The sequence below is a fragment of the Oncorhynchus nerka genome, linkage group LG14 (genome assembly GCF_034236695.1).
Source record: "Oncorhynchus nerka isolate Pitt River linkage group LG14, Oner_Uvic_2.0, whole genome shotgun sequence".
Taxonomy (NCBI): domain Eukaryota; kingdom Metazoa; phylum Chordata; class Actinopteri; order Salmoniformes; family Salmonidae; genus Oncorhynchus; species Oncorhynchus nerka.
In genome coordinates, this window is record NC_088409.1 from 59,294,264 (window position 1) to 59,363,581 (window position 69,318).

General features: G+C 43.0%; 3 protein-coding genes across 4 annotated transcripts; 1 reads left to right on the forward strand and 2 right to left on the reverse strand.

The window, feature by feature from the left end:
• Positions 1-30,215: 30,215 nt before the first annotated feature.
• Positions 30,216-34,415, reverse strand: LOC115141553 (hepatocyte nuclear factor 3-gamma-like). Its single transcript, XM_029680525.2, has 2 exons — positions 33,968-34,415; positions 30,216-32,984 (listed from the first exon to the last, which is right to left on the reverse strand). The coding sequence occupies exons 1-2, from the start codon at positions 34,037-34,039 to the stop codon at positions 31,725-31,727; spliced, it is 1,332 nt and encodes a 443-aa protein (XP_029536385.1). The 5' UTR covers positions 34,040-34,415; the 3' UTR covers positions 30,216-31,724.
• Positions 34,416-38,145: 3,730 nt separating this feature from the next.
• LOC115141554 (interferon regulatory factor 2-binding protein 1-like) lies at positions 38,146-43,942 on the reverse strand. 2 transcript variants are annotated; one of them, XM_029680527.2, is made up of 2 exons: positions 41,794-43,942; positions 38,146-41,582 (listed from the first exon to the last, which is right to left on the reverse strand). In XM_029680527.2, the coding sequence occupies exon 1, from the start codon at positions 43,713-43,715 to the stop codon at positions 41,814-41,816; it is 1,902 nt and encodes a 633-aa protein (XP_029536387.1). In that variant the 5' UTR covers positions 43,716-43,942; the 3' UTR covers positions 38,146-41,582; positions 41,794-41,813. The 2 variants fall into 2 exon arrangements, with proteins under 2 accessions (XP_029536387.1, XP_029536386.1); XM_029680526.2 differs by having other exon boundaries at positions 38,146-41,585; positions 41,794-43,941.
• A 235-nt stretch (positions 43,943-44,177) lies between these two features.
• LOC115141555 (DNA-directed RNA polymerase I subunit RPA34-like) lies at positions 44,178-46,002 on the forward strand. Its single transcript, XM_029680528.2, has 3 exons — positions 44,178-44,372; positions 44,614-44,749; positions 44,962-46,002. Exons 1-3 carry the CDS (start codon positions 44,297-44,299, stop codon positions 45,728-45,730), a joined length of 981 nt encoding a protein of 326 aa, XP_029536388.1. The 5' UTR covers positions 44,178-44,296; the 3' UTR covers positions 45,731-46,002.
• The last annotated feature ends 23,316 nt before the right edge of the window (positions 46,003-69,318 follow it).

Consider the following 69,318-nt stretch of genomic DNA (forward strand, 5'->3'; position numbering starts at 1 on the left):
ACACACACACACACACACACACACACACACACACACACACACACACACACACACACACACATTTACTGCTACCCGGATCTTGAGAAAGCCCTTTGCACGCTGTAAGCTGTAAGGATTTGGAGCAGAAACGGTGCAGATCTAATCCTGTAGCTTGGTAGAGTGTGAAACTGGGTGGCACGCCTATTCAAACACAAGCTCTGGGCCCACCTAGTCTTATGCTCTGGCCATAACAATGATGCTCTTGGATGAAAACTTGCACAACTGCAGCGTAAATTATATTCAATATTATTTTCATCCTTTATTTTGGATATATAGGTACCAGTTTTTCAGCAACCCAACACTAATGTTTTATAACTGTCAATTGCCAGTTATAGTCAAAGTGACATCCAAAAGTCCAGAACAAAGTTAAATTCCTATGCTTGAGAATAGGGTAGAGCAATCTATCTCTAAGAGGACAGTAGTCTTTGGCCCTAGAGATAACCTGGTTGGCAGCCTGCACTGGAAAGGGTTAACTTTCTGTTGGCCCTCTCTTTTTTGGACCTGGTGACCTGGAGACGTGTATAAGGGAGAGGGTAACGAGAGCGGATCATAGAACAGTTTGTTCACCCGGGTGAAGGCTGGCAGATAATGGACTAAGGTATGGGGGTGTGGGGGTCAGAGAGGAGGATGGGAGGGATGGACGGGATGAGTAGAGTGACTGGGAGCTGGTGGGGTGAGAGAGGTAGGGGAGGAGAAAGGGGTGAGTGGGATGGGGCAGAAATCCAAGGTAACGCATTAGCCAATCTGGTCGAACAAGGACGGTGAGCGGGAAGAGGTGGGGAAAGAGGATTATCTGAAATATCGATCCAAATTAATGCAAAGCCCCAATAGATGTTGCTCCAAGCTTTCCGGCAGTTATTTTTCTGGACAAAAGGTGTTTGCGTAAGCATCTTTATAGAAAATTACAAAGGATACCCTTTTGACTTACAAGGGTTTAGTGTGAAGTGCCTGTTTCTGTTGCATAAAGCTTTATAATAACACCTACGCCAGCAATGCTTTTTGAGAGTTTTGGGATTCTGTGTTTTGCCAACCCGAGAATTGACAGTTGTTCACTTTTTGTTGTTGTGTAAATTCACAGTGATTATATTATATAGTGTACTTTAAAAATGAGGAAATAACAGGAAGTAGACTGAATTGGACCAACTGGGTGAGAGTTCAGAGGTCACAGACCTCTGTAGTAATGGATACCTCACACACGCTGGCCCTTATAATACAGTATATCTCAACAGTCAGGGATAATAACTATTAGCTCTAGATGGAATAAGGAATCACATGGTTGGATGATTAGGATAAAAGCTATACCTTCCAATAGGTGGCTTCCAATGTCACCAACACAAGCTCCTTTGCAGTTGGTCCCCTCCCTCTTCTCCCTGGCCATTTCTGCTGGGCTGGCCTTATCTGTCGCTGTCCTTGGCCCCTACACCTGTAGCAGCAGGCCACAGCGCCACGGGCTACTCATTAACTAGGACTTTATTTTATCCACCACAGACTGACGGCCCCTGGGTCAGCGCCTGGTGCAAATGCCAGGACCGGGGGCGAAACTGAGACACAGGGAACATGGTGTAGAAGTGAGCCGGTCCTGCCTGGAACCCCTTTCCAATGAAATACGACAAATAGGGTAATCTGAAGAGGGAGGATGGATGATACATAGGTTAGCAAGTGAAACATGAGAGGGAGGCCAAATAATTAGGTGGGAATTTTACATTTCAAACAAATACTGACTGAGTAACTGTGAGCTGGAGTGCGCTGTCCTGTTAAAATATCTCTTTTAGACATAAGGCTATGGCTCCAGTGCAGCTACTCTGAGGGGTTTGGGTTGAACTCCTTTTGATGTTGGGTTTGGTTGGATCGTCTGAAAGAACAGAAGGAAAGACAGGTGTTGCTGTTCGTGATTGTTGAGTTCTATTTAAGTTGTTTTGTTTGTAGTTGTTCAAATATTACGATTTTACAGAGGGGTTCAACTGTTTTTCTAATCCGACGTGTTCTCTGGTAACTGCTGGAGTAAAAGGCGGTCTTGACCAATCATTAATACAGGTGGTATGCGACAGTCTTATCAGTTGGCGCAGCAGCCAGTGTGGGGACTGAAAAAAATATAAAGGCCCTTATCAGTTCATTTTGGACAACAACATTGCAAGTCTGCTAGCAGCCAACCCCTGACATAGGAAACATTTTAAAAAACGGATTGAAATGTTTGACTCATCCTTTTTTGATACACAACAAACCGTGTTGATTAGTATTTTGTTAAACCCTGTTAGCAGATTGCAGTTACTTCGATAGGCTACTTTAGTTAAGGACGTGCTTCCTTTGTGATTTCAAGCTTCTATTTAGAAGTGAAAATATTGCCAGTACTGTTAAATGTTAGGCTTTGAACTCTTTCATTGTTTTGGTAATGTGATTCAAGTCCATAAGAAAATGACAAGGTGCCTTGGTCCCAACCGTCAATGGAGAGCGGGAGTAACCCACATTTCCAAACGTTGGCCTGTCAATAATGTGCATGACAAATTGGGAGAAAAGCTTGCTGCCATTGTCTACGGAGAGCCGTGGAATCCCCATCCTTCACCCTCCACCATGTCACCTCCCAGTGTATCCTCGTCCAAACTCTCCCTCTTAGCTCTCTCGGGCCAGGTTTTGAGGGAGTATTCACCTTGTGTTCTTTTGGGAGTTTTCAGCTGTCAAAAGAACACATCCATCAGACAGGTGACTGACCTAGTGCTCAACAATCAACGGCAAACATTCCAGACCATCACTGCTTTACAGGCACCGTCAATAGTGGTGGAGAGGAGAAGGCTTTCCAGCAGCCTGAAGAGGTCGTTGGAAAGGGCTATAAAGAAAATAGAGAATTTACAGAAGGGAATGGGTCTGCTGAAACATTTCTTCTCTCACACACTGTGAAAGAGATTCATATACAGTAGCACAAAAGCTTTGCAGGAAGAGACATGTGTGTGTGGAAAAGAGAAAGGTGTTTCAGAGTGCTGGTCTAGGACCTTGTAACACTGGTCAGTGTAATAACACCGGTCGATGTAAGAACTTTTCTAAATGTAATCGTGTTTTAAAAAATTTGATTAAATAAAACCGGTTAATGTAATAACTTGCCGGTTAACGTAATAAAATGTTGAACGGTTCACCTTTTCCGCTAAATGTAATAAGTTACTACATTAACTGGTAGTTATTACATGAACCGGTAAGTAACAACTTTTTGTATTAATAATTTAATAACTTCAACCAATCATGTAATAACATACCAAAACCTACGTTTTTATGTTCAACTCCCCTCAATTTGATGCACACGCCACCACTGACTGACAATTACAACACAAACAAACTCATGCACATCATACAGGAATACTCATACATAAAGACATAAAACATCTTTACTTAGACCCGGATTCAAACCGATCTCCTTCTTTTCGGTTATGTAGCTTTTAAAGGCACTGTTGTCGTGAAGATCGCATTCAAAGCAAAACGCTGCAGATGTCACCGTCCCAATTTCTGTTCAACTGGATCTTGTCATTTTTGCAGTACCTAACCCCTTTTTGCAGTACCTAACCCCTGACACACCATACACACAACAGGAAGTGTTGTAACATCTCGTTTTCAGGGATACAGTATTTTCAACCTAACTTCCGTTTCGCCTGGAAAATGATGGGAACTCCGCTCAGGCTCCTTTCTACGCATGCTACGGTAGATTACATGATGAGTAACCTTGCTTTGAGACCTTGTGGTAGACTGGGTTATAGAGACCTTGGATAGAATCTAGTCTTTTCCCAGATGGGTCTAGAAATGTAACAGAGGTGGTTTTGGTAGTTTGGGGAACCAAACTTGCATGTTAAGTAACCTTGTGTGAGACCTGAAGACTTGTGTTAGCTCCCCTGAAATAAAGAAGAACATTACACCTTGGAACCGTTTTGTGGTTGTGCCTTGCTCGAGGGCACAACAACAGGATATAGCATCTAGGATTAGATACCAGCAACTCTCCGGTTGTTGGCCTGCCCCTCCACCATCTAGGCTACATGTGCCCCATAGTTCAGCAAGGTTATAGGTCACCCAGGTTTGAACTAAGTCGATAACACCAGCAACTGTCTGGCTCACACCAGCCAGATATTTCCCTGACAACAATGGGATTAAAACCGGCAACCATCCAGTTACTGTCCTGCCACTTTAACCTCTTTAGGTATCAGAAAAGGTTTCTGAACACACAAGCGTGGCTTACAGAACCACCTATGTGACACTCCACCACCCATTTCACCTCCTCACAGATACCTATCCAGGTCACCGCACCAATGGGACAAACTGGTTTTTAACCTACAGGTAACTGCCAAAATAAAGGAAACCACAACATAAAGTGTCTTATTAGGGTGCAGCCAGAACAGCTTCAATGCACCTCCGCAGAAATTATACAAGTGTCTGGAACTCTATTGGAGGGGTGCGATACCATTCTTCCACCAGGAATTCCATAATTTGGTGTTTGGTTGATGGTGGTGGAAAACGCTGTCTCAGGCGCAGCTTCAGAATCTCCCATAAGTGTTCATTTGGGTTGAGATCTGGTGACTGAGATGGGAATATGGTTTACATCGTTTGCAAGCTCATCAAACCATTCAGTGACCACTCTTGCCCTGTGGATGGGGGCATTGTCATCTTGGAAGAGACCACTCCCATCAGGATAGAAATGCTTCACCATAGGTAGAAGGTGATCACTCAGAATGCCTGTATATTTATTGGTGTTTACATTGCCTCTATGGGATTGAGTGGACCTAAACCATGCCAAGAAAATTCACCCAATACCATAACAGAGCCACCAGATCCCTAATGTTCCCTTTATTTTGGCTGTTCCTGCAGGCCAAGCTAAGCTTAAGCGTAGACAGGGAGCTTACACAAATCTTTAGGTCTCAGACAAGTTTAACCACACCCACATCACATTTCAGGGGCTATTTCCTACTGCCTTTGTGACCATGAGTAAAGACACTTTGACCCTAAACTGCTATAAGGGCAATGCTGACCCCGTTCTGCTCCAAGCCTGTTCTGTGTTTGGTGTGTCATAGGGTTGGGTACGTTGACAACAAAAAGACATGTCTCCATTATTTACATTTACATTTACATTTAAGTCATTTAGCAGACGCTCTTATCCAGAGCGACTTACAAATTGGTGCGTTCACCTTAAGACATCCAGTGGAACAGCCACTTTACAATAGTGCATCTAAATCTTTTAAGGGGGGAGGGGGTGAGAAGGATTACTTTATCCTATCCTAGGTATTCCTGAAAGAGGTGGGGTTTCAGGTGTCTCCGGAAGGTGGTGATTGACTCCGCTGTCCTGGCGTCGTGAGGGAGTTTGTTCCACCATTGGGGGGCCAGAGCAGCGAACAGTTTTGACTGGGCTGCGCGGGAACTGTACTTCCTCAGTGGTAGGGAGGCGAGCAGGCCAGAGGTGGATGAACGCAGTGCCCTTGTTTGGGTGTAGGGCCTGATCAGAGCCTGGAGGTACTGAGGTGCCGTTCCCCTCACAGCTCCGTAGGCAAGCACCATGGTCTTGTAGCGGATGCGAGCTTCAACTGGAAGCCAGTGGAGAGAGCGGAGGAGCGGGGTGACGTGAGAGAACTTGGGAAGGTTGAACACCAGACGGGCTGCGGCGTTCTGGATGAGTTGTAGGGTTTAATGGCACAGGCAGGGAGCCCAGCCAACAGCGAGTTGCAGTAATCCAGACGGGAGATGACAAGTGCCTGGATTAGGACCTGCGCTGCTTCCTGTGTGAGGCAGGGTCGTACTCTGCGGATGTTGTAGAGCATGAACCTACAAGAACGGACCACCGCCTTGATGTTAGTTGAGAACGACAGGGTGTTGTCCAGGATCACACCAAGGTTCTTAGCGCTCTGGGAGGAGGACACAATGGAGTTGTCAACCGTGATGGCGAGATCATGGAACGGGCAGTCCTTCCCCGGGAGGAAGAGCAGCTCCGTCTTGCCGAGGTTCAGCTTGAGGTGGTGATCCGTCATCCACACTGATATGTCTGCCAGACATGCAGAGATGCGATTCGCCACCTGGTCATCAGAAGGGGGAAAGGAGAAGATTAATTGTGTGTCGTCTGCATAGCAATGATTATACAATATACTTTTATTTTGAAATAAAATGTATGTATGTGTGTTATTTTGTAACATGCCTATGTGTTCCGGTTAGTGTGTATGAATGCGTGTGTTTGTAATACATGTTGAGTCTGTTTGTGGGGGCAGTGCTGAAAATATAGTTTACCAAGCTACCAATTACTTCACACTGGAAGTTATGTTACACTAAAGCTACTGTTAAGAAAAATATAGTTTATTTAACTAAGGTTACTTTGAAAAAGTAGTTCACTACATACAAACTACTTTGTGAAAAATTGTCATATCTAAATCTGAAATTGCAAGAGTAGGTCACGCTGTACTCAGATCTTAACAGAATGTGTCACTATACTCAGATCTCAACAGAATGTGTCACTGTACTCAGATCTCAACAGAATGTGTCACTGTACTCAGATCTTAACAGAATGTGTCATTGTACTCAGATCTTAACAGAATGTGTCATTGTACTCAGATCTTAACAGAATGTCACTCTGTACTCAGATCTTAACAGAATGTGTCACGGTACTCAGATCTTAACAGAATGTGTCATAGTACTCAGATCTTAACAGAATGCGTCATTGTACTCAGATCTTAACAGAATGTGTCACTCTGTACTCAGATCGTAACACAATGTGTCATTGTACTCAGATCTTAACAGAATGTGTCATAGTACTCAGATCTTAACAGAATGTGTCATTGTACTCAGATCTTAACAGAATGTGTCATTGTACTCAGATCTTAACAGAATGTGTCACTCTGTACTCAGATCTTAACAGAATGTGTAATGTATCCTATTAAATACAAAAACAAATTCAGGTGAGAATTAAGCAGGTCTGACACCCGAAAAAGAAAATACATTCTTGCCTACTTCGTCCATTTAAAATGTATTTTGTTAAAAAAGTAGTGTAGTTCCAGTAATTAGCTAAACTGCCAAATGACAAAAAAGTTATTAACTACTGAAAACACTACCAAGACCAGAATATAGTTCAACTACCACCAAGCTATTGCAAAATGTAGTTAAATTACTAGTTAAACTACATGTACAGTTGAAGTCAGAAGTTTACATACAGATAAATACATTTAAACTCCGTTTTTCACAATTCCTGACATATAATCCAAGTAAAAATTGCCTGTTTTAGGTCAGTTAGGATCAACACTTTATTTTAAGAATATGAAATGTCAAATTAATAGTAGAGGGAATTATTTATTTCAGCTGTTATTTCTTTCATCACATTCCCAGTGGGTCAGAAGTTTACATACACTCAATTAGTATTTGGTAGCATTGCCTTTAAATTGTTTAACTTCGGTCAAATGTTTTGGGTAGCCTTCCACAAGCTTCCCACAATAAGTTGGGTGAAATTTGGCCAATTCCTCCTGACATAGCTGGTGTAACTGAATCAGGTTTGTAGGCCTCCTTGCTCAGACACACTTTTTCAGTTCTGCCCACACATTTTCTATAGGATTGAAGACAGGGCTTTGTGATGGCCAGTCCAATACCTTGACGTTGTTGTCCTAAGCCATTTTGCCATAACTTTGGAAGTATGCTTGGGGTCATTGTCCATTTGGAAGACCCATTTGCAACCAAGCTTTAACTTCCTGACTGATGTCTTAAGATGTTGCTTCAATATATCCACATAATTTTCTTTCCTCATGATGCCATCTAGTTTATGAAGTGCACCAGTCCCTCCTGCAGCAAAGCACCCCCACAACATGATGCTGCCACCCCCGTGCTTCACGGTTGGGATGGTGTTCTTCGGTTTGCAAGCCTCCCCCTTTTTCCTCCAAGCATAACGATGGTCACTATGGCCAAACAGTTCTATTTTTGTTTCATCAGACCAGAAGACATTTCTCCAAAAAGTACGATCTTTGTCCCCATGTGCAGTTGCAAACCGTAGTCTAGATTTTTATGGCGGTTTTGGAGCAGTGGCTTCTTCCTTGCTGAGCTGCCTTTCAGGTTATGTCGATATAGGACTCGTTTTACTGTGGATATAGATACTTTTGTACCTGTTTCCTCCAGCATCTTCACAAGGTCGGGGTGGCAGGGTAGCCTAGTGGTTAGAGCGGTGGACTAGCAACCGGAAGGTTGCGAGTTCAAACCCCCGAGCTGACAAGGTACAAATCTGTCGTTCTGCCCCTGAACAGGCAGTTAACCCACTGTTCCCAGGCCGTCATTGAAAATAAGAATTTGTTCTTAACTGACTTGCCTGGTTGTTCTGGGATTGATTTGCACTTTTGGCACCAAAGTACGTTCATCTCTAGAAGACCGAATGCGCCTCCTTCCTGAGTGGTGGGTGGTCCTGGGTGGTCCTTTAGTGTTTATACTTATACTTTTTTTCTGGGGTCTTGGCTGATTTCTTTTGATTTTCCCATGATGTCAAGCAAATAGGCACTGCATTTGAAGGTAGGCCTTGAAATACATCCACAGGTACACCTCCAATTGACTCAAATGATGTAATTTGTAATCAGAAGCTTCTAAAGCCATGACATAATTTTCTGGAATTTTGCAAGCTGTTTAAAGGCACAGTCAACTTAGTGTATGTAAACTTCTGACCCACTGGAATTGTGATACAGTGAATTATAAATTAAATAATCTGTCTGTAAACAATTGTTGTAAAAATGACTTGTGTCATGCATAAAGTAGACGTCCTAACCGACTTGCCAAAACTATAGTTTGTTAACAAGACATTTGTGGAGTGGTTGAAAAAGAGTTTTAATGACTAGAAACCTAAGTGTATGTAAACTTCCGACTTCAACTGTAGTTCACTACTCAGTATCTGTGTTTTTGCAATACCAAAAGGGGTAAACATAATGCATAACACCTTTATGAAGTCATTAATGAATGTTGCAGTATCATTCATAATAACCTTCATTCCACGTTAAAACCTCTTGAATCTAGGGGGCAGTATTTTCATTTTTGGAAAAATAATTTCCCCAAAGTAAACGGCTATTTTGTCAGGACAAGATGCTAGAATATGCATATAATTGACAGCTTAGGATAGAAAGCACTCTAAAGTTTCCAAAATTGTAAAAAATATTGTCTGTGAGTATAACAGAACTGATATTGCAGGCGAAAGCCTGAGAAAAATCAGGAAGGGACTCTTATTTAGAAAGCTCTGCGTTCCTATGCATCCCTATTGAGCAGTGAATGAGATATCAACCAGATTCCTTTTTCTATGGCTTCCTTAATGTGTCTAGTGTCACAATCCATAGTTTCAGGATTTTATTTTGAAAAATGAGCCTGAACGTCAACATTGCATCAAGTGGTCAGCTGAAGTCTCTCAGAGTGTTTTGTGCGTAAAGGACAAATGCGGCCATTGTTTCTCTCTTACCTCTCTTACCCAGTCCTGGTTGATATATTATCGAATAGATATTTGAAAAACACCTTGAGGACTGATTATAAACAACGTTTGCCATGTTTCTGTCGATATTATGGAGCTAATTTGGAATAGTTTTCTGCGTTGTAGTGACCGCAATTTCCGGTCGATTTCTCAGCCAAACGTGAAGAACAAACGGAGCTATTTCGCCTACAAAAATAATATTTTTGGGAAAAAGGAACATTTGCTATCTAACTGGGAGTCTCATGAGTGAAAACATCCAAAGCTCATCAAAGGTAACCGATTTAATTTGATTGATTTTCTGATTTTCGTGACCAGGTTGCCTGCTGCTAGCTAGTCATAATGCTATGCTAGGCTATCGATAAACTTACACAAATGCTTGTCTTGCTTTGGCTGTAAAGCATATTTTCAAAATCTGAGATGACAGGGTGATTAACAAAAGGCTAAGCTGTGTTTCAATATATTTCACTTGTGATTTCATGAATAGGAATATTTTCTAGTAATATTTATGTCCGTTGCGTTATGCTAATTAGTGTCAGTTGATGATTACGCTCCCGGACCCGGGATGGGGAGTATCAAGAGAATACATCAATCATATGTAATCTTTGAAATAAAAGTCCTGTTTTCATTAAAGTATTACAAGTCATTTTATAGTAGAAATATCTGGAGGAATTTAACACATTTTAAAATGACACCAATTGCCCTACATGAAATAACCACTGGATAACGTAATTATAGTCAGAAAAAGTTATAACTATAATCATTTAACATTTTATCACGTTATCAGATTGAATCCCGGCCTAAGTAAAGTTGTGTTCTATTGCGACTTTTATTTTGGAAATCACATTCCGTATTCATGAATGGTTTCACAAAGGTGTTATTATTACGATTGCCAATGTTTCCCGGGTGTGTATGTGTGTGTGTATACATTTCAATGTGTTACTTTGGTGTGTGTGTGTGTGTGTGTCTATGACTATGCATGTGTGTGCATTTCAAAGTGTGCTTGTGAGTGTCTCTATGTATGAGTATTCCTGTATAATGTGCATGAGTTTGTTTGTGTTATAATTGGCTGTGGGGGGTGGCATGTGCATCAAATTGAGGGAGTTATTACATAAAAACATTGATTTTGTTATGCTATTATACTGTATGATCGGTTAAAGTTATTACATTATTCATCCCAAAAGTGATTACATACCGGTTAATGTAATAACCCAATTTTTGTAAACAAAATAAATGTAAACAAACACTGTATAGCCTCAAAACATGGTTAAAACTATCATTTGAATATTATGGATGATCAGTCCTTGCATCTATAGCTCTGTCTATGCCTTTGAGCGAGGTTACATTTCTTTAGCCCCATCCCTGAGGTGTTTTTTTTTACCAAAAAAGGGGTGTGCAGTGAGCTTTGTGATTGTTTCAACTGCTGATTGACCCTTTAAGCGGCAAGTTATTACATTTTTTAACATTTTATTTTATTTTACTAGGCAAGTCAGTTAAGAACAAAGTCATTATTTTCAATGAGGGCAGTGGGTTAACTGCCTGTTCAGGGGCAGAACGACAGATTTGTACCTTGTCAGCTTGGGGATTCGAACTTGCAACCTTTCGGTTACTAGTCCAACGCTCTAACCACTAGGCTACCCACATTTTATTTGTCAAATGCTTCATAAACAACAGGGGTGGACTAGCAGTGAAATGATTACTTACAGGCCCTTCCCAACAACGCAGAGAGAGAGGAAATAGAGAAGTACTAGAAAAGTAAAACACATAATAATACAAGTAATAATAGATACACAAGGACTCACTGTTTAGCAGTCTTATGGCTTGTGGGTAGAAGCTGTTTAGGGTCCTGTTGGTTCCAGATTTGGTGCATCGGTGCTGCTTGCCGTGCTGCTTGCCATGCGGCAGCATAGAGAACAGTCTATGAATTGGGTGGTTTGAGTCTTTGACAATGTACTGGACCATATGCATTAAATTCTGTAGTGCCTTGCGGTCAGATACCAACAGTTGCTATACCAAGCGGTGATGCAGGCAGTCAAGATGCTCTCAATAATGCAGCTATATAACTTTTTTAGGAACTGATGGCCCATGACAGATCTTTTCAGCCTCCTGATGGGGAAGAGGTGTTGTCGTGCACTCTTCACGACTGTGTTGGTGTGTTTGAACCACGATAGATCCTTAGTAGTGTGGACACCGAGGAACTTGAAGCCCTCGACTGGGTCCACTACAGCTTTGTCAATGTGAATGGGGCCGTGCTCGGCTCTCCGTTTCCTATAGTCCACGAACAGCAACTTTGTCTTCCTGATGTTGAGGGAGAAGTTGTTGTCCGTGCACCACACTGCCAGGTCTCTGACCTCCTCCCTATAGGCTCTCTCATCGTCGTCGGTGATCATGATCGATGGTGTTGGAGTCGTGCACGGCAAATTAGGTAAAACAGATTTCAGTTTTTTGCATTTAAATCACCGGCCACTAGGAACGCAGCCTTTGGATGAGCATTTTCTTCTTTGCTTATAGCCCTATACAGCTTGTTGAGTGCGGTCTTAGTACCAGCATCGGTTAGTGGTGGTAAATAGACAGTTACAAAAAAATATAGATTAAAAAACTTTCTTTGGTAAATAGTATGGTCTACAGCTTATCATGAGGTATTCTAACTCAGGCGAGCAGAACCTTAAGACTTCCTTGACATTAGGGATTGCGCACCAGCTGGTGTTAACAAAGAGACACACACCACCCCTTCGAGCTTACTCGATGCTGCCCGTCGGTCCTGCCAACGCATAGAAAAACCAGCTAGATGTATATAATCCATGTCCTTGTTCAGCCACGACTCAGAGAAGCGTAAGACATTACAGCTCTTCAGGTCCCGTTGACAGGATAGTCTCAAACTGAGGTTGTCAAGTTTGTTCTCCGGGTGATTGTATATTCGCCATTAGAACAGAGGGTAGAGGAGGTTTATTTACTCACCACCGTAGTTTCATCAGGGTGGCCTCTATATCACCGTCTCTTTCTATTCCGAGCGTCGGGATTAGGGCCTTGTCTGGGGTGAGCAGTATGTCTAGCTCCGCCGACTCGTTGAAGTAGAAATCTTCATCCAAAAGAGGTTAGTGATCGGTTTTCTGATGTCCAGAAGCTCTATTCGGTCATAGGAAACAATGGCGAAAACATTACGTACGGAAAAAGTTCAGATCAGTGAAGGAAGAAAAAAAACGGACACACTAGCAGAATCAGTCAGGAGCCCGCTATTTTCACCAATTTTATTAGAGAAAAGATATTAGAGTTATTAAATGGACTACTGTTATTACATTAACTGTTGTTACAGACCTTTTCCCAGTGTCAGGTCATAACCACTACATTGCAGTTTTTGATTCGGCCTAGGAAAATGAACTGTCCGTGGATCAGTAGTGAGCTGTAATGTAATTTACGGCGCAATTAATCATTATGTCTGAATATGGAGGTTTACATAATCTACAGAGCTGAGTTCATGGATCGTAGCCCTTTCCTGCAGTCAAATGACCTAGTGGCCTCATGGGTGGATTGTCATTAATATTTTTCACAATTAATAATAACATTTTAAAAAGGCTGCAAATCCGGTGTTCCTGTGTCAAACAGTTTTGTTATATTTCAGTCTTCTGGGATATATATAAAGTGGAATATTGGAATGCAAACTCAAAATTGAATACATTTCAACTCTGTATCTGACTTGGTAGAGGTGTCCAACTTTTTGTTAAGCCCATATCATATCAAATCAAATCAAACCTGCTTCTACCCATAACCATGTGCCTGAAGTGTATGTTTACTTTTGTTTCAATGTAGTTTTGTTTAAGACGACCAAGAAACACTCTGTGTGACCCTGATTTAGCCCACTTGCAGTAAACAGTGAATGGGCGTTTCATTTATGTTACAATACCTGCTTCTACCCTCTTCAGTTTCAGATCTCACATTGTTGTTGACATTATTGGAGACCAAACACTGACTGGATTGCTTTCCTGTTTATTCTAATTAAGACACCATGACAAGGGGTGGAAATCATACTGATAAACCCAAACAATTACACTTTCAACAGTGCATGTGTGTACTCTCTGATTGAACCCGCTATCATTAATGGTGATGGTAATCATAATGTCTTTATTGTTTGTGCTATTATTTGCTTGGCAAACATCTTGGTCTAGTATAACCTCCAACTCTCACCACTGTTTATAGATGAAGTGGTTATATATCACACATCACCTGTCGAAACAGTCTCACAACGGTAAACTGGGTTCAAATACAACGAAGAGCACATTCTATATTTCCCGAGAGCGGTCAGGCCCTCCTGAGTACTCCTCACGATACTATTCCAATGCAATGCAGAAGAGGGGGAAAAGTCTGAATGAATAACGTCTTCCCCTTTTTGGGTTCACACCATACTTGAGTAAAAGTAATGATACCTTAATAGAAAATGACTCAAGTAAAAGTGAAAGTCACCCAGTAAAATACTACTTGAGTTGAAGTCCAAAATTATTTGATTTTAAATGTACTTAAGTATCAAAAGTAAATGTAATTGATCAAATATACTTAAGTATCAAAAGTAAAAGTATAAATAATTTCAAAGTCCTTATATTAAGCAAACAGGACAGCATTATTATTTTTTATTTTTTATTTTTTTTACAGATAGCCATGGGCACGCTCCAACATTCAGACATAATTTACAAACGAAACATGTGTTTAGTGAGTCCACCATATAAGAGGCTGTAGGGATGACCAGGGATGTTCTTTTGATAAGTGTGTGAAATAGACCATTTTATTGTACTGCTAAACATTCAAAATGTAATTTTGGGTATCAGGGAAAATGTATGGAGAAAAAAAGTACATCATTTCCTTTAGGAATGTAGTGAAGTAAAAGTAAAAGTTGCCAAAAATACAAATAGTGAAGTAACATACAGATACCCCAAAAAACTACTTAAGTAGTACTTTCAAGTGATTTTACTTAAGTACTTTACACCACTGGTTCACGCTTATGCTGTATATCGAAAACTTCCAAAATACATAACCTATAAATCTGGGGTAACCCAGATGTAGAGATTGCGGGATCACGCAGTTGACGTCACGGTGAACTTAATCTTAAAGTGCATCCTTCCCACAATGCACGTTGTTTCTTGCTGAGTCATTGTCTCGTTACACTGCACCCTTCACAATCTTGACAGCCTACACATTATGTCAGAGAGGCATACAGAGGCATGTGTGTGTGTGTGTGTGTGTGTGTGTGTGTGTGTGTGTGTGTGTGTGTGTGTGTGTGTGTGTGTGTGTGTGTGTGTGTGTGTGTTTGTGTGTGTGTGTGTGTGCTCATGTGCGTGCAAGTGCATGTGTGTGTGTGTGTGTGCCTCCCCTGTCCTGGTTGACACACTAAACAAAGATAGCAAATAAATCAACGTCCCCCTTAAAATCAGAGCACAACTCTGACTTTAGAGTGCATTAAAGTAGGAGTTTTACTATAACTTCTGCAGTGCATTGTCGGACTAACCAAGTCTCGGGGCCTGGATAATAACATTTTTAATGCCCCCCCTCTTCGCATCGGAGATAACATTTAGCAGTTTCCAAGGTATTTTCCTGCAATTTTACACATTTGCCATGGGACAGAAAGAACATTTTGCTGTTTTAAAGCAAATGTCCTGCAATTATACACATTTTCCCATGGGGCAGAGAGCCACTTTTGCCGTTTTAAAACTTACATTACAGTGCAATACATTATTGAGTTGAAAGTTGGATCATTGATAGAGTACTGTGGATCCCTGTGACCCTCCCAGGCAATGTTGTGCATCTAAGTTGTAGTTTATAATGTAGATTAATAATATTACATGGTATTGTAATGCACCCTCTAAACTTGTTTAACAGACCCCTTGGCTAAATTAATTTAATCTGATGTTGCTAGCATTTTTTAAAGATTTGTTTTAAGAAAAACTCATTTGGGTGCGGGGGAGATCTGGCCGGGGACCCCCTGCAGTACCTCTGTTTGAAAACTCCTGCACTATAAGACAATCACCCGATGCCCTCACGACCAAACAAGGGCTGGACCGGGGCAGGTTCACACAGAGGCTTCTCGCTGATCCCATTAAAAGCAATTAGCAGTGTGTTGACTCAGTTGTAAAAGCCACAGTGGACCCTTCCCCAAGTGTCTCTCCCTCAGCTTCTCTCAGAATCAGGTGTACACAAACAGCCTTCTCTCAAACTCTAGGATGCACTGGTTGTCTCGGCAGGCGGGAAACTTCCATCATCAGGTGATAACATGAGCAGCACTGTTGAATTTACCCTACATTCTTAGAAAAAAAGGGTTCCAAAAGGGTTCTTCGGCTGTCCCCATAGGGGAACCCAAGTGTAACTGATGCTGTTAAATGGGAAAACCCATTGTGAATGGATACATTTACAACTGGTTCAGGGAAGCATCTACAACCGATTTTGACAACATCTTCTCACTGAACTGTACAATAACAGCCCACACAGAATATAAAGACTGTGGCATTAATAGTATATTCAATAAATTCCATATACTCCATATTATTCATACCATTTGATAACCTTTTCATCTCCTAACACTATGCATCCTAGCCCTGCTGCTGCCTAATCCCTGAGCCAGGCATTGTGAGTGGGCTGAAATCCTCATCCCAGCCATCCATTCACAGATAGAGCTATCTGCCAGGTGAGTAAATGAGCAAATAGTGGACACAATACCAGTCAACCCGATCATCCACTCTCCTCTTACTCTGAGCAGCCAGGCATTGTTTTGGCCCCGGCTCTGGATGTGAGTGATCTACCTGAGCTTGTCCCCCTGCTGCCCCCCACTCCCTGCCCCCTTATCCCTCACCCAGGTGGTTCAATTATCTGCAGAGTCTCCCACTGGCTATCTGGAACTATGGACCCGCCCCCTCACAGAGGCGATAACACAAGGGAGGGCTAGGCTCACACAGACCAGAGGCTAATTCCTCTCTTAGCAGCCGGCCGACTATAAACGATTATATAGCCGTTTTATGACATCTAGAAAATGTGTCTGAGAACAACCGGCTTCGCGTACTGTGTTGAGGGAGTGAGAGGAAGCTTCTCCTTATGGCAGATGGGTATTTTGAGGGTCAGCTGTTGGCTTGTTTTACATGCACCGCCTCAATAAGAGTCATAAAGACCTTATCTAGGCCCAAGAGAAAATGTGCGCTCATTGAAATGTTGAATTAAAGTGCGTCAATGTGAATCATATGCCAATATTGTATGAACTGTAATTTAGTGAATATATTGTAAGTTTGTGCATTGTTTACTTTAGAGTTACATAAAATGTTGAGGTACTGTACATCCCAAAATGGCAAAATTATATCATAGATACAAACCTCCAGCTGACATTATAATGCTGAATAAATGTGTACTATTCTATTACCATATTTTTTTAACCAGGCAAGTCAGTTAAGGACAAATTCTTATTTACAATGACGGCCTACCCCAGCCAAACCTGGACGACGCTGGGCCAATTGTGCGCTTCCCTATGGGACTCCCAATCACAGCCAGATGTGATACAGCCTGGATTTGAACCAGGGACTGTAGTGATGCCTCTTGAACTGAGATGCAGTGTCTTGGACCGCTGCGCCACTCGGGAGCCCAAAGTATCTAGCTATATCCATTCAATAATCTATCAACTTGTGCCCTAAAAATCTCTGTTATTGTGGAACTGATCCGTTAACCTGCTGCACTGCAGGTTCTTTAAGTTTTATACCTTGGGATCAGTTCTGACACTGTCTCAGGCTGTCTCCCCTCTCTCTCCCCAACCAGTGGTCGCCCCCATCCCCAGCTCCATGGCCCTGCTGCCCATATTGAGCAAACAGGACGAACAAACAGCGGGGAGTGCCTCAGATAGGTCCCCCTGCCTCCGCCCAGCGCCCAGGACGTGAGCAAACACTCCAGCCTGCTGAACAAAGGGGGATGAATAATCGGAGGGAAATGTCAACGTTTCATCATGGCTGCCTTGGCCCGGTGAGTTATCCATTAACCACAGACTGAGTGCTCTATCGCAGGGACACCTGAATGTACCTACAACAATGGAGAGAGAAGGAGAGAGAGAGAGAGAGAGAGCGAGAAAGAGAAAGAGGGAGAGAGGGAGGAAGGAGGAAATGGAGAGAGACAGAAAGAGTGAGAGAGCAAGAAAGAGTGAGGGAGAGATTGAGGTAGAGGTGAAGAGGAAAGTGTGTAATGGAAGTAGTTGAAGAAGAAGTGAGAGACAACATGAGGTGAGAGAGAGAGAGGGAAAAACAAGATTCTCATGACATCACATTACTAATCACCCTGCACCTGTTGGGGGAGTAGTAGAAACTCAATCAAAACTATTATTCCAAAGCCAAGTTACATAACAGTAAGTCATGCTTACCAACAATGTTACCAAGTGCTTATTCAATTCTAAATGGATATTGGACTATTTTGTGGCAAAACCAAGTAATGACTTTGAATCTGATGCTTGTATTTATGATGATATATCAAACAACTTGCATTTTAATTTGCTTTCATCCCAATGTTCAGATCACAGCCCTGTAAAGGCAGACTGTGGAGGTGCTCTGTAATAAGGCCTGTAACTATATCTACACCCCTATGAGTTACCGTATCAATGTCCACAGTACATCTCACCTGCCCCCCCTGCCCATACAAAGGAATATACGATGCAATTAAAGGAATGTAATTATATTTTCATTTCATATGTATAGTGTACAAAGAGCTTAGTGTTAGTGTTGGTGTCTCTCTACCCAGCTTCGAGTAGGGAAACACACCAGGGTATTTATTCCAGAGAGAGTTGGACAGAAGAGGGAGGTGGTCAAGACGGTGGAGGAGGGAGGGGGGGGCTCTGCAAATAAGATGTCTAATTCATGGAGCGGATGTTTTGAAGGAAACTGTCTAAGGACGTCGCTGCACTAACTGTACCTTCCAGTGGCTGTTTCTGTGCCCGTCTCCTTCCCAGGTTCCTTAAGTATAACTGTGGTGAGTCGTGTTATTTCTCCTCTTTAAATGGACTAGAAAGCATGGCCTTAAACTGGACACATAATTCACCCATTGATAGACTTGTGAAGCCTGTGTCCAAAGGCCATTCAGCTGGTATATGTAATTTGCGAGAGAAGTAAAATTCACTACCCTCCATTTATTACATTCAAATAAAGGGTGATTTCCTTCCTGACAATACAAAAAAACTATTTAAGGTAGAAATATTACATTGGGCCAATTGAGGTGTTTGCGCTGGGTAAAGTCTGAGAACTTGTCTGACCTGTGGAAGTTCAACCATAACCTTTAAATTGCCACTCTATGCCACTCTATGCTTTCCTATTTATTCTTCTATTTATGTCGAATGTGGGGAAGGTTTTTTTCAGCGTGGACCAGAGGAAAAAAAACAGTAAATTCATCTGTGTTATTTATTTGGTTTGGAGCCCTGAACCTTTAGCAGTGAAAAATCACCCACTGTATCACTAATTCTGTCTCCTCCGGCTGCCTGTGGAATTAAAAGACCCCTGAAAGAAACTCTGAACAGAACCAGCCTGTGTGCCCTGCCCTGCCGGACATGAAGGATTTCGGCAGCCATGTGCAAAACCAACATTTTTGCCCCTGACTACTGCCCTCTTCTGATGGAGTGGCCTGAATCTGATGTGGCCACACATTTTTGGTCTTACACGTGGATACCGCCATTTGGCCAACGTCAGATTCAAGAAGGACAAGTGCAAAATTGAACCACAGGTCATAATACATTTGTTACACAGGGGAAACAATTGACATCAGCCAGCCGCAAACAGCAAGGTAAATGGCCCCCATATTGATAGAGTGAAGACAAAGAGACAGAGGAGAAGAACAGCATCACCTGATTCGTGCATGTAACATCATAGAATCATCTGGGGTTTCATTTTTGAGAGTATGATTATGCTACACCATAGGCACACCTTCATAAGGAGATATAATGGTGAGTTTGAAAAAAGGCCTGCACACAGAGAGTTCTTTTTAACAGCACACATTACTGTGGTAGAGAGAGAGAGAGAGAGAGAGAGAGAGAGAGAGAGAGAGAGAGAGAGAGAGAGAAAAGCCAGTGGGTTGTGTGAGGGATAAGTGACGGTGAGTCATGAATGAGTACACATTGTTAGCGCAGTGAAAATCCTCGCAGGTTCCTGGAAGAAAAAAAAGTATTACGTGACACCAGGATGCAAGACAGCTCCTGAGAACAGGATCACCCACCCCTCCTCGCAGCCTGCAGCCAGGCATCCAGCTAGCTGCCCCAGGCCTTCTACCTCCTCTACGGTCGACAGAGGGATTCTCATTCGCCTACAGACTGGACTGCTAGGACTGCTTTTTGTTCTTGACATTTGTTTTCCATGTCAAACTCCTTGATTCAATGTTTTGATCAGGTGTCTGATATTTCATTTGTAATGTTGAGATTGAGAGCCACTCAAAAGATAGTAGCGCAAAGGTCCGACTGGACGTAACATAGTAAACGTAAATCCAAAACCCTCAAATTTGTGTGATACGTTACGTTTGGTGTGGTCGCGTAAGACAGAATGCTATTTAAAGCAAAAACAAAAGGAGGGTGGGTTGTATGAAGTGAATTTCTAGCAACCCAAAAGGTTTTATGCTGTGGTTTATTCCTAAGTGAATCCAGCCTTGCTTATCATTGACTTGATAGGTCTGTGTCCTACCTATGCGAAGACATGGGAAGCAATGATCACTTTCATTACCGACAGTATGTCTTTCATTCAGGATATGAAGCAGTGATGTATGTTTTGATGATCAATGATGTTTCCTGTTTCCAGTCTGAATTTGGCACGGCGAGGCCGTCCTCAGATATCCTGAATACCGACACTCATCTCAAATCCCCCTGAATCTGAGCGTCTTTGTTGATCTAATCTTCATTTGGCGTTTACCGCAACTCTTTGAATAAGGCACACAGCTCATTTACGGGAAACACACAGGGCACCATCACACCCAGGCCCCTCATGCTTCCAAACCTTTTCCAAATTGGTTTGCACGAAGCAAGCCATTTAGAGATGTCTTTCAAAAAAAAATCCTCCTCCACGACAACCCCAGTAGCTAAAAGAAATGGTCAGCGGTGAAAAATAAGTTGTTCTAAATATAAACCTGTAAAAAGGTAGCTTTGTAAACCAAGGTGGCTTGAGAGAGTGAAAGTGAGAGTTAGAGAACTTCTCCCTGCGGCCTAACTGCTAAGGATGGAGCCAGGGGCCGAATTTTTTGCCCACTATGAAAGGATTGATTGTCCCGGGTCCCACGGAGCCAGGAAAGTTCCCCCAGCAGCGGTTAGGATCCTATCTGCCAGGAACGCAGAGCGAGAGAGAGGACGCAGAGAGAGAACCAGCACTAGTTATGTCAGATACCTTTCAAGAAAAATACCTTTTGAGCTGTTTATAAATGCCTGCTGCAAAGTGAGCAGCATGCACCGTGTGTTTGGACCATATAAATAAAAAAGAGGTCTCAATCTGTTTGTTTTGACAGAGAGGAGTGAGAGAGGGTGGGGCGGGGGGGGTAGAAGGAGAGAAAAGATTGGTGGGAAGAGATAGATATTTCGGGGTAGGACATTCCACTTCTTTGAAAATAACATTCCATTGAGTGTCTGTTGAGATGGACAACATGGCAGACATGTTTTCAGGCACTTCGTAAATGTTAGAATGCAAATATCAGAGCCTGAGGGAATGTGGAGGGTGGACTGGGAGCCAAGGTGTCTCAATATAATGAGAGCCTGGGACCCTTCTCTTCCACTAACTCAGAAGGCCCTGTACGGTTTATATCACTGTACCAGCCCATGCCCCTTTGAGATCAAGCCAGTTCAGGGAGAATTGGCCAATGTTCAGTATATTTCATATAGAAATGTAAATCTTATTTGATACAAATGGCATTTTAAGAAGACAAAAAAAACATGCAGAACACAGTATAGAGAATCATGGCAGTTCCAGAAAGGAATTGTACTGAATGTTGTGTCCCAGCTACAGATTCAGGAAATTGTGGGGTGTGGAACAGGTGTTCTAAGCAAACCTCACGGACACTTGATGTTGTTGATGTGAGAATGGGCCCGTTCTACCGGTGCTGTGGAGAAAACCTTGAGTTTGTCTATGGTGCATGAGACGTTCTGGGCTTTCGTGAAGTCCTGTTTGTGAGAGAGCCGTCGACTCAGGAGCCCGTGGACATACAGTAGGTCTCATTCATCCCTTTAAGGCCCAGCTCCCTCCCCTGCTTTTTTTTTTGTCCCCCATCCTCCTCTTCCTCCCCCTCACCCAACCGCTGCCGTTTATGGTGCCCGACAGCCCGAAAACAGACTGGAGGGAGAGGTGTGCGGGACGGAACAGGGCAGGGGATGCGTGGTGGTCACATCCGGGACAAACACATGGTGTTCAAACCAGTAGTGGTACCCAACGTAAACTGCTGCTCCACTGTTAAAGCTGCATCCTGCCATGTCGAAGGGGATACCGTATGTGTTGGTGGGATGTCGTTGTGCACAATAGTAAGGTAAATGTGAGTCAACATGTATGAGAGAGAGAGAGAGAGAGAGAGAGAGAGAGAGAGAGAGAAAAAGAGTAGGAGTGTGTCTACATAGGTCCAATGAGAGTGAGTGTGAATGATGGTGTAGGCTCGGTACATAAAGTGGCAACAAAAAGTATGTGAACCGTTTGGAAATACCTGGATTTCTGCATAAATTGGTCATAAAGTTTGATCTGATCTTCATCCAGGTCACAACAATAGACAAAACAGTCTTTTTAAACTAATAACACACAAACAGTTATAGGTTTTCATGTCTTTATTGAACACACCTTGTAAACATTCACAGTGCAGGGTGGGAAAAGTATGTGAACCCTTGGATTTATAACTGGTTGACTCTCCTTTGGCAGCAATAACCTCGACCAAACGTGTTCTGTAGTTGCGGATCAGAGCTGCACAACGGTCAGGAGGAATTTTGGACTGTTTCAGTTCAGCAATATTCTTGGGATGCCTGGTGTGAACTACTCTCTCGAGGTCATACCACAGCATCTCAGTCGGGTTGAGGTCAGGACTCTGACTGGGCCACTCCAGAAGGCGTATTTTCTTCTGTTGAAGCCATTCTGTTGTTGATTTACTTCTGTGTTTTGGGTCGTTGTCCTGTTGCATCACCTAACTTCTGTTGAGCTTCAATTGGTGGAAGGGGCGGCAGGGTAGCCTAGTGGTTAGAGTGTTGGACTAGTAACCGGAAGGTTGCAAATTCAAACCCCCGAGCTGACAAATCTGTCGTTCTGCCCCTGAACTGGCAGTTAACCCACTGTTCCCAGGCCGTCATTGAAAATAAGAATTTGTTCTTAACTGACTTGCCTAGTTAAATAAAGGTAAAATAAAAAATAGCCTAACATTCTCCTGCAAAATGTCTTGATAAACTTGGAAATTCATTTTTTCGTCGATGATAGCAAGCTGTCCAGGCCCTAAGGCAGCAATGCAGCCCCAAACCATGATCCTCCCTCCACCATACTTTACAGTTGGGATGAGCTTTTTATGTTGGTGTGCTGTGCCTTTTTTTTCTCCACACATAGTGTTGTGTGTTACTTCCAAACAACTCAACTGTAATTTCATCTGTCCACAGGATATTTTGCCAGTAGCGCTGTGGAACATCCAGGTGCACTTTTGCAAACTTCAGACGTGTAGCAATGTTTTTTTTGGACAGCAGTGGCTTCCTCCGTGGTGTCCTCCCACGATTCTTGTTTAGTGTTTTACATATTACAGACTCATCAACAGAGATGTTAGCATGTTCCAGAGATTTCTGTAAGTCTTTAGCTGACACTCTAGGATTCTTCTTAACCTCAGTGAGCATTCTGCTCTGTGCTCTTGCAGTCGTCTTTGCAGGATGGCCACTCTTAGGGAGAGTAGCAACAGCGCTGAACTTTCTCCATTTATAGACAATTTGTCTTACCGTGGACTGATGAACATCAAGGCTTTTAGAAATACTTTTGTAGCCCTTTCCAGCTTTATGCAAGTCAACCATTCTTAATCTTAGGTCTTCTGAGATCTCTTTTGTTTGAGGCATGGTTCACATCAGGCAATGCTTCTTGTGAGTAGCAAACTCACATTTTGTGAGTGTTTTTTATAGGGCAAGGCAGCTCTAACCAACATCTCCAATCTCGTCTCATTGATTGGACTCCAGGTTAGCTGACTCCTGACTCCAATTAGCTTTTGGAGATATCATTAACCTAGGGGTTCACATACTTTTCCCAACCTACACTGTGAATGTTTCAATGATGTATTCAATATAGACAAGAAAAATACAATCATTTGTGTGTCATTAGGTTAAGCACACTGTGTTGGTCTGTTGTTGTGACTTGAAGATGAAGATCAGATCAAATTGGATGACCAATTTATGCAGAAATCCAGGTCATTCCAAAGGGTTCACATACTTTTTCTCGCCACTGTATGTGTATGAATTTGCGACACTCGGAGTGTGTGTCTGAGAGAGTGTGATAGGCATGCCGGATTTGCCCTGTGCTCCTCCGGTGAATGATGTGATTGTTGCTGGCGGCCCTCTCTCCCATTTCTCTCACGCCTTCATGTTGTTTTTAGCCCCTCACACCGGTCACCCGAGAGGCAGGCGGGACGTCGGTAATCTGGCCCAGCTGGGTTCCTGTCGTTGCTAATTGGTGCAAACGAGGGGGACCTGGGATTGCGGGGCCATGAGAAACAAAACCCCCCAGTAACAGGCTCGTGACAGGGCGGGGAACCAGGCCACAGGGGCTGCTTCCACCAAACTGTGACCTCTCACTCAGCCAGGACCCAGGGTTGAGGAGCGCACAGGGACTCCAACCATGGACCAACCAGATACTCCACAGGCTCTTATAGATGTCAAGACACGAGGAGAGGCTTTTTGTGGACTGACTCAATTTAGAGTTATCATTCTGCCTTTAGCTCTTGACATGTCTAACATCATTATACAGCCATAACTGTCCCCTCAAGTGAGATTTTTAAGATTGTGTAATAACCGTGGGTAGTAGATGAAGTGTCAGTACTTTTAGCTAGACTTTTGCCAGGTAAGTGAGGATGATGCTAATGATGGTCATAATGATCATGATCGCGATGAGTAAATACAGCCAGTGTTATTGATGATAAGTCGATTCTGGAGGATTGCCATTTCCATGGTAATATAGTCACCACTCACAGAGCTCCGGTATTATCCATTTGTACAGCTGAATAGACACTAAGGTCATTCACTTTAAGTGTCTGGCTCAAGTTCTCACACCCGTGTGACAACCTCTAACCCTCTGGTCAAAAGTCCAGGTCTGTCATAATAGCCTTACTACTCCTTTACTACATCTGTCAGTGGGTCAGGGGAAACTAGTGTGTATCAGATACAGGACAAGACAGAGAAAAGCTTATCTGATTGGACTGAGTAACGAGGTCACATGCTGCAACGGCAAAGGTGCGGGGCGGATGTCACTCACACACCTGGGGCGGATGTCACTCACATAACCGCTTGGAGGCATTGCGTAGGTTGGGTGTGTCAAAAGTCCAGAAGTCCTTGTTGGGTTCCTGAAGTGTTGTTACCTACATCCGTTATCTACCAGTGATCTCTGGCAACATGCTTGAAGAACAGGAAGAGGATCTCTAGGTTTCCTCATCTAAATTTAATCAGATCATTAAACTTGGCCTGAAGCCTGTGAGATCCTAGTTAGATCCTATCTTGTCTACAGTTGAGCACATTAAGTTTCCCAGAATGCATCAGTGTCAGTGCATGAGCAGATAACCTGATGTGGTCTATCATATATTCAAATCCACCCGTCCATCCTTTTTGTAAGGATGATAAAAAAAAAACTTTTAAAACGACCATGTATCGTGCAATGTGTAGGGGCCATGTGTTGTGGCTGCTCAGGTTCTTACTCTCCAGGACCAGAAACAGAAGCTTAAGTGTGGTGGTGGAGGTGTTGGAGGTGGTGGTGGTGGCTTCACCCAGGAGTGGCTGGGTGGGTGATGAACGCCTCTGGAATGTCCTCCGCCATCTGGGGTCCATGTGGACGAGGTGGCAGGCCCAGGACCTGGCCCGGCGGGAGCAGAGGAAGAGCGTGTCAGCCCCGGCTAGACCTTAAGACAACACAGCCAGGTCTGACAGCCACTGTCCACTGCCTCGTAAATCACCGGCTACACTATCACACACTGTCTCTCTCTCCCTGCAGCGAGACACTGCTCTGTTTGGACTCGGAGAGTGGAGTGTTTTTGGAAAGGAAGAAACAAGCATTCCTCCCTCTGTCTGAATGTCCTCTTCAAAATGTGTCAGCTCGTCTGTCGCAGTGTTACTACCAAGAGGCAAATGAGGGTTAATGGACGTTTTGAGAGACAAAAGCTGTATCAGACGTACAGAGGGCAACTATTACAGGCCATAACAACAGTATGTGTTAGTTGGACATCAGCCAAGACATAAGAGCAGACATAAGCTCCTACGTGCCGAGTTAAAGCCAGAGGTGTGACTGTGGCACTGGGCTGGCCATGGAGCTTTTCTCTCTGCATTGTTGACTCAACACTCAGACCCTGATCAATTCAATAGTTTTCGTTCTTTCTTTCTCACAGGGAAATGTAATCAGTCCCCTTCTCTGTCTCGTTGTCTCCCAGTCCTGCTTTATCAGGAGCCACTTTAACAACACCCACAACCCAAAGAGCAAAGTCCAGCGTATTATCTCTGCCTCTGCCTCTGTCTCTTCCATGTGCACTCACTGACTGGTCTCCTCCGCACAGCACAACGTACAACAGGCTGGAGAGAGCTAGAGCAGGATATGAAGTCTAAAATAAAATGTTTATATATGTGTCCCGTTACTACACTCTTAGAAAAAAAGGTTCTATCTAGAACCTAAAAGGATTCTTCGGCTGTCCCCATAGGTGAACCCTTTGATTAACCCTTTTTTCCAGGTAGAACCCTTTTGGGTTCCATGTAGAACCCGTTCCACGGAGGGTTCTACATGGAACCCAAAAGAGTTCTACCTGGGACCAAAAAGGGTGCTCCTATGGGGACAGCCAGAGAACCCTTTTGGAACCCTTTTATTCGAAGAGTGTACAACGATATAAACACAATACCTAATGTACACTATCTACATGAAATATATAACAAGGCATGTTTTTGTAGTCCCGTATCTAATGCAATTATCATACAAGAGATTAAATGATGAATGTATACTATCTATTATAACTTTAAAACATGTATTATCGCAATTTTATATTTCACAGGGCTCAAATTGGTAATATTTCAGTATATGCTTCAAAGGGCAGCTACGTTTAAAAGTGCAGTCATCCCACCTGTGCAACAAGTCTTCCATTATTCCACTATTTCTTCCTCCAACAATCCAACATGAGAGTATAGCCTGAGGGTTGAACTGTAGGCCTCAGCGTGTTCTATCTTTTCTTTCACTGCTTGGGAAATGTCAACATACGATCCAACAGGATGCAGTGTTGCATCCAGGATGCAGCTCTCATTTACATAGTACATCTTCAAGGGATGAGCCAGGAGCCACCCGTCCCTCTCGTTTTATCTGTCACATCTACAGGTGAATGCCAAAATAAAGGAAACCCTTCAGTCAACGAGGGATACAAAAGTATTTTGAAAAGCAGGCACTTCCACACAGGTGTGGTTCCTGAGTTAAATAAGCAATTAACATCCCTTCATGCTTAGGGTTATGTATCATAAGTCTGGGCCGGACATTATTTTGGCCTCCATGGCTATGCCCCAATGGGATGATAATGCACCCATCCTCAGGGCACGAGTGGTCACTGAATGGTCTGAAAACGATGTAAACCATATGCCATGGCCGTCTCAGTCACCAGATCGCGACCAAATTGAACACTTATGGGAGATTCTGGAGAGGCGACTGCGACAGCCTTTTCCACCACCATCAACAAAACACCAATGTATGTAATTTCTTTGGGAAGAATGTTGTTGCATCCCTCCAAAAGAGTTCCAGAGACTTGTAGAATATATGCCGAGCTGCATTAAAGCTATTCTGGCCCAACTACCTATTTAGAGACTCTATGTTGGTGTTTCCTTTATTTTGGCAGTTACCTGTACATACGACTAGAGAAAAACACAGCCAGGCTATACGTATCCGACATTAACCGCCTTCTATGACAGCTTTTAACTTCCCAAACGATGAATGATGGCTGACAAGCCAGGAAATCCAAAGTGCATTAAGCAACAATTTAATTGAGGGGGCAAATAATAGTTCATTAGATACGTGGTCTGGATGAACAATACATCTGTTCTATCAGTGTCCTTGTCGTATATCCACCCATGTTCCCTAACAATCAACCAGCTCGCCGGAAGCCATTATTAACGTGTTCTTTCTGTCAGCGCACAGAACATCCAAAAAGTGTTGCATTGTGTTTTCCCCCTGTGCGCTCCTGACAAGAGCACAAATTGCTGTCACCTGTTCCTGTGCCTTAGGCGAAACGTTAAACAAGAGAAACGACAGTGGAGTTGCTCTTGAGGAGGACATTTTGAGATACTTTGCAAAACTAGACCCTCTGGGTTAAACTGGATTGGGTCAAAATAATGGACTTGCTATTTCATCTTACTTCAGCGACATGACTGTAGTTGGTTGAATTGGCAAAAATGTCTCAAATTGTGGCTAACATTTTTGTCTCATTATGCTGTTGTCAAAAGTGAACTGATTCTGATCATCAATAGTGCTCTGTTCATACAACTATCTGAGAAGTGTTTGAATGGGGTTATCATGGTTCACAACAGAGTACAAGACAAATCACAGCTAATATACGGGGGTGACATTTTGTCCCAGGTTAGTCATAACTGGGCAGGACTCTGTCCCTTGTTCCCAATGTACCTTTGTGTAGCTGTGGCTACCATATCAGCTAAATACTGGCCTATCTTATCAAACCAACTGCACCATGTTGTGTGGAAGGTGATGAACGGCCATAGATTCAGGCCAGTGTGTGTGTGTGTGTGTGTGTGTGTGTGTGTGTGTGTGTGTGTGTGTGTGTGTGTGTGTGTGTGTGTGTGTGTGTGTGTGTGTGTGTGTGTGTGTGTGTGTTTGTGTGGGATCTACGGTCAGCTTCAAAGGCTCCCTCAGTGCGACGTGACACTGGAGAATGGTTTTGCACCCCTACGTGACAACTCCGGAAACACAGAGCAGTGTTGAGCAAGAAGGCTGTGGAAGGCTGTCCTACTGTCAATGGAATGCTGGTCTCTACTAAAACTCAACATAAAGTTCTCCTCTGCCTGGATGATTTCTTCTTGTAAAAAGTGAATAACATGCCGTTATAACCTATCCATGAACGACACAGACAATGACAAAGAGCTCAGTTGACTGATACATAAGATGAATGATACTTTTTAAAGAACTAAAGAGCTACATCACAAAGACAATCACTGGTCACTTGAAGGAATGTCGTTTCTAAGAAAAACATGTATTTATGCTGCACTGATGTATGTATCATCTCATTCTCAATTCCATCCTTTCTGGAATTTGTCCAACCAATGCAAACTCAAGCAAATTCAAATAATCGAATAAAGTCTAGGTTTATTGTAAGTCGGAATAGTCTGTTCTGTTGAGTGTCTTATCTTACAGTACATGACCTATCTTCAGTGTCATTATACGTAGGCTATTTGCCACTTTAATATGGTGTGATGTGTAATCATTGTAAAATACTTTCCATGTATGCAAATGTTAAAATTACTGTAATTAAGTCATGTCGTGGTGTTTCCATCATCCCAAAGTTGGTTTGGTGTTTCTAGCATGAATGGTTAAGAAAGCAGTGGCACGTTGAATATCTAGCTCTCATGGTCACCCTTGACTCCCATGTTAATTATGCAAATATTTAATGGTTGTCATTTCTAAATTATAAATAATATTTAAAAAATCTGAACAGAAGCAACATAATTTACACTAGACTCAATGTTTTGAAGTTGCAAATCTAATATAATAATATGAATCCAAGAAGTGATTCTATCTTCCTGAAGTTGTTTTGGTGTTTCTAGCTTGAATGGTTAGTATCATTTTTAACGTCTACATCTCATTGACTCCCATGTTATTAATTGGGCAAAACATAATCCGATACACAACCAAAACAAACTGCAAATGCATCACACAAGCTTGATGCAGTCATTGTGTGCAATGAATATGGGACCAAATACTAAACGTACACTAAAGCGCTTTCATTTCTATCTTGTAAAACAGATAAGTATGAAAATACCTTCAAATAAAAGCTGACATACTGTACTGTCACCTAACACGAAACGTTCTATCTCAAATCTAAAATGCTGAAATATAGAGCCGGATTTAAAAAAAAGTTTGCTTCACTGTCCAAATACATAGAGGGAAGTTCATCAGATATTATTTGCAGTAAAACTAGGATATCCTGAAACAGCAGGACAAAACAAACTGCAGTTAGAGCTTTTTTAATGACTAGAATTATACTTTTTGTTCAAATGTGAAGGCACCCAATCCCAATTAAAACACTGTGAGATGATTCACTGGCCATCACAGTAAAGTAGTGTCTAGAAGCCTGGCCCAATTTGTGTTGGGGCCAGAGGGCCAGCGTGAGTTCAACACTGTTTAGTCTAACCCACCCAAAAGTCACATACAAGAGTCATTTGGTAGGGAGCTGTTTCAACAACCCTATAGAATTCAGCTGAACCTGTCCATCCTGCAGCAAGACCTACATCACAGAGCCTCTGTGTTACCATCCAATTGTAAATATAAACAAAATGAACATGGAAATGACATATAAGGATTTTGTCAAATAACATATACACCCATTTCATCAAGTCTATAGATAATTTCATGTATATATTTATTTCAACGGAACAGGCAACAATCGTGTTTCTCCCCCAAAGTTTAGCTTTTTAATAAGAAAAACATGAATAGTTCAAATCACAACATTCAAACCATAAACAACAACCTGACAATATATACAATATATACGTCTGAAAAGCAAAATTGTTTAAATAGTATTTTTTGAAACTAAAATACAAGAAATAAAAAAACAGCATTTCTGACCTGAAACTCAATGTTTATCTTTGAAAAAGTGTTCCTTCAGTGAAAATTCAATTATCGGTCCTCCATTATCAAAACATCTTGAAAGGCACTTTGAGGATGAGGGTTGCGACATAAAGCTCAATGTTGCATTGACATTGTTACAGTGATCCAATTCTAGTTTGCCATTTGCAGTTTAAAAAAAAGGGTTATCATATACCATTGTTGTAACACACACTGGGCCTCCCCAGCTGTGTAAAACGGTGGGGAATCTCGTGCAAAGTACTGTATGTAAATGGTCCTATTAGTGCATTTCCATTCAACTCCTATCTTAGTAACGGACATACCATAGCTCCTCTCCCTATTAACCCTTGGTATGTTGTGTAATATAATGTGAAGCAATTCCAAAATATCCTATGCCATGAAGAGCTGGGGAACAGCAGGCTCTCATTATTGATAAGAAAAGGGGTCTCTGAATTAAAAAAAAAAAACAGACAAAACAAAGCTGAAATTAGATTTACCACAGTTTCGTCCATTTTTAAACAGACGCCATCTTTTTTCTTTAAAAGGATACCTGGTAAAAGAATACAAGAAATGGCTCTCTTATCAGTAAAAACAACAGCCTTCCACCTCTTGTAAAAAAAATGAACCGTGGCAGCTACATTTGTGTTTATGGATGTGTATTTGAAGAGATTAAAATAGCATATTAAAAATGGGAATGAAGCAATATGTTGTAAAACACAACAAGAATTCCCTGTAATGCAGTAACAACTGCCTCGAAGCAGTAACCTGAACCTTTTCTCACTCCCACAATCCCTCAAATTGTTTCATGTCACATTTGTTTTGTAACTTGTCAATACAGCACTGTACAAGATATATTAATTTTCTTCCCTTCATAAATAAATGCACAACTCCTTTCCCCCACTCCATCTATTTACAATGTGTACAACCCAAGTAGTCCTGCTTGTCTGTTGAACAAACCAAAACCCAGTTTGAAGTAGTCTAAAAAAAGAGAAAAGCAAAAAAATGGCAAAGGGGAGACATGACTTCTGTGTGAATTTGTGAATGTATCAGTTTTAAAGACCTTCTGATGAATAGGTGTCAATCCAGCACTGGGTTTTACCTTTGTCTTCGACTTCATGTAACTGCAGGGTTCCCCTTTTGAACTGTGTATCAGCACTGCTAAATGTTCATTGGTCCCTATTGAGTAGCCCTTCAATGGCAGCCATCTTACATTTTGAGATTTCAAGGCTGCTAAAAGTCCTTGTCAGCACCACTTGGCTGTGGTCCAGAAGGCCTCCATGTTAGGAGGCATTGAGGACCGACCGGCTGTAGAGGGTTTGGTAGTAGGCCCCAGAGTCCATGGCCGAGGGTCCTGCGCTGTCGTAGATCTGCTTGGCTGCTATTGGAGAGGAGGAGGCGTAGCAATTGTAGGCCATCACCTGGTCCTGGTACGTCTTCAGATCCATCTTCTGCTCATTGGACATGAGGTTGGTGATGGAGAAGGGGTGATTGAAGTTGTAGTGGGGATCCATGGCCTTGAGAGGGTCATTCTGCAGGTCCAGATTATGCATGGCGCTGGGAAGGAGGTGGGGGCTGCCTCCCATGATCTGGGAGTGGAGGAGAGGGACGGAGGGGGAGATGGAGGAGGGCACGGAGGAGGGAATTTCCACCGGGGTGCTCTGGACGTGGGACTGGGGCTGTGGGGTGCAGTCCAGCTGGACCATGCTCCTCTGCTGCTGCTCCTCTGAGGAGGAACCAGGGTGGGAGTTGTCAGAGTGGGCCGAGTCAGCCCCCTCCGAGCCCCCCGCTGGGCTGTGCTCCTCCATCAGGCTGTCTCCATGGCCCCCCTTCCCCGAGCCTCCCTCCTGGGCCTTGCCAGATTTCTTCGCAGCCTTCTCTTGATCGATCTTGAAGCGCTTCTGGCGGCGCAGGTAGCAGCCGTTCTCAAACATGTTGCCTGAGTTGGGGTGCAGGGCCCAGTAGGAGCCCTTGCCAGGCTTGTCGGGTGAGCGGGCCACCTTGACGAAGCAGTCGTTGAAGGACAGCGAGTGGCGGATGGAGTTCTGCCAGCGCTGTTGGTTCTCGCGGTAGTAGGGGAACAGGTCCATGATCCACTGGTAGATCTCGTTGAGGGTGAGCATCTTGCTGCCGGATTGCTGGATGGCCATGGTGATGAGGGAGATATAGGAGTATGGCGGCTTGGCGTGGGTCAGTGAGCGGCGGTATGGCTTGGGCACCTCCTTGGCCCGGTTGAGGGAGGTGGGAGAGGGGTAGCTCAACTGGCTCATGGGCTGGCCCATGTTCTGATAGTGGGAGAGGGAGCCCAGGGAAGGGGCTGGGGAGCCCAGCTGGGAGAGAGAGTTGGGGTTGAGGGATGAAGTCACCGGGGACATGTTCATATGGTTGGCCCCTCCACCCATGGAGGCCAGTTGACTGTTGAGCCCAGAGCTGCCATAGCCCATGTTCATGGTGGCTGGAGAACAAGCTGGGTTCAGGTTGATGTAGCTGTTGATGGTGCTCATTGAGCTCATTGAATTCATGACACTGGGAGAGGAATACATCTGAAAACAAAACAGAAAAGAGTGGATTTAGTCATTTGGAAACAAAAAAAATATAGATATATAGGTTTAGACAACAAATAATGTAATTGTATTTTTGTGTCCAAAAGCCTGTACTAATGGAAAGCATAAACGGACAATGATACAACTGCTGAGAAAGGGACATTGATTTCACAAAGCATTGATAAACCTGAAAATGGGGAGAGAAAAAAATACGACTCAAAATAATAAACTGAAAATGCGCGTCCTGGATTCGTTCCCTTTCATTTCGTAGTTATCCTACTACTAAGTACTACAAAACCACAGGAAATAAAACAAACTTTTAATGAAACGTTCCAAAATATCTGACCATAGGCTATCGGTGATATAATACGCGTAAAAAAAGGATCACAGAGCCGTAAAATACACAATCATCTATGTAACCTAATATTTATTTGAGAGCATATAATGTTGATTAAAGACAGGATTTCAGTTGCCTTTCATTTAATCACGAATTTCTTGAGGAAATGTATAGCTTATTTAAACTTTCGGAGGTACAAAATGAACTGCTAATTTAATTTCCGAGATGCTTTAACATTCATAATTTGCATATTTAAATAGTTTGGCCAATACGTGTTAGTAAACAGACTAGGGAATTGCAAAAAAAAAAAGATTATAGATTTTTATGTAAACATGCTTCTAAATGTCACATTTACAATTTCAACAGGTCACACAATAGACAAATTGAGCCAAAGTATATCACATCAGTGTTGTATGTTGAATTTTAAAATTCTAACATTACTATATTAAAGATAAGAAATTGCAGCCACACGTGAAAATGGAGTGAAAAATATAAAAATAAAGCCAGTTGTGTTCGTAAAATACTGAGCTTTCGATTCAATAACTTAATTTTAAGAAACTCTAGAATAGACTTTAAATAAACATATATCCAGCATCCACACACACATAGCCCATATGGTAAACTTATATAGAAAAAATGTTTTTACCTCACTGGCTTCGCTGTAGAAGGCATTCCACTCTGGCAGTTCATGAGACTCCATCTTCACCGAGCTCAACATCCCAAATACAACTTTTTATAGTAAGAAACTATATTTGAGCGAATGAGACTGCAAATCCTTGTTTGAGTTTATAATAGCTTTGAGTCTGCTCAAAATTCAGGACACCGGCAAAAATAGTACAATTTAAATCCAAGATAACGAAAGAGTTCCACTGACTAGATAGAAGGCTAGAATAAAAAACAATAAAAAAAACAATGCTTCTTCGGTCTATGAGTAGGTCTTCAGTTAAATGTCAATATTTATTCGTTGATTTATCAATCATCCATCGTTTCATAGTCAAGAGTAACAGGTTATTTATATTAAGCTGACGTTCTCTTTGGGAACGCTAGATCCGTATGAAGTCCGCAACCCCCGATCCGTGTGAGTCAATGTGCTATGGGCAAGTACAGTAAAAGTTGGACGTGCCTTCTTAAAAACGCAGGTAAGGTCCCGCCCCATAAGGGCATTTGAATATCGTCCAAGGCTATTTGAATATCGTAAAAAGACCTCTCTTGCCCCCTGGTGAGGGTGTATATTGGCCCGGGACAGACACATCCATCTCAATTGCAGCATGCATCCTCCACTTCTTGACGACAAACTGCTGCTTAAACCTCACTGGATGTGTCTGATTGTAGGCTATTTTCGTAATTTATTTTACACCACAATTATAAAATCAAAACTAAATGTATGGCTTTCAATTATTAGAATATGAATTTATAAAGTATTGCTTCAAGCTGAGTCGTCTTCTGAGTCGCCAATTGAAGTCAATCTGTAGCTCAATGGAAATGAAATTATTTTATTTGTCTCTCATTTTTAATACACTTGACCATTGAAAAGATCAGCTCAATAGGTCAAGATCTGAAATGAAGACGACAACTCAAAGGATTATTCCAGGCCTGGATGAGGTCTTGATGTAGTCAGAGGGTATAACCTTCTCACGGGTTAAATTCATCAGTAGGAGGTCTGATTAGGGGAGCCCGAGGTGAATGACCAGTGGGAGAGCTGTTAATACCCCCGACTAACATTTCTCTGGAGCTCTATCGGCTATATGGAGAATGATTAGTTGCTGGGTAAATTGACTTCTCAGAAGCACTTTGGTCCCCAACTCCCGTAGCCTATGCTCTTCCTCGTTGTAGGCCTGCCCAGTTTAAGTCCAATTGAACATTACAATGAACGAAACATTGAATTATTCATGTGCAATACAGGCTGTTGTCTGCAATAAGAGGGTTACATTTGAAGGTAAAATTAAGTGATGAAAATATTGGCAAACCAAAATAACGAAAAACAATAGATAATGTAGCCCTAATCCAATGTGTGTAGGCCTACCCTTGGCCTGATTCAGAATACACATCTCGTTGTCAGGCGCAGACAGTAAAATCTGAATGTCAATGCATTTCCTAATTGCCAATGAATGGGGCTGTAATTGATGCGCATAGGTGGTCGACAGGATTAGCTGAGAAAAGTGCTAAGGAAACACGCAGGAAGGACACGTCGTGTTTAGCGCAATAGGCAGAAATAGCTTACTCCGGGACAGTTTGGTTTAAAAAAATAATTGAATGTATGAAAAACAACATAATTAATCAATAGTTTTAATACAAGCGAATTCGTTCATTAATACATATTTTTGATTCAACATTAAGATCACGAGGACTAAGGAATGCATGATCTCTATTAGGCCTATTGGTCTTAACACTTCCAACGATTTGCGCCCGTTTGCATTAACACTTCCAACGATTTGCGCCCGTTTGCAAAATGTTGTCAGGTCGATTAACACATTCAATGAGATCAATCAAACGTATTTATAAAGCCCTTTTTTACATCAGCCGATGTCACATGGCGGTCTGTAATGATAGTAATTAAGCTATACAGAACCATTATTTCCTGACCAAGTACATGATTAAAGTCGGCTATAAGAAACAAGTTTGAGCACTGCTTTGAACAAGTATATTTAGGCATGGGCCAACATTTTATTTAATTGTTTCCCAAGGCCAAATAAAAAGCTAGGCTATATTGTTTTGAATCGAAGGCCAGCTATTTCGATAGATATAGATAACCCGTCCAATGATTCTACTACATTATGGAGAGCTTTGGAGGAAGATGCTGTGCGGGCTGTACTGCATTTGAGTAATGAGTAGACAGAACTACTTCCTCATTAATCCTTTGACTTTACACGGTCTATTCCCCTAACACACATCCCTACATCCTCCTGCAGGTCAGCGGCTTCTAATGCCAATGTGACAGTAGATCGTTCATTAACACCTCAATAATTAGCTAACAATAGCTTTAATGAGTTGACATTAATAGAGTAAGACAGAGATTTCAATATGCTTTCTAGTGGGGGGAAGTTATGACTTGAGATTCGCCCTCTACAATATCTTGGTAGGCGGCGTTTTTCAATTAGGCTAACCTTTATGTGGGTGGGTTTTAAGAAGTGTAGGCCGACAGTAAAAGAGAAACAAAGGTTCCCATCATTACATAACAGAACCTATTATCTAAGTGAAATTATGGCTGATGTCAAATACGACGCCATCTAATTGATACATTGGAAAATGAAGTGCCCTCCTGGTAGACTACAAGAAAAGTGGGCAGTAGTTCACAACACATTTTTAAAGTCAAGATCTGCACAGGTTAAAGTCCGCCATCTACTGGACATAGCAAGACAATGAACATCGAGCGTACCTTTGCAATACAGTGTAAAACCGTGTCAGTATTTATATTCTAATTGTATTTATTTATTTATGCTTCAAATTTGTCGTCAATTACGTAGAAGCTTCATGAAAAATAACAAATCAAAAGTGACATTTACACCCAATGAATAAAAACAATATATACAGTACCAGTCAAAAGTTGACACACCTACTCATTCAAGGGTTTTTCTTTATTTAAAAAAAAACTATTTTCTAAATTGTAGAATAATAGTGAAGACATCAAAACTATGAACACATGGAATCATGTAGTAACCAAAAAAAGTGTTAAACAAATACATTTAAAAAATTGAGATTTTTCAAAGTAGCTACCCTTTGCCTTGACAGCTTTGCACACTCTTGGCATTCTCTCAACCAGCTGTATGAGGTAGTCACCTGGAATGCTTTTCCAACAGTCTTGGAGTTCCCACATATGCTGAGCACTTGTTAGCTGCTTTTCCTTCACGCTGTAGTCCAACTCATACCAAACCATCTCAATTGGGTTGAGGTCGGGTGATTGTGGAAACCAGGTCATCTGATGCAGCCCTCCATCACTCTCCTTCTTGGTCAAATAGCCCTTATACAGCCTGGAGGTGTGTTTTGGGTCATTGTCCTGTTGAAAACAAATGATAGTCCCACTAAGCGCAAACCAGACGGGATGGCGTATCACTGCAGAATGCTCTGGTAGCCATGCTAGCTACGTGTGCCTAGAATTCTAAATAAATCACAGACAGTGTCACCAGCAAAGCACCCCCACACCATCTCATCTCCTCCTCCATGCTTCACAGTGAGAACCACACATGCGGAGATCATCTGTTCAACTACTCTGCGTCTCACAAAGACATGGCGGTTGGAACCAAAAATGGCAAATTTAGACCAAAGGACAGATTTACACTGGTCGAATGTCCATTGCTCGTGTTTCTTGGCCCTAGCAAGTCTCTTCTTATTGGTGTCCTTGAGCAGCAATTTGACCATGAAGGCCTGATTCACCCAGTCTCCTCTGAACAGTTGATGTTGAGAGGATGGTAACTCTAATGAACGTATCCTCACAACACAACTGATAGGCTCAAACACATTAAGAAGTAAAGAAATTCCACAAATTAACTTTTAACAAGGCACACCTGTTCATTGAAATGCATTCCAAGAGATTACCCCATGAAGCTGAATGAAAGAATGCCAAGTGTGCAAAGCTGTCAAGGCAAAGGGTGACTACTTTGAAGAATCTCAAATATATTTTGATTTGTTTAACACTTTTTTGGTTACTACATGATTCCATGTGTTATTTCAGTTTTGATGTCTTCACTATTAGTCTACAATGTAGAAAATAGTCAAATAAAGGAAAAACCATGAATGAGCAGGTCTGTCCAAACTTTTGACTAGTACTGCGTTTGAAATGAAACTGAAAGTTGCATGAACAATTAAAAAGGGACACCCAGTCCTATAGCCGACATTCAGGGTTTTATTTGATTTGATTTAACTAGACAAGTCAGTTAAGAACAAATGCTCATTTACAATGACAGTCTAGGAACAGTGCGTTAACTGCCTCGTTCAGGGGCAGAACGACAGATTTTTTACCTTGTCAGTTCAGGGATTCGATCTAGCAACCTGCAGTTACTGGCCCAATGCTCTAACCACTAGGCTACCTGCCGCCCAGAGTAGGTTTCCATTTAAGGATTTTTTTTTTTTTTTTTTAAATAACAAAAAAAATAAGGGCAGAAATAGTCTAGTGTCAAGTAGAAATAGAGTTGGAATATACAAGCTTTAACCTTGAACTGTATTGAGATAAGCAACTCAACAGGAGTCCATGGCAGACAGGACCATAATAATAGAAAGGCAAGACAATCAATCCAAGACAATCTTTACTAATTTAGGGGCCAAATACAAAAGACTCCTATTTTGTATGATTTTTATTTTATTTTAACAAGTGCTTTCAGACAGAGGATGCCATTAAATGCACCTTTTTAAAATGTATTTTTTAATTTAGCTAGGCAAGTCAGTTATGAACAAATTCTTATTTACAATGACGGCCTACCTCGGGCCAACACTGGGCCAATTGTGCGCTGCCCTATGGGACTCCCAATCACTTGAGGAAAGTTGGATGAACATATCAGTGCTTTTGTAGGAAATTCATTTTTGTTGTGAGGGCTACATTTGACTTACCATATTTGAGATAACTAAGAGGCCTAATTTTACTACTACATACACTTTCAGATACAGCTACTAGTGTACAGTATACATTCATGCCAACGTGATCAGCAATGGCTTGATGTCTTGTCCTCATTCAATTTCATATTTACACATGCACATGGTAAGGTATTGATTGATTGGCACCAGCTTTGCAAATTGATAATTCAATTAATATATTAATTTTGGTGACGAACATAAAAGGTTAAGGAAAACCTGACAGAGAAGTATTTTGATATACATGTATATATTATCTTTTAAACAATTCAAAGAGTTAAGTTCATTGGTAAAACAGAGCATAAAACAGGGATTTTATAGAACTTTTTAAAAAATAATCAAGAGGATCACGTGAAAAACTTGAATCTCAGTCAATGTAGAAAAAAACCTTTGACTTTACATAGAGTAAATTCCTTTAAATTAAACATCATAAAGTACACAATATTAGTTTAATCTCTACACCCTCTACAACTTCAGATAACCTATAACTATCCTAACAAGAACCATTTCACCCACTATTTCCCTGGCACATATTGAAATAATAAAGTCATTTAATACAAAAATAGTAAGATTACAGAATGTCTACAACCCCCTTGAACTTTTTTTTCACATTTTGTTACATTACAAAGTTGGATTAACTTTTTTTTCCCAACAATCTACACATAATACTGTAATATAATGTCAAAGTACATTATTATTATTATGACGAATTAAAAATCAAACACTAATATACATTGATTGGTTAAGTATTCACCCCCCTGAGTCAATACATGTTAGAATCACCTTTGGCAGCGATTATGAGTCTCTTGAGTAAGTCTCAAAAGAGCTTTGCACACATGTATTGTGGAATATTTGCCCATTATTCTTTTCAAAATTCTTCAAGCTCTGTCAAGGAGTTTGGGATCATGGCTAGACAGCCATTTTCAAGTCTTGCCATAGATTTTCAAGCAGATTTAAGTCAAAACTGCAAATTGGCCACTCAGGAACATTCACTGTCTTCTTGGTTAACAACTCCAGTTTAGATTTGACTTGTGTGTTGTAGGTTATTGTCCTTCTGAAAGGTGAATTTCTCTCCCAGTGTCTGGTGTACAAGCAGACTGAAGCAGGTTTTCCTCAAGATTTTGCCTGTGCTTAGCTCAATCCCGTTTCTTTTCATCCTGAAAACCTCCCCAGTCTTTGCCTTATATCAAGCTTCTGCACTAATTTAGACTCGCCTAAATAAAGGAGGTGAATAATTATGCAACAACTATATTTTTGTTATTTCATTTGTAAAACATTTTCAAAATGTTCTTTTCCCTTTGACATTACGGAGTATTTTGTGTTGATCCATTTTCACAACGAAATCTATTTCAATCGTACTTTGTAACACAACAAAATGTGAAGAAAGTTCATGGGGGTGTAGAATTTCTATAGGCACTGTAAATCTACTTTAACATGAATCTATCTTTGGTTTCTACGCACGTGTATAGGCTGCACAAGCAGTATTGTATCAAAACTATAGATTGCACATCTATCACCAACGAGAGAGATTGTCTTACATTCAGTATAAAATAGAGAGGTATCCATCCCACTTCTTACATGCTGGATAAAGCATCTTTGTTGGGCACTGTGAAAGCCATCTTATTGTATCGCGTAGCACTCAAAGTCCCTGTTTCTGTCTTATAAATCGATGGCGACATACATTAACTGCTGGTTTGAGGTTTCAGCAAAGAGCAGACAATTAGCTCCATGACAGTAAAAAGTCAGTTTTACGTAAAGGGCAAATGTGACGCAAAACAAACTCCCAAAAAACGGTCACAAGAGGAACAGTCCAAGTCTATACGTTGCTGGAACGTTTAGGGAAGTCATCAGTCTTTCTCAATGCCACTCAGATATATATTAGAAAGATGTTCCACGAAACAGAAAACAGCCCTAAAATCAAATATAAACAGGACAGATTTTTATTTAACCTTTATTTAACTAGGCAAGTCAGTTAAGAACAAATTCTTATTTTACAATGACGGCCTACCCTGGCCAAACCCGGACGACGCTGGGCCAATTGTGCGCCGCCCTATGGGACTCCCAATCGTCCGGTTGTGATACAGCCTGGAATCGAACCAGGGTTTGTAGTGATGACTCTAGCACTGAGATGCAGTGCCTTAGACCGCTGCGCCACTCAGAAGCCCTAGGTGAAGTGCATACTTCCCAACCATGGTCCACTGGTTTATAAAGTCAGTGACTAATAATAATAAGTTGATGTTTGAGGGACAAAGGGGTGAATTAGGTATTATAGGTGAGCAAGGCCTGGGGGTATGGTCACCCTCTATCCAACCAGACAGTGGTGTGGTAGTGTAAGGCCTGCCCCATGGAGGTAGAGGTGTATGATGATTGGCTGCGAGGTGGGGAGAACCAGGTGGGTTGTCATGTTGGTTAGCTGCGAGGTGGGGAAAACCTGGTGGATTGCCGTGGTGATTGGCTGTGAGGTGGGGAAAACCTGGTGGATTGCCGTGGTGATTGGCTGTGAGGTGGGGGAAACCTGGTGGATTGCCGTGGTGATTGGCTGTGGGGTGGGGAAACCTGGTGGATTGCCGTGGTGATTGGCTGTGGGGTGGGGAAACCTGGTGGATTGTCGTGGTGATTGGCTGTGAAGTGGAGAGAACCTGTTGAGATTGTCGTTATCTGCAGGCACCAGGCTGCTGCTCCACTCAGGCGTCAACAGCCTTCTGTCCAGACAGACATCACATAAACAAACAGATTAACCATATTCGGTGACAATTATGCTACATATCATATATTATACTCTATCATAAAGCACGTCACAAACACTAAATCAGCCTATGGCCTAGCTACATAGAGAATACTTTGGCCTAAAGACTGATTCCAAGACAACAAATTCAAAGGAAATCAAGATGTAGTGAAATTGCATCTTACAGTCAGGTGTCCCAGAGGATTTAGGGGTCGCGCTCCTTCTTCACCTTGACGTCTCCAGCCAAGATGGTAGTGACCTCTCCCTGCATGAAGGCCCAGGGCACGTTGGAGCCTACCAGGGGACACCTCTCTCCACTGGGGCAAAACATCTCGCTGCCGGCCCCCTGGCTCCGGATAAAGTCTCTTGTGCAAGGGAAGCAGAATTTATGGGCCGCAACAGACGGGCACTGGACAAAGTGAGTATCCTCCAAGCGCTCGTGGCAGATGGTGCAGCAGAGAGGGGGACCAGAGGAGCCGGAGGGGTCCCCTGCTCCCTGGTCCGAGGCCCCAGCCAGGGGGAGAGCTGCCGTGGTGCCCCCTGTAGAGTTGCTAGCTCCCTGGGGTTCCCCGTTCCTGGAGGCCAGGTGGCGCTGCTGCCCTGCAGGGCAGGCTGCCATGGGGCTGCTGCTGCTTTGTCTCACTGCCAAGGAGGAGTGGCCCAGGCCTCCACCACCACTACTACTGCTGCTGCTAGGGGCTTCTCTGGGTGACTGGCCAGAGGCTGCACCCGCGTTGTCAGCCACGCTCATCAGTGCTGTGATGGGGGAGGGGTCGCTGCTGTGGGAGTGGGAGGCCGAGCCCTCCTGGTGAGGAGGTGGCTGGCTAGTGCTGGGTAGGGAGGAGGCAGCTAGGTGGATAGCCATGCCCGGGTACATCCCCATGGGCCAGTGCTGCCGGAGCTGCTCCTCTGTGGTCATTACCTCTCCACCCTGGAGCTCTGGGGAAGCCTTCCTCCGGCGCACGCGGGCTGGTGGTGCCGAGCGGGCCATGTGACACAGCGCTGTGGGCAGCATGGAGCAGCTGGTGTCCAGGTAGGGCTGGGGGAGAACGTCAGGGCCGGGGGTGTCCTTAAAGGCCCGTACCGAATCACTCAGTAGCTCAGAGAGCAGTCGCCAGTCCCCCACGCCATGCCTTTTCTCGTACTCCACATACTTCAAGCCCAAGTTGATCACCTTGTTCCCAGAGTCTTTCTGGCTGTCGTGGAACATCTGCTTGACCAGCGCCGCCAAGCTGGAGAACATATACCCCGAGCCGCACGGGTACTCTGCAAAGATTTTCAGCTCAAAGTCCAGCGTCAGCTTGGCATCGAAGGCAAAGATCCGCCCCACCAGGCTGTGGTCCTTCTTGAAGCGCACGTTGAAGGGGGTGCAGCCGGAGAGGGTGAGCAGGGCCCCTCGTACAGCCTTGGGTCGGCCGGCCCAGTCGTCTGCTCGGTTCCGTACACTCTCCGACAGCTCGGCCAGAGCCTCTGCGTTCCTCTGCTTCTCCCTTAGCTCCTTCTCAAACTCAGGACTCAGGAAGGAGGCCACACCCATGCCCATGCTCAGCTGCCTCTTGGTGATCTCGTTCAGCATGGGGGCAGAGAGGGTGAGGGGGGTTCCCCCGACTCTGGTATTTAAACCGGGCACAGCTGCTAGCAACCCGTGCGGAGCACCCAGAAGACCTTGTGTCATTAAATTGGGTGGAACGGTACACACCATGGGTCGTCTGGCGTTGTTAGGGCTCTGTCCACCGACATCTTGTTGTGGGCCCCCGTCATCGATTCTGTGCAGACCGTTGGGGAGCCGTGCTGGGGCTCCGTAGTCCCCTCTACCCCTTTCAAAGCGTTCAGGAGGTGGCCTACCACCCTCCATAGGTCCATCTCTTCCACCTGGGCCATGTTTGGTGGGCTGTGGACCCGGGGACCTGTCACCCTGCATACCATGAGTTATTTTCAAATGCCTGGCCGTCTCTATGAGGAATTCAATACGGTCTGCCCCTTCATAATTCACACAGCCTCGGCAGACAGTCTCGCTAAAGTCCCAGATCATAGCCCATGGCATCTTAGGCAAATCGCAAAGGTAACAGCACCACTGCCGCCTTGAAGACGACTGGGAGGAGGACATATTTGATAGGCCCTCTTATCTTTCTGGCTTTCTGAGGTCCTGGTTAAACAGATTTAGCTTTCAATAGTTCAGGAACAATCGCCGCTTCTGTTACTTCTCAAACACCTCAAAAAATATATATGATACACTTTTTTTGTAATAAACACACAAAAAATAGTGTTTACCCCCTTTCAGTCGCCTGCGCCCATGAAGTGTTTCTACTAGAAGACTGTCTTTGCTGGAACTTACACAACTCCGTGATAATGATGCATTCTGGGATTTATTGTTTTCGTTCTGCGAGGGCCTTCGTGAGTACGTGCCTCGTGAATAGCATCAGTTGCGTCTAAAATGCGAATATAGACTGCACACAGACCAATGTTTACGAAAAGTTATCATATGGATATTAATAAACACTGTATGTAAAATAATATATATTTACAAAGGAACCGACATGCGCAACTCACGCAGCCCAGATCCTCGCGAACCGAGCTAGCTAGTGTATCCAGGTCGAAGGTGACTTTTTTTAACAACACATGTTCTTGCACCCATGCGCATTTAGTTGGACTAAGTTACATTTCACAATTTAGCAGTACACAGAGGTCATGTCAAACGATGTATCTTCGTCAAGTGATGAGGCAAGTGACACCGAGGAGGTTCCGCAAAAACGGAGAAAGCAGGGTAAGTTTTTTATATCTTAAATAACGTTAGTTAGCTATCTAGCTAATGTTAGCCACTACAATCAAGTCCATCAAAGCTGTCTGCCAGGTATCTAGTAAATCCTGTTAGGAATCAAAATTAGGGATGCTGCAATGGGCAGACAGAATTGTGTATTATATGGCGAATTCCAAAACAAACACACAGATTACGTTCACTTCGCTAGCTATCTAGCTAATAACAATAACTATGTTTATCCCTTCAGCTTCAAGGTATCAGTGTCCAGCTGATTTTGTGGCATTTGCCCACAAACCCTGTGCCAGTACCCTCATCGAAAGGGTTTGTGAGGACAACACAGAATTATGGCTCATCAAAGCTCCCAGCAGTTTCAACCCGGACAGGTAGGCTATCCTTCTTTCCATTTATATGAATTATCATAGAAGTGTCATGATTCACTTCTAATAACAGACAGAGATATCTAACAAAGTCCTCAGAATTTCTCGGTCAGTTATTAGAAGTGAGACACCATCCACTTCCATTGCTTTACACCCACATGGTCTATATCTGGTGTGCGTAACCTCTTAACATACTGTAATCTCTCTCTCCCCCACAGTTTCAGCAGTCTGAAGATGCCTCTGTCTGGGCTGCAGACCATGCAGGCCCCTGCCCAGCAGTCGTGTAGTGGTGGGAACATCAGGCAGATCTACAGCGTGCTGGGTGGGCCCTCTGGTGCTGCAGACCTTCATCTCCTCACCAGTCACCCCCAGACGCTCGACTTGGTGGTCTGTGCCCCGGCCTTCAGCGGGCTCCTCAACATCTGTGAGAGCTACGGTGACTGCAGCACCAACCAGACCCCCATTGCCATCCCAGCCACGCCAGCCCCCACTGTGCCCCCGGGGCTCCGCCAGCGCTTCCAGCCTTTCGGAAGCAGGACCCCCACCCTCTCCAGACTGATGGAGGATACACCGGATACTCCGCTGCCGTCTACACCAGAGACGCCTTTCAGGGTCACACTGGACCCGGGGGAGGAGAGGAAGAGCAAGAAGAAAAAGAAGAAAGACAAACTTATAAAGACAGAGGAGATGGAGGAGGGGATCAGGGTGAAGCAGGAGCTGCTAGAGATGACTCACAGCCCAGAGGAGCCATATAAACCTCCTGGGCAGGAAGCTGAGCTCTCAGAAGAGAAGAGGAAGAAGAAGAAGAAAAAGAAGGATAAGGACAAGGACAGGGGAGAGGTGGAGGACACTGTATATTCATCTTTTAATGTAATTAAAAAAGAGGTGGAAGTTAAAGTTGAACCAATGGACAGTTCCTATGGTGAAGTTGAAGATTCTGGAAAACGGAAGAAAAAGGTGAAGAAAAACAGGCATGAAGATGACTAGTCTTGTTTTTTTGTGGTAAACTGGCTTTGTGAAGTTATAATAATAACAGTATCATTCAATTAAGCAGTTCAACAAATAATTATTATGCTACTGTACTGTCATTTGGATTTCGGGGGGGAAATTTGATCATCTAATAAAGCCGAGACGATAACACATACTGGAGTGTACAGACTTGTGCCTCTTCACATGAAACAAAATATAAACGCAACATGTAAAGTGTTGGTTTCAGAGCTGAAATAAAATATCCCTGAAATTTTCCATACTCACAAAAAGCGTATTTCTCTCATTCTGTGCACAACTTTGTTTACATCCCTGTTAGTGAGCGTTTCACCTTTGTCCAGATAATCCATCCACCTGACAGGTATGGCATATCAAGAAGTTTATTAAACAGCATTTACATTTAAGTCATTTAGCAGACGCTCTTATCCAGAGCGACTTACAAATTGGTGCATTCACCTTATGACATCCAGTGGAACAGTAGTGCATCTAAATCTTTTAAGGGGGGTGAGAGGGATTACTTTATCCTATCCTAGGTATTCCTTAAAGAGGTGGGGTTTCAGGTGTCTCCGGAAGGTGGTGATTGACTCCGCTGTCCTGGCGTCGTGAGGGAGTTTGTTCCACCATTGGGGGGCCAGAGCAGCGAACAGTTTTGACTGGGCTGAGCGGGAACTGTACTTCCTCAGTGGTAGGGAGGCGAGCAGGCCAGAGGTGGATGAACCCAGTGCCCTTGTTTGGGTGTAGGGCCTGATCAGAGCCTGGAGGTACTGAGGTGCCGTTCCCCTCACAGCTCCGTAGGCAAGCACCATGGTCTTGTAGCGGATGCGAGCTTCAACTGGAAGCCAGTGGAGAGAGCGGAGGAGCGTGGTGACGTGAGAGAACTTGGGAAGGTTGAACACCAGACGGGCTGCGGCGTTCTGGATGAGTTGTAGGGGTTTAATGGCACAGGCAGGGAGCCCAGCCAACAGCGAGTTGCAGTAATCCAGACGGGAGATGACGAGTGCCTGGATTAGGACCTGCGCCGCTTCCTGTGTGAGGCAGGGTCGTACTCTGCGGATGTTGTAGAGCATGAACCTACAGGAACGGGCCACCGCCTTGATGTTAGTTGAGAACGACAGGGTGTTGTCCAGGATCACGCCAAGGTTCTTAGCGCTCTGGGAGGAGGACACAATGGAGTTGTCAACCGTGATGGCGAGATCATGGAACGGGCAGTCCTTCCCCGGGAGGAAGAGCAGCTCCGTCTTGCCGAGGTTCAGCTTGAGGTGGTGATCCGTCATCCACACTGATATGTCTGCCAGACATGCAGAGATGCGATTCGCCACCTGGTCATCAGAAGGGGGAAAGGAGAAGATTAATTGTGTGTCGTCTGCATAGCAATGATAGGAGAGACCATGTGAGGTTATGACAGAGCCAAGTGACTTGGTGTATAGCGAGAATAGGAGAGGGCCTAGAACAGAGCCCTGGGGGACACCAGTGGTGAGAGCACGTGGTGTGGAGACTGATTCTCGCCACGCCACCTGGTAGGAGCGACCTGTCAGGTAGGACGCAATCCAAGCGTGGGCCGCGCCGGAGATGCCCAACTCGGAGAGGGTGGAGAGGAGGATCTGATGGTTCACAGTATCGAAGGCAGCCGATAGGTCTAGAACACATATGTCAGAGTCAAGGCCCGCGGGCCACATCCGGCCCGCAAGAAGGTTTTTTACGGCCCCTGGGATGATCTTGATTTATTATTAGAACCGGCCCGCAGCAAGCCGGCAGCCCGCAGATCTTTTACACGCACCAATACTACATTTCCCACAATGCAAAGGTGACGCACCGAGCAGTAGGCTGCTTCATTTCAATATTTATTGGCACAGCAGTCGTCAGCATCACAGTAAAATTAACTTTCAGATACCCATCAAAAATGGCAAAACGGAAGGTGGATACTGAGAACCGGGGGTTTCAAACAAGGTGGGAGTCGGAGTATATGTTCACGAAGGTAGCTGGAAAACCTGTGTGTCTTCTGTGTGGAGAAAGTGTGGCGGTACTGAAAGAGTATAATCTGAGACGACATTATGAAACGAAACACGCGGACAAAAACAAGAATATGGACATGGAACAAAGGCTACAAAAGGCAGAGGAATTAAAACGAGGCCTCAAATCTCGACAGGCTCTGTTCAAAAAAGCCAAATCACAAGGCCAGGCTGCTGTCAAGGCCAGTTTTATTTTGGCAGAAGAGATCGCTAAATCAGCCCGGCCATTTACGGAGGGGGATTTCATCAAAAACTGCATGATTAAAGTTTGTGACGAAGTTTGCCCAGAAAAAGGCAACTCTTTTTAAATGTGAGTCTGAGCAGAAACACCATTGCCGAGAGAGTAGACCAGTTGTCCATCAATCTAAAAGAGCAGCTTGTGAAAAAGGGAAAAGATTTTATTGCATATTCCTTGGCTGTGGATGAGAGCACCGACATTTCTGACATTGCCCAGTTGTCAATTTTCATCCGCGGAGTGGACTCCAACCTAAGCGTGACAGAGGAGTTTTTGGCTTTACGTCCTATGCATGGCACAACTACGGGGCATGATTTGTATGAAGAGGTGTCAAGATGTGTAAATGAGATGGAGCTGCCTTGGGAAAAACTCGTGGGTTTGACAACCGACGGAGCACCTGCGATGTGTGGACACAGGAGCGGACTGGTGGCGAAGATACGGGAAAAGATGCAAGAGGAAAACGCGACAGGTGAGCTGACAGCTTATCATTGTATCATACACCAGGAAGCGTTGTGCGGTAAAGCCTTGAAAATGGAGCATGTAATGAGCATCATCACATCATCATCATGTTTCTGTGTGAAATGGCTTTTCTGTGTGACATTACGAGTCATCTGAATGCAATAAACTTGCAGCTGCAGGGTCGGGATCGTGTCATCTCTGATATGTACAGTACAGTGAAGGCATTTAAAACCAAACTGACTCTGTGGGAGACGCAGATGCGGAAAGAAAATTTGAGCCACTTTCCCAGCTGCCAGACCATGAAAGAGAAGCTCTCTACCAGTGCGTTCCCGAGCACACAGTTGGCTGATAAAATAGGTATGCTTGCCGCTGACTTTCGACGCCGATTTGCTGACTTTGAAGCACAAAAAAGCAGGTTGGAACTGCTCGGTAACCCATTTGCTGTTGACGTGGAAAGCTCACCACCAAACCTCCAAATGGAGTTGATTGACCTCCAATGCAATGATGCACTGAGGGCAAAATATGCGGCAGTGGGTGCTGCGGAGTTCGCCCGTTTCCTCCCCGGCACAATGCCCCAGCTGCGCATCCAGGCTGCTCAAACGTTGTCTATGTCTATGTCAACTCATCCCTGACCGCTGGCTACGTCCCTTCTGTCTTCAAGAGAGCGAGAGTTGCACCCCTTCTGAAAAAACCTACACTCGATCCCTCCGATGTCAACAACTACAGACCAGTATCCCTTCTTTCTTTTCTCTCCAAAACTCTCGAACGTGCCGTCCTTGGCCAGCTCTCCCGCTATCTCTCTCAGAATGACCTTCTTGATCCAAATCAGTCAGGTTTCAAGACTAGTCATTCAACTGAGACTGCTCTTCTCTGTATCACGGAGGCCCTCCGCACTGCTAAAGCTATCTCTCTCTCCTCTGCTCTCATCCTTCTAGACCTATCGGCTGCCTTCGATACTGTGAACCATCAGATCCTCCTCTCCACCCTCTCCGAGTTGGGCATCTCCGGCGCGGCCCACGCTTGGATTGCGTCCTACCTGACAGGTCGCTCCTACCAGGTGGCGTGGCGAGAATCTGTCTCCTCACCACGCGCTCTCACCACTGGCGTCCCCAGGGCTCTGTTCTAGGCCCTCTCCTATTCTCGCTATACACCAAGTCACTTGGCTCTGTCATAACCTCACATGGTCTCTCCTATCATTGCTATGCAGACGACACACAATTAATCTTCTCCTTTCCCCCTTCTGATGACCAGGTGGCGAATCGCATCTCTGCATGTCTGGCAGACATATCAGTGTGGATGACGGATCACCACCTCAAGCTGAACCTCTGCAAGACGGAGCTGCTCTTCCTCCCGGGAAGGACTGCCCATTCCATGATCTCGCCATCACGGTTGACAACTCCATTGTGTCCTCCCTCCCAGAGCGCTAAGAACCTTGGCGTGATCCTGGACAACACCCTGTCGTTCTCAACTAACATCAAGGCGGTGGCCCGTTCTTGTAGGTTCATGCTCTACAACATCCGCAGAGTACGACCCTGCCTCACACAGGAAGCAGCGCAGGTCCTAATCCAGGCACTCGTCATCTCCCCGTCTGGATTACTGCAACTCGCTGTTGGCTGGGCTCCCTGCCTGTGCCATTAAACCCCTACAACTCATCCAGAACGCCGCAGCCCGTCTGGTGTTCAACCTTCCCAAGTTCTCTCACGTCACCCCGCTCCTCCGCTCTCTCCACTGGCTTCCAGTTGAAGCTCGCATCCGCTACAAGACCATGGTGCTTGCCTACGGAGCTGTGAGGGGAACGGCACCTCAGTACCTCCAGGCTCTGATCAGGCCCTACACCCAAACAAGGGCACTGCGTTCATCCACCTCTGGCCTGCTCGCCTCCCTACCACTGAGGAAGTACAGTTCCCGCGCAGCCCAGTCAAAACTGTTCGCTGCTCTGGCCCCCAATGGTGGAACAAACTCCCTCACGACGCCAGGACAGCGGAGTCAATCACCACCTTCCGGAGACACCTGAAACCCCGCCTCTTTCAGGAATACCTAGGATAGGATAAAGTAATCCTTCTCACCCCCCTTAAAAGATTTAGATGCACTATTGTAAAGTGGCTGTTCCACTGGATGTCTTAAGGTGAACGCACCAATTTGTAAGTCGCTCTGGATAAGAGCGTCTGCTAAATGACTTAAATGTAAATGTAATTGCATGGCCCCATGTTGCAAGGGTATGTACACAATTCCTGGAAGCTGAAAATGTCCCAGTTCTTCCTTGGCCTATATACTCACCAGGCATGTCAGCCATTAAGCATGTGTGGGATGCTCTGGATCAACATGAACAACAGCGTGTTCCAGTTCACGCCAATATACAGCTACTTCGCACAGCCATTGAATAGGAGTGGGACAACATTCCACAGGCCACAATTAACAGCCTGATCAACTCTATGCGAAGAAGATGTGTCGCTCTGCATGAGGCAAATGTTGGTCACACCAGATACTGACTGGTTTTCTCATCCACGCCCCTACCTTTTGTTTTAAATTATCTGTTACCAACAGATGCATATCTGTATTCCCAGTCATATGAAATACATAGATTAGGGCCTAAGGAATTTATTTAAATTCACTGATTTCCTTTGATGAACTGTAATTCAGTCAAATCTTTGAAATGGTTGAATGTTGCGTTTATATCTTTGTTCAGTGTAGTTAATTTATCCTCAATGCTACCATTAACTATTGATTCTGCTGCAGGCCTGCAGTACTCTGGCTCCACAGGCAGATAGCGCTGTGGTACAGTGGTTCTTCCCTGGTTACCGGACACAGATTCGGTGGCTTGCCTCTCTGCCTGCTCTCACTCTGCACTGGAGTGTGGTCCTGTTTTCTAATGAGTTCAGAGACACCTCTGGTGCTATCCGACTCAATGCCTGTACTTTCCTCCCACTACACTACATGTATGCATCACTTACTCACTGCAAGGCTGTGGCAGAGCCGCTTTTCCCTCTCTTTTCAGACACATTATTGTATTTTTGAAGGTTGCATTTGGTTGGTTTGATGTTGTGAGTAAATTACGCGTTGTGAACAAAATATTGTTGAATATCCATAAAACATAAAACACATTTTTAAAAATGGTATAAAAGGTTATGTTTAAAAAATAAAAAATTTTTTTTTTTTTTGCTGAATAACTAAAAAACTTGCATGGAAATTCTAATCAGAATTATTTTTTCGTTCTTGCTGTTCAGAGAGTATCTCGAAGACAACAGCTGCAATTTTGTAGCTCTGGTATGGAGAGAATAGAACTTTGATGTTGGATCTTATGCGATATTTCTACGTATTCACACATTGCATGTCTCACAGACACGTGCAATGTGTGTCTGTGTGTGTGTGTTAGGGATCTGCCTCAGGTATGGTGCTGCAGATAACTTGGCTCCTAGCTAGTGGGTTACACAACAGGTCAACAGCAGAACATTGACTCCTGTTCTGTGGGTGTCTCTTACACCACCACTGCCCACCTTTGCTGTCTCACGGGCTAACAGATTTAACCATGACTGGTTATTTGTCCGTTTCCATTTGATCCACTTGAGGAGAGCAGTCGTTGTCCTCCAGCAACAAACCATTCTGGTGCTTGTGTCTTCCTCCACATTGTGCACACGGTCATTAGTGTTCAGTGGATTAGCCATAGGGTCACCAGGTCAAGTCACAGCTGGGACAATGAGGCCCTCAAGTGAAGCACCTGGACGTGAAACAGAATTCTAGTAGAATTCTTAGTATGTTCCATGTTCCCCTCTATCTCTATGCGTTTATATATTGTTTCATGGGGATGGTTTTGCTATATGCGCTGCAGGTAGCTTGAACAGTAATTGCTGTCTGGTGAAGCAGATTAATAATTGAATGCAGTCTGAAGTTAAGATACAACGTGTCCAGACTGCAGAGCAGGATTGGGCCTTGCGCGCCCCAACCGATGCAAATGATAAGATTTGAGGGGAGGGAGAGGGGAGCGACTAGTGGGGGTAATGCATTGGAGAACCAATCTCGCCGGCTGTACCCCCCCCCCTTCTCTTCCCCCCTCTTCCCTCTTCCCTCCCCATCACTGCAGCGATTCCCTCTCCCCCTCTCCCTCTCCCTCTGTAGTGCTCTCCTTTTCAACCAGCGCTCCCTAGCCAGCCTGCTGCAATGTGAGGGTTTCCATGGCAACGCAGACCTGCCAAGGACCATGGTGCTCTGCTCTGTGGCAATGGAGAGAGAGAGAGAGAGAAAGCGCGGGAGGGGTTCGGCTCATCAATGTATTATACGTGAGCTCCACCACTTTGGGCATGCTAAGATTGGTGTCTCGGAAAGCTGCAGTCCCCCTCTGCTTTCCTCTCTGTCCTTTTCTTTCCAAGCCCATAACACTCAGCATTTGACAGGGATTAAAGTGCATGGATCGATGCAGAGAGAAATGGTCCATTGGTTTAAGGATGACAGTGAAATTGGTCTGTGTCGCTAAATGTAATGAGAATTGGCATTGCGTTCTGGCGTTGTTTGCCCTTGGATGAATAAGTGCCTCCCTGACATTGCTTTGGCTGCAGGAGAGCGCCTCCAAAACAAGTCCTACCACACCAGCAACTTCATTGCATACTAATGCCTTAACATGACGCACACTCAGCCCTCCCATTCAAAGAGTTGAAATATGTCATTGAACCGAACAGGCTGAGGCCGCCTCTGCAATCTAGAAGAAACACAATACAGAAGTACGTCATCTTTAAAAGTGTTGAATACACATTGTGCTCAGAATGATAAGACGTACTGTCAATGGAGACTAACCTTGTACCGTTGATCAGGTGGACGAGGGTTTGGGAAGCTGTCGCTGATGATGTTTGGGGTCTTTTCTTCTCCTGGGCTTCATGTTGATTTGAATGGGCTCCTCTTGTCTACTTCTTTTCTGTTGAATGTTACTTGAAGAATTGAACACCATGAACGTGCTGTGCCTATTGGTGCTTGAGGGAAAAGCATTCAGCACAAATGGCTATCTAATGTAGATAAGCGTGTAGATAATTGATGATTGTAGATAAAGTGATTGAAAAACAACGTATTTACTTTTGATATTAGCCATTCAAATGAACAAAACTTCAATGGGGAATGGTCTGCACTGAGGAAAATCTGTTGCTATGCACTAAGTCAAGTCAGACATATGCTATGAAAGCAGCCCGAGCTGTCTTTGCAGCCAGTCTCCATGACAACCTCAATGCTATTTCCCTCATTGTTGTCTTGGACCAGCGTTAGACATCCTGAAAGCGTTTCTTGGACTCTAATTTGTAAAAGCCTCGATGTCCTTCTATGGGCTTGCATGTATTGTTAGTCGTTATTCCCAGGTGGCAGTGTAGACTTCTGGAGGAACAAGACAGCAGAGAGAGACAGCAGTCCCCTCGGGGAGAGACAAGTCCTTGCTTTGACCTTCACAGTGGCAGGGAAGAAGGAGCAGTGAGCAGTTCAAACATCCCCGTAGCCCATACACTGGAGACTAAGACTCTAAAAATCAACCTTGGTGATACTACATTGTCTGCATGCTGTGCCGTGCCACTAAACACTGTGGCATTAGCCATATAATACATACTACATTGTCTGCATGCTGTGCCGTGCCACTAAACACTGTGGCATTAGCCATATAATACATACTACATTGTCTGCATGCTGTGCCGTGCCACTAAACACTGTGGCATTAGCCATATAATACATACTACATTGTCTGCATGCTGTGCCGTGCCACTAAACACTGTGGCATTAGCCATATAATACTGAAGATCCTTCCCTCCAACATATGAACTTCAACTAGTTCCATGTCAGTGGCGTTTCAACATTTGTCACTTAATTGTATTCACATGTATGGTATGGAATGGAATGTGTATATGTACTGTACACCCTAAGACACATTATGGCATAGAATATACATAATATTGGTGGGATGTTAAAACATTTTGTAAATATTGAATATGGACAGTAATGCGGGTTACTTTTATTCGAGAATGACGTCATTGACTTCAATGCAGTGAAATAGATCACATAACTACAGTCAATTGTAACCGTAATTCCTCCATTAATTCAGAGTGGACTGCACAGCTGATCTGTCTGTGCAGCTGGACAAGCTGTGCAGGTTAAGTGCTTTGCTCAAGGGCAGAGCAGCACTATCTCCTCCTGGGACTTCACAAGGACCAGATGACACCATACCTTAGTGAGTCCTTAATAATGTATCAACTCACTGTCTCTAATGCAGTCTGACTGGCATCATTTGCGATCTTTCAAGACTTCATAGTATATCATTTAACAGAAGGAATCAAACAAACATTGTTAGCAGAAATGTGTGCAATACTATTTAATGTACCACTTCATACAGTTGAAGTCGAAAGTTTACATACACCTTAGCCAAATACATGTAAACTCAGTTTTTCACAATTCCTGGCATTTAATCCAAGTAAATATTCCCTGTTTTAGGCCAGTTAGGATCACCACTTTATTTTAAGAATGTGAAATGTCAGAATAATAGTAGAGAGAATGATTTATTTCAGCTGTTATTTCTTTCATTACATTCCCAGTGGTTCAGAAGTTTACGTACACTCAATTAGTATTTGGTAGCATTGCTTTTAAATTGTTTAGCTTGGGTCAAACGTTTCGGGTAGCCTTCCACAATCTTCCCACAATAATTTGGGTGAATTCTTGCCAATTCCTCCTGACAGAACTGGTGTAAATGAGTCAGGTTTGTAGGCCTCCTTGCTCGCACACGCTTTTTCAGTTCTGCCCACAAATATTCTATATGGTTGAGGTCAGGGCTTTGTGATGGCCACTCCAATACCTTGACTTCGCTGTCCTTAAGCCATTTTGCCATAACTTTGGAAGTATGCTTGGGGTCATTGTCCATTTGGCAGACCCATTTGCGACCAAGCTTTAACTTTAACTGATGTCTTGAGATGTTGCTTCAATATATCCATATAATTTTCCTTTCTCATGATGCAATCTATTTTGTGAAGTGCACAAGTCCCTCCTGCAGCAAAGCACCCCCACAACATGATGCTGCCACCCCCGTGCTTCACGGTTGGGATGGTGTTCTTCGGCATGCAAGCCTCCCCTTTTCCCTCCGAACATAACGATGGTCACTATGGCCAAACAGTTTGATTTTTGTTTCATCAGACCATAGAACATTTCTACAAATAGTATGATCTTTGTCCCCATGTGCAATTACAAACTGTGGTCTCGCTTTTTTATGGCGGTTTGGAGCAGTGGCTTCTTCCTTGCTGAGCAGCCTTTCAGGTTATGTCGATATAGGACTCGTTTTACTGTGGATATAGATACTTTACCTGTTTCCTCCAGCATCTTCACAAGGTCCTTTGCTGTTGTTCTGGGATTGATTTGCACTTTTCGCACCAAAGTACATTAATCTCTAGGAGACAGAACGCATCTCCTTCCTGAGCAGTATGACGCCTGCGTGGTCCCATGGTGTTTATACTTTCGTACTATTGTTTGTACAGATGAACGTGGTATCTTCAGGCATTTGTAAATTGCTCCCATTGATGAACCAGACTTGTGGAGGTCTACAATTTCTTTCTGAGGTCTTGGATGATTTCTTTTGATTTTCCCATGATGCCAAGCAAAGAGGCACTGAGCTTGAAGGTAGGCCTTGAAATACATCCACAGGTACACCTCCAATTGACTCAAATGATGTCAATTAGCCTCAGAAGCTTCTAAAGCCATGACATCATTTTCAGGAATTTTCCAAGCTCTTTAAAGGCACAGTCAATTTAGTGTATGTAAACTTCTGACCCATTGGAATTGTGATACAGTGAATTATAAATGAAATAATCTGTCTGTAAACAATTGTTGAAAAAATGACTTGTGTCATGCACAAAGTAGATGTCCTAACCGACTTGCCAAAACTATAGTTTGTTAAGAAGAAATTTGTGGAGTGGTTGAAAAACGAGTCTGACTCCAACCTAAGTGTATGTAAACTTCCGACTTCAACTGTATATAGCCCTACAAAAGGATTGTCTATTTTGCACAACATCCTTATTTTTAGCAGAGCAGCCAATACAACCTTGCATAAATTGTCATACCAACACAATGTGTTTTAGTAGTGGATGAGATTTGTTTGTGTGTGTGTGCTGTGGACAGTTTTGTCTCTCTGTGTGGCCTGGGGGACCGTCGTTTTGTCAGAGGCCAGGTTTCAGGGGCCAGGGTGCTGGATGAGGAGCACGTAACCTGTCGAAGAGGGCCACCGCTGGCCCTGCCAACCCTGCTGTGCACCCATCTGCCGCTGGGCAGCAATATGCCCACACGGCTCCATCTGTCCTGTACCCCCCCCCCCCCCCCCACACACACACACACACTTACATTTCTTCACCCACCGTCTCCATTTCTTTTAGGGGTGAACTAGATAAATGGGGAAGCAGCGGAGGAAAATGGGTCACGGGTGCTTTGTATACCTCCTCCATGTGTATGGTTTAACCTTCAAGTACTTGCTGCTGTCGCTGGAACCGTGGACAGGCATTTTATATGACTCAAAGTGGAAATCCTGACGTGTGATCCAATTACAAATATGGCAGAGGCTTTTCCCCCCCTGCCATTTTCAGTATTACAGTATGCATGAAGCTTGAGCCAGAGTTTTTGGTTCAGAATAGTATCAAATTAGAGATAAGTGGGTCAAGATTGCAGTAGGCTAATTTCCTTCCTTAAATAATCACTGATTAGTCCTGGATATTAACACATTAGTGGTCCTACAATCAGAGAGTACTCCATGCATGTTAGTATGATAGTAGAAAAAATGTATCTAGGCTGAAACTGGACTTCCTCCCATTATGAGTTCTCAGAAAGCAGGCTCAATAATCTGAGTTATGTAAAACAGGATTATGTCTACTGCAAGTATTGCATAAATACCCCTGTCATTCTAAATTCTCTGTGTGGTGTTCATCCATTATTTTGTAATACAAAGGTGACCCTTCAATCCTCAGCCTTAAAAGTCAGTTTAGTTGACAATTTATCTATTTTGATAAGTGATTTTTCTGCCAGATGTCGATTGTCTAACCGTTATGTGCTGTCTTTGGTCTTTGGGAGGAATAAATAGCAGTTTCGTTTTCCTGCCCATTTTATCTGATTAGATTAGTCTGACTTACTGAATGGCCATAAAGCCTATAATAACTCGGAGGGGTTCAGTCCAAAAGGGATAGTATCAAGGTCATTAATCCACTATTCATTGTGTACTACTTAATGTGTCTAGTCTACGACCTTCCCCAGTTGAATAATGTCTTACCTTTTGTACTTTCTTCAACCTTTACCTTCTTGTCCCCTGTGTTCCTCTGTATAACCATTCTCGGACTCCTAACCCCTGTTCTTCCCCTGTGTGCCTGCTCAAGGCTAAAGTAGCAGCTCCTTACCCATCAGCCCACGGGGTAAAATCCACAACTGCCTCCGTCTGTCTCAAACTGGGCCAAGTTATTTGGATCTCCCCTGGCTTCTCCCTTATGGTTCGTTGGCATGTTGCAGAATCTTCCATCTCCGGCCGCCTAAGTGTCAGGCCAGGCCTCCTTAGAAAGGTCAAATATGTTTGTGTTTCCCGCGGCCTGAAAAAAGACTAATGTGTGCCTTCAGGGTTAAAGCCATCCTTGGAATGTCTCCGGGTGGCGGGTGTACAGTATAAGTCTGTGGCAAGACAGGAAGTCAGGCGTCAGGTGATGAGTGGTCGGTTGGTGTCAAAGGACTTTGAATTTCACCATGCAGTCTGTATCGACCAGTGTAGAGTACCTACGAGTACCCTGCTGTCTCTGTAAGGAAATCACAGTGTTGCACCTCTGTGATCGATTAGCAAGCCCTGGCTGGAACTCATTAACCATAAGCAAATGGGTGAGTCAGTGTACGTTTAATATACCTGTCTGCCTTGTTTTGTAATTGTTCAAATGAGCTGTATAACACAAATTGTTGGGACAATGACTATACATGGCACAGCTATGGTTGATAATCAATTATGTGAGCATTTAGTAAGTACAGTATGCAGTTCCCTTGGGATAATGTAATGAAATGAAGTATCATTTACAAAGACAGTTAAGGACCATACAATAATTAACTATTGAAAAGCTATTGTACAGATGGAAGTGATGGCATTGTTGCATCCCTCTAGCACCCCCCCCCCTACACACACACACACCATCATCGGTTGGTAAATTATATGCACCCAAAAACATTTCCATTATGCAAACCCACCCACAACCCACCCAGGCTCAGAATACTATTGGTATGCTGCACTGTCACACACTTCATTTCCCTGTAGGATCATGTTGATACTAAGCACACAGAGACAGTTCCTATAAAGGATATTGGAATAATACAGCAGGCACTGCTTAGGCTTCCCTTGTCTACCGTAGAAAATATATTTATTAAAGCATATGCTCGAGAACTGAAAACAACAACTGCAAGATTGCAGAACATATCATGTACCATAAAATTGATAAAGGAATCACTGTACACGCTACAGTGTTTTAAAATCACAGCTTTTGCATCGCAATTTAAACGTAATTATTCTAACTTGTATTTATACACATAATAATCAAACATGAATTACATTTAAAGTACTTTTTGGAATAGTTAAGAATGTAATGCGTTTCTTATTTTAAACATAGTCTGTAATGTTGGTTAGAAATATCACAACAGCAACAACAACAAAAATAAACATACAAAAACGTACAATCATTGTTCAGTATTTTGCTTATCTGACTGGCATAAATTATTAAATCAATTTGATTTAAAGAGAATGATAAACCAGATGGAATAAATACAGATTTTGGTCTGTATAATAAATGTTCTGAAATATAATCTATAAACTGGCCGTGAAGCAAAGTACCATAATTATAAGATCATTGGCTACACCTGTCATTGCATAGGCCCCGCCCTCATACAAATTTAACTACCTGTGGAACAGCCTATTACACTAACAGGCTAGTAAGTTCAATGCCTATGTAATGCAAAGTGTTGCCAAAGGACAATAGGCAGTTTCCACTTTAGTTGCTTAGGATGTTGGAATCATTTTTGCATTGTTGCTAGTCAAATATGGACAGCTCTTGTACCAGTGCAGATGGCAAGTTTAAGTGGGAGAGGTCCGTTGTGGTTTTCTTCAACCTTGGGGTTTGTTGTAGCTCAGTGGGTTTAAGCTCATTTCCAGGTCCAGGAATTTGATATCACTTTCTTAAATGATGGATACTTGTTAAATGCATAGAAGGTACATGCAAATGGTAGACAGCAACAATTGAATGCTGAAAAACAAGTGTGGATTTAGTTACAAGATTTCAGTCTTATGACAGTCTACAATTTGTATCTTCCTCAATCAAAGACAAAGTATTAGTTTCCTAGACAAACATGCAATAAGTAGATGAAAACATTCAAGAAATAACCCAAACATTGACCTGAGTCCTTGTAAAAATGCGAAAATTTCGGTATAACTGTTAGAACACAAACTTGGTCTTACGCTGGCAGTCGAAATACAAATTGCATTCTATTTGTCAAAAATATACATTCCAATTTCAAATGTAATTAAATTACAAATAATCTCCTTTATCAGCCAATACTTTAAAATCTGATGTAGTCTATAATTAAACATTTGTCTTCCCTAATTTTTATACAAAATATTGCATTAAAAATACATTTATCTATTGATTCAAGCAGAGGTAGGGTGAAATTGTTATTCAATGTCTCTGTAGCATGTTCACTTTTTAGTCAAAATTGTATCTTTAACTCTTGGTCAGAACTTTCTCTTAACTCTTGGTCAAAATATCTCATAAGGGAACAAATCTCAAACAATGGCTGTTTGCATTATTATTCTTATCCTCTGTATCAACCTGTGCCTGGAATAGCCAAGCACAAGAGAATAGAAATGAGCTTCCATGGAATTCAATTAGGCAGTATAGCACTGTGATTTGCCAAGGATTAGGTGCTTGTGTATTTTTCAAATTCAAAACATCTGCTGTTTATTCTGGCAAATGCATAGCCCCCTTACCAGCGACCTAGGTAACAGAGCAGTAGGGTGTGAGTGGACACGGGTGTGCTGTTGCGGACAGGAATCTGAACAGCTACACACAGTAGGTCTGGTGATGGGACTAATGCTACTGTACTGTAGCCACAGTCAAAGCAGGTCCGGTTTACAGTCTGATTGTGCAAAACGCAGATAAAAAAGAATTATTAGCAACACATTTTTGTACACTTCAATTACTATATGTGTAATGTAGCACCCCCCCCCCCCATGTTTGCTGAAATTGCCTTGGAGGATTGCCTTGGAGGACTTATCCTGTGAACTCCATAGGGTCAAGTCCTGACTGGGCTGTTATTATGACATTATTAATGGGAGTTGTCTTTGATGTCCTTGTTCTTAGGTGAGGGAGCAAGTAGAAGAACTAGGTGCACAATCTAGTCGCTCCAGCCTCAAGCATACTGTATTAGGGCAAACTCTTTGTCTCTCACTCTCTGTCCTCTAGGACTAGGATGTTAGCCAACACTAGCATCAGCTGAGAAGCAGTGAGGAGAAGCACAGAGATCTCAGCAACAAGGCATTACGTCTATCCTACCTCTCCTATCTAACTTTCCGAATGGGACAGCGGAATTCCATGGAACAGCCGGTCTGGGATTTACAGGGATTCTTGGGATGAACAAGGGAATGGAAAAAGAGCAGCTAGGAGGAGAAGGAAAATCAATGTCGCCTCAGGCAGGAGAGATGCACAATTAGCAGGATTGGCAGCATTGGCGAAGATGAAACACAAGCTGTCCTACCACCAATCCAGTCCAACTGGCAGGAGAGATAGATGGGACGTATATGGAGGGGCCTAATCTGTCATTGTAGCGGCTTCACCAGATGCCCAGAGGTTTTCACGGAAAACACAAGCCACAAACGGGGCTTACAGGGATTGAGTAGTATTCCGTAGAGTGAATAATACAGTGCAAACGCACCCTTTAAAGGGATAGTTCACCCAAATTCCAAAAATTAAACGTTGGTTTCCTTACCCTGTAAGCAGTCTATGGACAAGGTATGACAGCAATCAATGCTTTGGTTTGGTTTCCCTAGCACTGTTTCAACATGCTAACGTTTTTGAATTTGTAGCATAAATCCCATTCAAGTCATTTTTTGTGCATCCTTTCCGAAACATACACTACCTTTCTGGCCATTTTGAGCCTGTAATCGAACCCACAAATGCTGATTCTCCAGATACTCAACTAGTCTATAAAAGGCTAGTTTTATTGCTTCTTTAATCAGAACAACAGTTTTCAGCTGTGCTAACATAATTGCAAAAGTGTTTTCTAATGATCAATTAGCCTTTGAAAATGATAAACTTGGATTAGCTAACACAACGTGCCATTGGAACACAGGAGTGATGGTTGCTGATAACGGGTCCCTCTACGCCTATGTAGATATTCCATAAAAAATCTTTCAAAAACAAGGACATTTCTAAGTGACCCCAAACTTTTGAACGGTGGTGTATATGTGACTTTGTTGAGCTTCACAATCAATTTTAAAGACCTTGGATGATTTGGACATGATGAGTGAAAAGTGCTAATACTGGTCCCATGACTGGAATGGGATTTGTGCCACAAATGCTAAAATGTAAAGCATGGATTGCTGTCATACTTTGTCCATAGACTACATACAGGGTAAGGAAACTGTGTAATGTTGTAATTTGGGTGAACTATCCCTTTTAGGTTCAGTTATTCTCCATTAATCTCATAACTTACCTCCTTTCAGTTCATTGACACTCTGGATTGACTACAAAGCCATCAAGGACACAAAACAAACACATCTACTGTAGTGCCTAACAAAAGGCGCATCAAGGTTCTGACATTGTTCTATTACGAAAGCTCAGGGGCTCATTACAACTTTTGGCTTCATATTGTACCATAACGTTATTTTAGCTGCCTTACAAATTGCCTTGATTTGGGAGGTGTGTGCAGTAAACCATAAACTCTGCTTCATTCTGAACCTTGGAGGTACTTCTTTAATGTATGGAAGGTTTGTGAGACAGGTTTGGTTTTCAGACCATGCTGTGAATGTTGATAAACCTGGGGACTCTGCTGTGCTGCAGGTCAATAAACCAATAGCCAATGCATGGAGAGGTTTAAGCCCATTGGCCAGAAGTTGCTTGGATCTGCCTACATCCGCAGATCGTGATAGGTTGGCTGTGGAGACATGGTGAATGCGGGGGGGTGGTGTTTGCTGGTTGGATGAACTGGTTGGTGCACAGTGATAGTGGGAGGATGAAAATGTCAAAGAGCAACATAGCCTCCATCTTGATTGTGTCATTTCTATTGCATTGGGTGTACTGGATGAGGTGAGACGAGTCCCAACCTTTCCGATCGTCTCATAACCTCTGATTGCTATGCTGCTTGTTCAGCAAAAGCATGGTAATGTCCAACATTGTCATTCATGTCCTCCTTAAATACCTAAACCCGCTTGAAATATTCTTTCTGCCTCGGGTAAACATGTGTGTTTGTGAAACACCACAATATCATGTGCAACGTTGTATTACAGGACAAGGGGTGTTTAACTTACCTCTTTTGGGGTTTGGTTATAGTAAGAACTGTATTCAGTCCAATATCAACTGTTTTTCAAGCACCTCTTTGAGTATTAACATGGTAAACCAATGTGTGGGCCTTGATGAATTAATTAGTAAGACTAATGATGTCTACCTGACAATTAGCTTCAATGGTTTATTTAACCCATTATTACCATGTACAAATGAACAAAACCGTTACAACATTTTGCATTCATTGGTCCAAAACCTCTCCTGATGGTGACATTAACACGGACACCAACGTTTGTTTTATTATTAGCGTCTAAATGTTGCACTAATTTGACAATGTACCATCCATTCTAACAGTTCAAAAAAAAGATGTTTTCATTGCAAAAAAATAGTAACATGCAATGACTCATAATTACATTAACTCATGTCACACAAATTGTGGTTGAAATGTCATCATTTTGCAATACGTATAATTTTTTTTTGTCCTACACATTCCTTTTCAACAGCGTTGGTCTCATTTAGGTTGTAAACAATACAGCATTTGCTTGCTCCTCTAAGTGGGTGCACATCATCCCTCAGAATAATTGCTAAGCAACCATTACATGGGCATTGGAAATCATCGTCGTCTTTGGGCTCCATAGAAATCATTAGGGCAGAATAAAGTGGGACAACTGCAGAAGGCAGGATATAAAGGGAGATCAAGAAGATATCCTGAGAATCACTATTTCTCTGTCTGTCTATCCTCTTGTTTTTAGACGAATGGGCCTGGCCCCGGCAGCTAGAGAGGATGGTTGAGTATCATGTGGGAAGCAGGTTGACTGGCAACGTGCTCCTTTTGGAAACATGGGAGGAGACATGTTAATGTGGATCTGGTCGAGTAGTATGTTATCGATGGAGAACATCACATGGTGCTGGCGTGTGGTAAGGGATGACTCAGGGATAGGGTAGTGGTGGAGAGTGGTTGGGTGGGAGGGTTATGAACGATAGAGTCGGCTCAGGTCACATGATGAAGTTCCAGCTATAACGTCAGGGGATTCCATTGGTGAATGGAAGCCCTCCAGGTTTTAGCTTTGGTGGACATTGGACAGAACACCCACCCACCAAGGCTCAGACAGCAGCCTTTCCATTCACACACTCTCTCCCTCATACACACACACACGCACTCACATACACACACGCCACTCATACCATATGGCCCCGCCCCCAGACCAAGCACATGGTTTCAGGCACAAACTTGCAATGTGTTACTTGGATGAGACTGAGTGTAGTGGGAGGTGAAGAATAAGACAACAGAAGACAGGTGATGCTAAAATGAACATTTATAATGACTGTTGTTGCTGTCGGAAAAGAATAATCCTTAAAAAAAGATTAAATATATATTAGCACTAGATTGCTGACTTCACTGGTAATCCACAAGTCAATAAACACAACTCACTACTTTTTTTAACTTTTTTTTTTACAAACACAATGCTACAATTACATTAAATATTCAATACTCTTTAAGTCAGTTAATGAATGGTGTTAAAAGCAACCACTAAAATACTAAAAAACAAAACAATAATTCACCTTTCCAGTCATTCCCTTTTTCTTGTTGTGTTGTCATTTATTAATAGTATATAATAAGTTGAAAATAAATAGCTCATGAAGTGTTATCAGAAAATGAGGCTGGCAGCATAAAGCATTGTGAGTGGAGCCCAAAGCTAAGCAATGATATGGTCAGTCCAGTCTAGCTGTGTCAAATGAATACTTTCAGTCTTCTTCGATCTACTAAACCCACTGACCGAGATATGTCTCAGTTGGCACTACGGGCACCTTTGTGATGTTGTCATTTACATTCAGCAACGCCCACCTACAATATGCCCAATTAACATAACCGTAGTTATAAACGATATCACTTTTACTCTATTGCACTAAAGAGGGCTCAACTTCCTTTTTGTGGTTTGGGAGCGACACAGGTTTTCCCTAGTCTTGTGTGTCCCACATCTAGTGTAAGGTGCCGAGTCTAGCAAGTTCTCCACATTGATATGTTCTTCCAACTACCAAGCATTTACAATAACTACGACTCACACTAAAGCAAAACGAAACCACCAACGAATACAGCTACGGTAGCAAATGTAAACAATTCTATCATGAGGATGATTTTCAGCTCTAGAACTGAATTCTCTTTTGCGTTTTTACATCATTTTATCTAAGTGGAGCTAGAACAACAACAAATACAGTAGGTCACACCAATGTCAATACAACACGCTACTGTAGCAGAACAAATGAGTAGATGTATGGGGTGCGTCTTTCTTTTCCTCTTTCCACTAGGTGGGTTTTATGCTGCCGGCCCCATTCTGTTGAACACGCCTCTCTTTCCAGCTCAACAAAATCTGACAAAAAATATTTACAATGAGAGAAAAATGAAATTGTGGAGAAACAGTTGTTTAGTTTTTTGTTGTTGTTGTTTGTCTGTATTTTTTTTTTGTGTGGATGATTTTTCATTCTTTATCTCTGAGAATTGCCCCGGTGATGAGAAACAAGCAAAGAAAATCCAATCATTTCAACTAGAATTGCACAGTCTCAAATAGTTTTGGTGATGGAATGGAGATTTAAGTCCAAACAGTTTGATGAACATAGAAGGGGAGGAAGAAGGTCAATAAAGTTCATGAGGGGTGAAAAGTTCAAAGTTCAGAAGACAGAGGATGGCTGCGCAGCTGACGATTACACTCCTCACACCATTCTGAGTGTGGTTTAATGTTAAAGAAAAAGAATCGTCATTAGAAATGGATTTTTTTTTTTTCCCCATCGAAAAACAAATGGAGAGACTTGGGGAGTGAGGAGAGTGACAAGTGCCCCCAACACTATGGCACACAATCAATGATGTCCTGGAGGTTGAAGAGATGGTAGAGAATTAGGAAAAGCAGTTTATGAGAGGTAGCCAGCCTTTACCGGGTTAATCCAGGTCTGCTTTTAGCTCAGGGGTTTTTTGATCTGTTTCTTTTGGGTAATGTTGAGGCGTCATGACTGACATCATGTTATGGAGGAACATGCTGGCTTCATGGGTGCGTCCAATGGATGTCCAACATACAAGAAAACTCAAAAAGTTTGGAATGGTACTGTTTTTGTTTGGCACTCGGGAGAAACTCGAGGAGGAGGAGGAGGTGGGGGGGTTTGGTGGTGTGGCGGGATCGGAGCAGAAGTGTGGGGGAGTGGTTGGAAAAGGGGGGCAGTGAAAGTGCAAAAAGGAGAAAAGGGGGAGTAAACAGGATACATATGAATGGCATTTTGTTATAATTCGTCTAGGTTAGAGAGCGTAGTACAAATAAAAAACAGGAAAACAATAAAGAGGAACTGAACAGTGATATGACAAATGCAGTCTAAAATTGCTGGTGCTTCGATGGGGTACAAGCTCAAGAGTGGGACCCTGGGTTCCGTGAATGTCTGGCTAAGGGTGGTGGGAGTGGGTGTGAGCGAGGAGGGCGGGGTTGGGGCATTGTGAGGTTTTGGAGTTGAGCACTAATAGCCACACACCTACTGAAAAGCAATGATGTCACCTACAGCAGGTGAACCATAAGTTTGCATTCCTCTGCACATCACAAAACAGATCTGTTGACCCAGCGACATGGAGACGACACCATGATGCTGACCTACTGCAGACACACAGACACGAGAGAGCCAGACAATAGCACATGCACAGCTGTACAGTAAGGTACTACATTAATGCACAAACCCCCATCTCAGCTTACTCTACAGGGCTATACAGTATACCTCGTGCTGACATTGTATTGCAACTGAGGCATCGCTAGGAACAGGGATGTCAATTTGGTTAAAGTTTAGACTGAGTGTCCCTTTTTGACACTGTTATTAAAAGCTTCGGAAATATACATAAGTCCAAATTCTGTGTTAAGTGAGGAAAAGCTATGTTCTCTTGTCGCTGACCAGCTTTTGTCATTTACAATCCCCTTTTGCGCATGCCAACACCATTCAGTTGTCTAATGGCGAAACTGAATGACAGTTGGGCAATGGACAACATGGGGAATATTGGCAATATATATATGTTTTGTCGTAGAAAGTGTAATTATGCAATGAGACCAAATTCAGTGATTTTGTCACAAATTCTGGAGAGAGACCCAGGATTTTGAGAAACACAAAAGTTGAACAGCAACAGAGTGTGAAAAATCATGGTGCCTACGCACATCAAAATACTTTTCCTAGTTTCCTTTCAGGAGATGGGGGTTTAAATGAGAAAGCTGTCTAAATGAGATATATAAAGTGCATATTTACATCAAGACAAGAGCTCAAGCTCAGAGGGAGCCGAAAGGGTAAACAGATGGTTAGAATGACACTAGGGCCAGATCTGGCCTTACCTGATGTTAGTTATTCACACAAAACACATGGACACTCAAGCCCTGAAGTCATGATCGAAGAGTGATATGCAAACTTATACAGAGGTGAGTACACTCCTGGACAATATCGCCATATCTATGTAAAAAAAGCATTCAAATTCATTCAGGATTAAATAACTCAGTTTTAGAGTTTTAGTAAAAGAAGCACAACCAGCAAAAAACAAACAAATTGCTTCATGTTTGATTAAAAGTTTGTTCCTATCTCTCTAAGAATGTTTTAATGCCTAGACAAAGTTCTCACAAAATACTCATCCAGTCATACAATCGAATTATACTGTGGCCTTGCTCTACTGGACGATGTCCCTGCATGTTCTTAGTGAAAACAACACAGGTTTGAAGTTGTGTCACTGAACATGAAAAGGCTTTTCCATTGTTGGCATGCAACGATTTGTCTTCAAAATGAAGACTACACACCGGGCCAAAAATGTTGTACGATATTTTTTTTCTAAAATGTTTTTGTTGTCCACGTTTCACTTTGATATCATGCAATAATAGACGTGCAAAAAAGATAACATCTATCTCCACAAAATACATTTTCAGAACTATAAAAGGCTGTATTAAGAATGTTAATATCATGTGTATCATTAACCATGCTAATCTATCTCTACGTTGATTCTTCTGGCCCCGGAGTCTAAGTACTGCAATATTCAAGGAATTCTGGATTACTAGCTAACAAGATGGCTCCCTTCCTCCACAATCCCTTATTTCATATGGTAAGTAAAGGGGGAATTAAAAGTTGAACTAAAACCTTTTCTTTTTTCATCGATTTTTACTCAACAACAAAAAAGTCACGTTTGGCACTTTTCACATTTTTTTTCTTATAAAAGTATGTTTCCTTTCACGTCATGTTTTTTAAATCACGCGCATTTTCTCAGTTTCAGTCTTTAAAGATCTATTTTGGCACAGGTTTATTTGTTGAGTTTGTTTTTACAGTAATTATTATCTTATCAGCATGTATAGCATTTAGCACACCTCTGGGAACTACAACATCCTGCTAAACGACCAATCAGATATGTTTTAACTTTATTTTTAGTACATCACTTATTAAATAGCAGCAATTTCACAAATTAAAAAAAATCGCAATTATGTAAATCTATTCAACATCTAGGTAAATCCTAAGCTTTTACAAAGGACAGAACGAAAAGACAATACAAGGACAACATGCTACTACGTATATTGCTTCCAGTACTCATCACATTTGATCTAGATCCCCTAAATTACAAACCAGCCAAAAATGGACACCCTAAAACCCCATCAACATGGGGTAATTTTGCTGAATTAGATAAAAAGATAACAAAGCCGTCCTTTGACAAACTTTGTTGGCACCTTCCCGTGATCTCCAACTACAGGTATTTGATATTGTTCTATTTGATATCATTCACATTGATTTGTCACAGTTGTAGTATCGCTTATATCCAGTAATTTCTGTCATTTCTTAATGATTTCAACAAGCAGTATTTTCCTTATTCTACTCACAATCTCTGTAAATGTGTTTATGAATGTACTGTATGTATCTGGGCATGTGTACCAAATGTAGCATAATGTTTTCACTCCTAACTAACATACAGAATAAAATATGGTTTCAAACCACTGGCCAGGGGATTGACAGAATGAAGTCAGATAGTAGCTCTCTCTCTCTGAGTTGCCTGGTTGCAGGTTCTCTTTCTTACTTCCTCTGCCACCTACTAATTTGTTCTCACTGCTGCTGGCAAAATGGTCACTAACTAGACTCTAATGCTCAGCTCTACAACCAAGGGAACTCTGTCCTCTCTACCCTCAAAGCATTAAGAGACTCAGACAGTCATTGTTTTGGAGTAGTTGTGGTCTGGAAGGGCAGGCAGACATGCATCGCAACACCAGACACTATCACCCATGGAGAGATGTGAGAGGGGGGGCTCTGGGTTGATGTGTAAGAATGGGGTGCACGGAGGTACAAGGGTTGGGGGGGGGGTGAGGAAAGTGGATGGTATTAGATGGGAATAAAGAAGACTCCTTACCA

Excerpts from the sequence above, each read along its gene's own strand:
- LOC115141553 (XM_029680525.2), bottom strand. The coding sequence starts at position 34,039 with ATGTTGAGCTCGGTGAAGATGGAGTCTCATGAACTGCCAGAGTGGAAT. Across the intron at positions 32,985-33,967 it reads TCTACAGCGAAGCCAGTGAG|ATGTATTCCTCTCCCAGTGT; the intron begins GTAAAAACATTT and ends TTTTGTTTTCAG.
- LOC115141554 (XM_029680527.2), bottom strand. The coding sequence starts at position 43,715 with ATGTCCTCCTCCCAGTCGTCTTCAAGGCGGCAGTGGTGCTGTTACCTT.
- LOC115141555 (XM_029680528.2), top strand. The coding sequence starts at position 44,297 with ATGTCAAACGATGTATCTTCGTCAAGTGATGAGGCAAGTGACACCGAG. Across the intron at positions 44,373-44,613 it reads GCAAAAACGGAGAAAGCAGG|CTTCAAGGTATCAGTGTCCA; the intron begins GTAAGTTTTTTA and ends TTATCCCTTCAG. Across the intron at positions 44,750-44,961 it reads AGCAGTTTCAACCCGGACAG|TTTCAGCAGTCTGAAGATGC; the intron begins GTAGGCTATCCT and ends TCTCCCCCACAG.